The sequence below is a fragment of the Diadema setosum genome, chromosome 15, assembly GCF_964275005.1.
Source record: "Diadema setosum chromosome 15, eeDiaSeto1, whole genome shotgun sequence".
NCBI classification, from domain to species: Eukaryota; Metazoa; Echinodermata; class Echinoidea; order Diadematoida; family Diadematidae; genus Diadema; species Diadema setosum.
In genome coordinates, this window is record NC_092699.1 from 30,443,093 (window position 1) to 30,515,181 (window position 72,089).

Here is a 72,089-nt window from a genome sequence, read left to right on the forward strand (position 1 = left end):
CAAGATTTTGAAGTACGGTCTCTGTCATAAAGTACACAATAGTACCTTTTTAAATGATATATTGGTCACTACATATAAAGGTGCATTTTTGAAGTTATGGTCAAAAGAAGCATTTTTCTTATTATTCTCTTTATTTTTCTTGACCTTTAACCGCAAATATCTCCATTTGGCAAATATGGACTTATCGGTTTTTGGTAAAACAAACTCTTCAATTGGATAACGCCCGAGTCCTCCAAGGACCATACACGTAGGAGTCGATTGCTTACAGTTAAGAATGATTTTTACACAATTTTAGATGTAACTATTTTCCATCTATGGGGTAAATTGTAAGTAACCCAAATTTCACAGCCGTATATGTAACAATGGGAATTACAAGCTAGTATCAATATAGGCAGTGCAAGTCTTCCAAGCAGTGGCCGAGATACCCTAGCTTCTGGACTCTTATTACTTGTATATAGCCGTTATGATTCAGTGTATGCGACAAGCCGTAAGAGAGCGTGACATATCCGAGGATTGCGAGACGCCGAGAACTTTAATATTGCGATACTCGAGAAAAACAAACAAACAAACAAATAACACAGTTATCGCAATCAGAACATTTGCGCTCTCTCTTTGTCTGTTGTCTGTCGCAATTGGCAAAATATCGCACCAAGGAAAAGGGAAGGAGCCCAGACCAGTGGCCCAGACTATGGTTGGGATGGAGCATAATTATTATCATTTCAGCCGGGAGTAGCGCCCCCAAGGTTCGGAGGTGTGTTATCGATGCTCGCTATCCGCCGGCTATTGGTTGTGTTTACCTTTGGGAACAGTGATTAAAAAAAAAAATGTTCAAGATATCACATTTGCTGCATATGTGTAAGTTTAAGCCTGTTGTATCAACTTAAAACATCCCAATATATACAATTTTCGCAATAAAGCCTAAAATATAAGGAGATATCAATATTTTTTCTCATTAAACCATGACTGTAGGCCATGGCAGACGGTTTAGTTTGGAAAAATTTCTATCATAACTACTATTCACATTTTGTGTGTTTAACAGTACTCAACATCGATAATACAGATTCAGATTTGTGCAGTGGTTGTTTCTATCCCAAACTCACATTTTAGAACTATTTTAAGGCACTAACGCTTGGCTTTTGTTTCTTCTGCAAATGGTAAATTATGCCTTTAAGTATACATGTACTCAGTCACACATTTCAACGTCGACGTGGTATGTTTCCGAAGTCAGGAGAATGTACGGTGATGAAAGTACAAATAGATATTATAGTAGATCGAAAGCAGATAAACAAGTAGGTAAATAATTTAATAAACAAATAAACAAAATACTTCAGAACCTAAACTTTGTGACGTTTTCATTTCTATGCCTTCGCCACAGCGTCTCTAGAGGAATTATGGGTTCTCCGTCCGTCCTTCCTTCCGTCCTTCCGTCAGTTTGTCTCCAATCAATTTGTGGAGGTATCAGAATAAAACTTGGCATATGCATGTATGAAGCTACTAAGTTCTGCCTTTCAACTTTAGGATGCACATGCTCAAGGTCAAATTCCACAAATTTCAATTTTCATTTTAGAAGGTATTTTCTTGAAACTTCGTATACATGTAATACCCGATAAAAATTCTGTGGGAAAAGTTTTGGGCCATGAGGTCGATAGTCAAACGTCAAAGGTCAAGTGAAAGATTGAATAATTAAATAGTTCTAAAATGTGCAGTGTAAAATGTTAATCAGTTGAATCAACGTTAAATATTTTTAATATACAAAAAAAAAAGTGAACAGTAGTTACAATAAAATTGTTTCTAGAATTAACCGTTTTCTTTTAATCTTTATTGAAAAAAAATAGTGATATCGACCTATACTTTAGGATTTACTGCGAAATTTGTATATAGTAGTATAAACTGACCCTAGCATATGCATCAGAATTTTATAACTCGAACATTTGTTAAATGTCTGATCCCAATGGTAAACAGTACATCTAACTTTCGTAAAGTTAACTGAGACTACACTCTTTCCGTACGATTGGAATGTATTGGAAGCAATATTTTCACACTCACAGGACCGGTGCCACTTCTCTGATTAGGTGTTCTATTGATTTTTAATGGAAGTTTCAATTAAAATTAATAATTTCACTGCTTTCATTTCTCTTCTTATTTCTTTTGGTTATCCAAAATAACAGCACGAAGTATACATCCGTTAACCTCCCTTGTTGTGTTTCCCGGTCATTATTTGGTAGCATGGTGCTCTGAAATAAGAAAAGAAAAAAAAATGAAATGACAAAAATGAAAAAGAAGATCACAACAATAGTTACCTTAATACCAGAAGAGTTGAGCCATGCAGTCACCTCTGTTTCCTTGTGCTAGAGTGACAGTGATCTTAAAGGGAGAGACCAGTTTCGCATGATATGTTTGTTGAGATAATGAAAAACCTCTTATAAGATATGGAAGAGCATGTAATTCTAAGAGGAATTCATAGTTTATCTAATGAAAATTGGTTTTGAAATGGCTGAGATAGCCAAAAACAAAAGGATTTTGATAAAATGTGGGACCCATCTTTTATTTTGATTGTTTTGTTTTGCTTTTTTAATATTACAGCCATTTCAAAACCGATTTTCGTCAAATGAACATTGAATTCCCCTTAGAATTGTATGGTCTATAAGATTTCATAAAGTTATTGTCTAAGTATCTCTCAAGAAGTTAAAGGCTTAAACATCACCTCAGTCAATACCGTACTTCGAACATTCCTTTATGCACTTTCAGCAGAGGGCACAGGAGACTTCACCTTATGAACTCATCTTGTGGCACCACTCTCCTCGTGGCACCACCACCCCGCATCTCCCCTACAGCGACTCGAGCAGCCTCGACCCTGGATAATGTTATGGTATGAAACTGATATCACATTATATAGAAGGGGTTTCCCCGTCAAGGCCTACAAGGTATCATGCCAAACTTAATTTCGTTGAAGAGAACCTCAACATTTTAAAGCCATAGCTCTCATCAAATATCTGTAAAAGAGGAAGTGTTTTTAAAAACCTTCACTTTCAAACGTATAGGACATTAACCTTTCACAGCATGTGTATCAGTGATGCTATTGATACCTGTTTAAGCCAATTTTTGATGGGATTTTCCCTAAAATTTCTAGGTTTTATTGCAACCAATATCGTTGAAGGGGTAGGAGGCAGATTTGTGTGCAAGCATGTTTTTTTTTTTTTTTTGGCAAACTTGAACGACAAACCAAACAAAGGAATATCTAACTAGGAACATCAACATCATTGTGATATATATATATATATATATATATATGAAGAGTTTGTTCGCAAAAACCAATAAGTCCATTTTTTAAGATTTTGAAGTACCGTCTCTGTCATATAAAGTACAGAATAATACCTTTAAAACGATATATTGGTCACTACGTATAAAAATACATTTTTGAAGTTATGGTCAAGAGAAGCAAAAATTTTGTCATTATTCTATTTCTTTTTCTTGACCTTTAATCGCAAATATCTCCATTTGGCAAATATGGACTTATCGGTTTTTGCGAACAAACTCTTCATGTGTAAAATACCGCAATGATGTTGATGTAGGTCATGGGGTGAGCCGGTTTTTTCGCTTGTTTCGTTCCGACAACTGCGGCACTAAAATTTCTCCACAGCTACGTGTAAACAAATAACCAAAGAGGCTACAGGAAAAAGTTCGACACAAACCATCCTATAGTATTTTGGTAATTTAGGGGGAAACAGTGAACTTTTTTGTCACTGAGGAGCTGAATATGTACACTTTGCCGTGTACGATATTCATTCACGAACGACCATGTGATGTATGTTATCCAATCCGAATCGAGAATTATTGTTAACGAGTCAAAATGGCGCCCCCTGTGAGCCTGTCGACGAGTCTACGTAGTCTGCTCTGCCGAAACTTTTAATATGCGTTATAATGCATGTAACATCGATGAAGTTTGAAAATTTCACGGCTATGACAAACCTAAGATAGACGAAACCTATTTTGTGTGCCAAAGAGTGGATCAAATTGAGTGGGGGAGACCGTGAAATCGCAGACCAGAACGAAGTGATTCAGCTGCTCAGGGGGACTGACTGCAACCTACATAGGATAATTCACAGGTTAGTTTACGTGCGTACAGTCGTAGCAGTCGACACTGTGCCATGTAATACGCAACAGTGCAGTCTCTCTCATATGCGTAATGTTAATGTCATGACCATGATGACTATAATACAACGTTAGCTATGTTGTGTTATGCTTGTGTATGTTATAATGGGCGCTAATGCAGTAGCTTAGGCGTTGGAATAGCGTGTCTGTTACATTTTAGATATCTTGAATTTCACTTTGGCATGGCATAGCGCCGTTATAATGTAGCCTAGATGTAATTTTACATGTTGTTCTATGTACAGCCCGGGTTAGGTTGATGTAGCTGATCAGTGATATTGTTTTGTAAAAATCTTGACACACAGGACTGGATTGCAAAAGGTCTAAACTGCATGCAAATTTATATTTTCATAATCATGGCCATGGAGTATTAATATTAAAAATCTATCCTGTCTCTCTCACCCCGAAATTGGCGAATCCCCCCTCAAAACACACATTTAGCATCTCATTAAATTAACTTATTAATATTTAATATAAATAGGTCTAAAGAACCAACAATGACAATAACATAATTTCAACAATCAACTCCCTAAAACATATGATTACCATTATGTTGTGCCAAATTATAAAGCAGTGGGTGGTGGTGATAGTGAAAGGCCAAGGATTACTAGTAATAGTATTAATGATGATGAGGCAGTTGTATTCATAATTATGATAATTGATATTGTGATGAGGTGCTGAAAGCTGAAGATGTAATTTAAAATCAGTAATTGCGCTGCAAGTACAAGGTGAAGTACTTGAGGACAATGATCATCAGTTGTTAATGATTAATTTGCTATGGTTATCTGATACCTGGCATAGTAGGGGAGACCGGGTCTAGTTGTTACAATTTTCACATTTTTAGGTCTGTACAATAAACGAATAGAGGAATCGACTACATTTTTGCTTTGAGGATACCTTATTTCCTCCTTTACTTAAAAACAGTACAAACTTTGGAAGTCCAGATAATATAAACAAGATATTACGTAATCAATAAACACAAAATTTTGTAACAACTTTCCCCGATGTTGGGGTAGGTTGTTACAGCACATGGGGTACTTTGTTACACCGTAGAAAGTCAACTCAAATCGGGTAATGCAGATCTGACGTGTTAGGTAATTCTTAATATTAACCTGTCTGGGTGTGCATGTTAGCCTATGCTGGGGTGTATGAGTGTGTTGGGTGTGTGTGGGTGTGTGTGTGTGTGTGTGTGTGTTTGTGTGTGTGTGTGTGTGTGTATATATATATATATATATATATGTATATATATGAAGAGTTTGTTTGCAAAAACCGATAAGTCCATATTTGCCAAATGGAGATATTTGCGATTAAAGGTCAAGAAAAATAACGAGAATAATAAGAAAATTTTTGCTTCTTTTGACCATAACTTCAAAAATATACCTTTATATGTAGTGACCAATATATCATTTAAGAGGTATTATTTTGTACTTTATGACAGATGTCGTATTTCAAAATCTTCAGAAATGGACTTATCGGTTTTTGCAAACAAACCCTTCATATATAGGTAACCCTAACCATAAATTCAATTGAAAGTGCATTGGGGTAAGTTGTTACACCACTCGATTCTCCAGACGGGTCAAGTTGTTGTAACAACTTGACCCAGTGCGTTTTCAAAAACTTTTCACACGTGTGGCCAATAAACAATCAAACATCACGTGTTGCTACTTTCACCAAAAGACAGCCAAAACACGCTTCTTTCAACCACATACTCATCACTTACTGGAGAATAATGGATTTGGTGTAATAAAGAAAAATCGAATTTTTCAAAATTTTACTCGGAGAGGTAAAAAAGTGTTTTTTGGACCTACCTTCTACATGTGACGTCCAGGCAACGCCAGATTTCGCATGCAGAGATCGTTGGCTATACGTTTTGATTTGATATTACTTGTATAACGCCATCTTTTGATCATAATAGAGAAAATGACAGTGTAACAACTTGCCCGTGTAACAACTAGACTCGGTCTCCCCTATAGGGCCTATTGGTAATTAAAAGATTCAAATATTGGCAGTCAATAGTCTACCGTACATTTAATGATATATTGAGTGTAATGTTCAACCCCTTCCCCTAGCGTTTAGCCTTTTTTCCCCCCTAACAAAATCCAACGACTAATCATTGCTATTCATTTCTCCATTGTAATAGATTCCATGAAACGTGCTACAAGAGATTTATAGATAAAAACGCCTGAATCTCGCTAGGAAACGAAAGCTGACGGAGGAGCCTGTTCCGTCAGCAGGAGCATCTGTTTCCTCCCCTAAGACGCTCACATAAAGATCAAGATTTTCTTCTGGAAGCTCTTCAGGTTCTGCTGTGTTGCCTGTAAAATGCATCATTTGCAGCAGAGTCAACCTGCTCATTACTTGCCAAGGGAAATAGGTCAATATGATTAATATTGAACCATGAAAACATTGTCATGTTACTATAAGTTGTCCATGATAAAATGGAGCAATATAACATATACACCACTGAAACATTCACACACATACACAAAAAACTTCAGTGCAAAGTTCAGAAACAACAGAATGTACGTATTCACCAATACTTTCGTCAATGTGATTAATATTCAAGAATTGACATCCTACCAAAGTTGTGCATGATAAAATGTCTTTGTGATACAGATTGTTTCCTGTATTTTGAATGCCAATGTTTATGCAACATGTTTTGACTCCTTGCCTCAGTATGTGATTGTTTGCCATGTAGCAAACATTTCTGCCCACTATTATGATTTGATTAGGGTTGAATTATTCTAAGAACAAAGATGTTTTCCTAAGTGTGTTTTTTTTTTTCTCTTAAAACTGAATGACTACAATTAAAATGAGTTTCTCCCACTCTGGAAAAAAATGTAACTATTATTAATACTGAAACAGAATGTTCATGTAGAAAGGTCAGTACAATGTAGGTGTGAGTACAAAATCAGTTTGCTAAAACTAGTACCAGCCAAATGAAAATTGTGCATAAGTTGAGTCAGGTTTGCACAGATCCTCTGATATTGGAAGTTAATTGCAATGTTATCATGATTTTTAATGCCAAACCTGTTTTGTTCTCTCCAAGATTTTCAGGTACACATTGCCTCCAATACAGAATCCAACAGTTTTCCAACTATAATTTTGCCTTTATTTTATATGTTGGCATTTTTCAAAACTTTTACACCCCTTCGAGGATATTTGGACCATGGAATAATAATAATGATAGCAATGAAAACTTCAGGAAATTTGATAAAGATTAAATTTTCTACAGTACTGTATGATATTTCATGAACAACGTGATTGCTATGTGATCTAAATATATTAAAGCTTCTTAAGAAGAAGAAAAGAAAAACATGTTTACTGATAAACAATATGATCTGTTTAATAGTAATGTCTCATTGTGTGTAAATGAGTTTGTATGTGCGTGTGAGTGTATATATGTAAGTGTTTGTATGCACCTGTGTTAGTCTAATGCACTGATTAATACATGTATTATATCATTGTGTGTGTTCATGTTTATGATAATCTTTTTTATGATGCTGATGTGATAAATGGCCAAGGCATGTAGAATAATATTTTAATACACTTGGGTATATTAAATCTTCATAACTACAGTATGTGTGTGCGTATGTGTGTGTGCATGTGAGGGCGTGTGTGTGTGTGTGTGTGTGTACAATAAGATTCTCCCACATGCACGCGGACACACACACAAACAAACGCACTGAAATTTTTTCTTTTTTTTTTGCCTTGAATGATTAGTTATTTGATTAATAACATGTCTTTGAACAGAATATAAGGCATTTGCCTTGACCTCTGACGGTAAGTCAGTGCTCTCTCTCTCTCTCATGGTCTCGAACCACTTTGCTCTTGTCCTCCTTTGCAAAGCCAGCATCAGGAAAAGCTGAAACATGAGATATAATGCAACTATTAAACCAAAACTTCACTTTTTTTTCTAGGTATATGGCTAAAAGCAGTGCTTTACAAATGTGTATATGTATTTCAGCTTAGAAACACTATGGGAACTGTAACTGCGGCTAGCAGCCCCATACACATAACTGCGGCCAGCAGCCCCATACGCATATATAGCGTCATGGGGCTGTGAACTGTAGCATACAGGATCATGACGGAGTAATATCGCGGACAAATATCAACTTAAAATCGGGAAAAAATCTTCAATTTGAAGACTTATTAATAAATATGAAGTATTGATAACAGAGTTCGTGCAAGGTTTGCTTCTGTAAATAGTTCCTTTCTGTTCAAATTGATGACTAAATGTGACTCGGTCGAGAGGAAACTGGGAGAGCTACACTGAATTGACGGCCAGCGCATGCGCACACAGACATCTTATCCAGTCAATGGATTCGAAATTTGTGCGCAGTGATGAGTGCTTAACAAAGTACAAAATGCCGGTAATATACTTTCAACAAGTTTCATTATGGTATGCTCTATACTATTTCATAAGTGTTTTCTTGGTATCTCACAAAAACTTAAAAGCCCAATACTCATCTCCACCAATACTGTACTTTCCCTTTAACCTACAGGAGTGATGCAGCCTGTTTGTGGAGGAAAATTAACTTTTGAACAATAAGGTTACTCTACTATCTTAATATGTATTGGATTTACAGTGTGAACAGAGCATAACTAAATCATTTTCACAATTACAGGTACCACATAGGTGGGCTGATTGGAGTTTCGATAAAATCAATTTTACTGCAGGGATATACTGATGAGTGCATCGGTGCATAAATCGGGGTAATTGAAAATGCATTAAAAAAGGAGAAATGAAGTTGCGAGAAACTAGCCAATCTGACAGAGAGAAGAAGATGGGATAACATATCTTATTGTCAAGAATTCCATGTTTTGACAGTGATCCAAAATTGTATCATATAACAATGTAACCAATTGGACGAAAACGTAATAATCAAGGATATGTACAGGATGGTATGCTCAAGGTGCGAAATAGTTTACCAGTACTATGTGTGCAAAGGAATCAGAGGCCAAGCTAGTACAAGCAGGAGAGGGTGGCATAGCATAGAGTTAGTGTTCTCATCCCGTGACACCCCCATGCCTCAAACCAAGTTGCCTCAAACATTATATTATGAAGAGTTTTCTTGCAAAATGAGTTAAACGCCATTTCTATACTTCCAAAAAGTAAGTCCATCATCAGATAGAGCAAAATGAATCCATTCCAGTAATACCTCATTTAACATAACAAGAAATATTCTAGAAGTTATGATTTCAAACACTCCGTATTTTCTTATTTCCTTTTTTTAGCACCTTTAATCACAAATATCTCAACTTCACAAGAATGGAGTGATAATATTCTTCATATCATGCTGTGACATGGAATACAGTTTGGAATAAGCAGTATTCACTAACATTGGATTAGAACATCTGTATAAAAGATATTCAAGGAACCGTACAGAATTGTCCCTTTTGACATTAATTCATAGGAACAGAAAGTGAATGCACTGTAGGCCAAGGAAACGACCAATAACTCGCTTTTGAACATGCAGGGTCCTCATACTGCCCCAGTGAGATGCCCAAAATCTGTCACATCGGTATAGTGGCTATGAACAAAATTGATAAGCGATATGAATATATGATTTGAAATACAAGTGGGAAAATTGTACGCTTGTTTGTAAGCCGAGTCTGTTGGAGCAAGAAGAAAAAAAGAAGAGGAGGAGGAGAAGGAGGAGAAAGAAGGTTATTTTTTTTATTTTTTTTATTTTTTTTTTCTCATTTCTTGTAAAATTGATTCTTCGGGTAAGGATTTCCTTCCTAGAGTTGCCCCTGGCAACCTAGTATTTGCCCTATATAGTGGCGGTTGGCGGTCCCTATGAGACTTGAGATGTCTTCTCTTCTGTCATAACACAATACGTATTACATACATGTGTTCCTTCTATTGATCGGATAAAGAACAATTACCGCAGTTTTATTATAACTTATTTTGAATATTAGTATTCATGCTTATGACAAACTGTTCTCTTTATGTTTGTGCCTACTTAGATCGTATTAATGTTATGTATAGGACGATCCTATTTTCCTTTGTAGACAATGTTATATTAAGAGACAACGATAAAATGTGTAACTGCAATATTGCAACAATCTCCACAGTCAAATTGTTCTCTACTGCCCTCTACAGGTGCCCTCGTGGACTCGAGCAACGGACAACACGCTCACCCTTTAATACGCAATTCTATAGACACAGCATTCAATTCAATTAATGATGATGACTTTTTTGATTTGGCAGGACCTTCTTTTGAACAAAACGAATCAAATATCAATCAAAATGACAATTTTTTTGATAATTATGTTTCTGACAGTTTTAATTCATCGCCGCAAGAATTAGATTATGATTTTGACACAGAGAACCAATTGCAAAGTCCGTCTTCTGAATATCTTACTCAATCCCAATTTACCAATGTTGTCAAGGAATATGATAGTACTACTTTTTCTCTTTTACATTTTAATATTAGAAGTATTAATAAGCATTTTGAAGAATTGAGGTTATTTTTAAATAGTCCCATCATGCATAATATCTCGGCGGTAGGTTTAACCGAAACCTGGCTCTCTCATGACTCCAGTCTTCCCTTCGCTCTCGACGGGTACGATTTAGTGGTTAATAACAGACAAAATAGGGTAGGTGGAGGCGTTGCCATATATGTTAAACAAAATTATGATTATGTAGTCCGCGATGAGTTCACCAGTATGACTGATTTTTTTGAGTCTTTATTTATTGAAATCACAGTTCCAGGCAGCAAAAATATAATCATAGGTGTAGTATATAGACCACCAAACGCGAATACTAAATCATTTTTAGATTATTTTTCGGATCTGGTTAAAAACCCACTTTTTATCAATAAAAATTGTTTTATAATGGGTGATTTCAATATAGATTTACTAAAACAGAACAATATGTCGCAAGATTTTTTGGAAATATTTTGTCTGCCTCTTTTTTACCCTTAATATCTAAACCCACACGTATAGTTAATGAATCTGTTTCTTTAATTGATAACATTTTTTGTAACATTCTTCCTCCTCCTGATTCTTTTGTAGTACTCTCAGATATCACCGATCATTTCCCCATCTCGACTGGTTTTTCTTTAAATGAAACAGTTAATAATAAAAACAACAATATATTTAAACGAAGAATTACTCATGAAAGTATAGCTAGGCTAGGTGCTAGCTTAGACACCGCAGACTGGTCCTGTATCTTTGATACAGATGATGTTAATTTGTCTTATGAATATTTTATGAAGATTTTTATCCAACATTTGGACATTTGTATTCCAAAACGTAGAGAAAAATCAGCTAATTACAAAAAAATACCCAGGCTCCCATGGATTTCAAAATCACTCCTGCGTTCAATAAATAGAAAGAATAATTTATATTACAGATTTAAAATGAAACGTACTGAGCAATCAAAGTTGAAATACACTAGTTACAAAAATACTTTGACGAAAATTATACGAATAGAAAAGAAAAAATATTATACTAATCAGTTACAATTTTACAGGCATGATATGCAAAATACATGGAAAGTTTTAAAGCAAGCCATGAATATATCAAATGTTAAGTCAAATATTACAAAAATTAGATTTGATGGTGAAATTGTTGAAGATTCTCAACAAATTTGTGATATTTTGAATAACCATTTTTCTTCAATTGGGGAAAGCCTGGCAAGTAATATTCCTCCCTCCACAAAACATTTTTCCGAATTTTTGGGTCCCCCAAATTCTAGTTCAATATTTTTTAATCCAACATACACTCAGGAGATAATTAATATTGTCTCTGATTTCAGTTCCAAAAAAAGTGCTGGACACGATGACATCAGCAATTTTCTTTTAAAGGGGGTAATATCGTCAATTGCGGATCCCTTAGCTCATATATTTAATCTATCCCTTTTTAATGGCACCTTCCCCGAAAGTATGAAAATAGCAAAAGTCATCCCCTTGTTTAAAAAAGGTGACAAATTAGATGTAAATAATTACCGACCAATTTCTTTGTTAAGTGCATTGTCAAAAATTCTTGAAAAAATTATTTATAAAAGAACTATTAATTTCTTTAAATTTAATAATATATTTACGAATTCTCAGTTTGGATTTAGGGAGAAACATAGCACCACACATGCATTATTGAGTTTTATAGAAAAAGTGGCACATGCTATCGATAAATCTTCTCATTTGATAGGTTTGTTCCTGGACTTCTCCAAGGCCTTCGACACCATCAATCATGATATTTTACTTAACAAATTACACCATTATGGAGTGCGTGGGAAGGCCTTGGAGTGGTTCAGGAGCTACCTCATGAACAGGAAACAATATGTTTCTTTAAATGGTTGTAATTCACAAATATTAAATATTAAATGTGGGGTGCCACAGGGAAGTTTATTAGGTCCACTGTTGTTTACTGTTTACATAAATGATTTTTGTAGATCATCAGATGTTCTTTCTTTTATTCTTTTTGCAGACGACTCAAATCTATTTTTTTCACACAATAATCTTTTTACCCTTGTTAATACAATAAATTTAGAATTAGAAAATGTTGCCCAGTGGATAAAAGCAAATAAGTTATCTCTTAATCTTCAAAAAACTAAATATATGCTTTTTAGCAATTCTACTGAGGCATTACCTGTTGATATTGTTTTAGATGGTACTCCACTCGAATATGTTTCCCATATAAAATTTCTTGGAGTAACAGTTGACAATAAGCTGTCCTGGAAATTTCATATTGACAGTATATGTAAAATTATTTCACGTAATATTGGTATAATTAATAAGCTTAAGTTTTGTTTTCCTTTGTCGTCCCTGCTCGTATTATATTCATCCTTAATATTGCCATATTTAAGTTACGGTATTCTCGCGTGGGGAAATACATATAAAACATTCTTAGATAAATTACTTTTATTGCAAAAGAAATCACTCCGTGTTATATGTCATACTGCATTTTTGTCCCATACTGACCCACTATTTTATGAGCATAAAATATTGAAAATTAATGATTTGTATTTGTTTAATCTAGGACAATTTATGTATAATTATAATAAAAATAATCTCCCAAATATATTTGAAACAATGTTTCAAAGAAATCAATCCATTCATAATTATCCAACACGGCGATCAAATGATTTCCATTTGCCATTTATGAGAACTTTGTTGGCTCAAAACACATTTATTTACGACGGGCCAAAGTACTGGAATTCACTTCCCAGTAACATTACTACAGCTCAATCTCTGAATTCCTTTAAGAATAAATTAAAATCATTTTTATTGAAACTTTATAACATCCAACAGAGTTAGTTTCCCTTTATCATCTCAGTCAAGTCATCATTCTTTTTTACATAAGTCCTTCTATTAAACTATGTCCCTGTTTGTGTTCTAAATATAACGATGTGTTTTTTTTTTCTCCTGCATTCTTACCAACATAACTACGTATAAAAAATGTTTTGCATTACATTCAATCCAGCTTGTATTTTATCACTTATTTTACATTATGAAATCCAGATTGCTTGCGTCCACGATGGCACATGCTGTAGTTCCCTCTTTTTTCTCCCTTTTTTTCCTCTTTTTTTCCTCTTTTGCTTTCCTTTCCTTTTCTCTCTTTTTCCTCTTCCCAATCATTTTGATGTCAGTTGACATCGGTTCGTTTATTGTGTTTTATATTGATGTTTTGTGTATTTTTCTGAGGGTCCCATATCGTACAAGCTTTGCTTCTTAGTGGGACCCTCCACTTCCATCCTCATCCTTAGTTGACTTGTATTATACGCTTTATGTATTTAACAAAGATGTAATCACATCTACTTTTCATTTTCATAATTTTCTTATGTACCTTTTCAAATTTTGTTCTATATCACAAATATCCCGTGTATATGCAATGTAAACAAATTTCTTTGTTCATTTTGATGGAGGTGAAAATAAAGTTGAAAGTTGAAAGAAAAAAAAAAGAGAGCAAAAACCACTCACCTACTGACACATAGGTAACAAGGCCTGACCACACATAAATATGGTCGTCTTATGTTTTCTACAAGGCCTCTGTTGTGAATACATGATACTCCAGGAACACGATAAAACTAAGAGTGTATTGCAATGTACTTGGCAAAACTTTAATTGAAAAACAAAAATGATATATATCAATACTCATTGTGCGCAGGAAACACTTTAAACCTCAGACATACTGTACTGCTTGAAAAGCGGTCTGCAACTTGAAAGATAACCAAGAAATGTGGGTGACAGGATAAAATAGGAAGGAAACCTTGGCTATATCTATGTTCACAAAGTGCCAAAATTAAAGACTTAAATGGAACTAGATTACACATATATCACGGACTAATCAATTGTTGTCTTCTTAGTATTAGAAGGGGTCATACACTGTGCATGTATGTGAGGGTTTCATTTTTTAATGTCTTTTCATTTTTTTTCTTTTTTGGTGACATGTGTCTTTGTTGAGCTGCACCACCTCTGTTTCCTTGTGCTAGAGTGACAGTGATCTTATAGCACGTTCAACAGAGGGCACACGAGCTTTGACCTGTGAATTCTAAACACAAGTTTGAGGAGGTGGGGGGGGGGGGAGGGTTCAACCTCTCCTTGTGTACCACTCTCCTCATGGCACCACTCCCTGCATCTCCGCTGCTGCTACCCGAGCCGAGGTCATGCTGTGTTATGGTTTGACACTGCTAGAACATTGTAGACGGGGGTTTCCCGTCAAGTCCTGCAAGATATCATGTCAACCTTAATCCCGTTGAAAAAAACCTATTTTTGTGCTACTGCTCTTATCAAATATCAGTAAAAGAGGAAATGTTTTTAAAAAATACTTTCAAACTTATAGGGCATTGACCTATCATATCATGTGCACCATTGATAGTATTGGTACTTGTTTATGCCAAGTTTTGATTGGATTTCCCCCATTTCAGCCAAAAGATGGTGCCGTTTATTTCAATTAATATCCTTGAAGGGGATGGGAGAGATTTTGTACAATGCATATTCTTTACGAAAACTAGAATAACAAAATCAGACCAAAGAAATATTACATAACTTGGAACATCAACTTTAATCTTCGATGTGCACGCGTACACACTACAGACCTCTCTAGCGTTGTATAATTTCATAATTAGCAATGTTGAAATACACTTGAATTGATTACTGTCGAGATACAACACACCGTCACACAAAGTAGAATCTTAATACTACAATACAATGCAATACAAAGCAATACAATACAATACAATACAATTAATAGAATGCAATACATACAATACAATACAATACAATACAAGTAATACAATACAATACAATACAAGTAATACAATATAATACAATACAATACAATACAATACAATACAATACAATACAATGCAGTCAATATTTGATACGCTATTCCCGTGAGGCACAAGGCGCTTGCAATATTACGCCCCCCCCCCCCCCGCTCCCCCCCCCCAAAAAAAAAAGAAAAGAAAAAAGTAAGGAAAAGAAAAGAGAAAGAGGTTTTATGTAAAAGAAGCAAGGCTCTGTTAACATTATTATGATATGATTTGATTTCATTTATTGTTTTCTGTCGATCCCAGGAGCGTATTTGTGTATTTGGCCCTATATCAGCATGGCCATTACTGAGGACTGGTGTCCTCACGAGAAGACCACACAGAGCAGTATTGCACAATCTGTGCATTACACGCAAGAAACTGGTCACTATATTCTCGTATACATTGTAGTTAATTATCCACTCAACTGCGGTCAAAATGATTCGACGATGGTAGATAATGATCAAATGATACTGATCTAAACCTAACTAGTTCAATGATTTGCAAAGAAAAAAGGCATTTAGCCCTACGTAGAGTTAATTTTGATACTGCATTGCTTGGCTGACTGCCAGACTGGATTGATCTTGGTTGCTTGTATCCATATTCAGAATGTTCTACAATACAGTAGCGTAGCAGAAGTATTCATGATGAAATAATGATAGTGATAGGAGTAATGATACTAATAATGATCATGATGATGATAATGATGATGATGATAATAATGATAATGATAATAATGATGATAATGATAGTAATAATAATGATAATGATGAAACCAAAATGAATAACAATAACAACAATGTATCTTTTTATCCAGGCCTGGGAAACCTCTACTGTGTTGACACCGCTCTACCCGAGGGACCTGCCATTGATATTGATACACTAGCTTTGCGAAGTACCCATTCCGCGTACATTTGGTCGAGAGGGATACCATCTCTTCCAAAGACGGATCTTAAGTGAAACTTGATATCATATTGAACGAAAGCCAGATTTAGGTGAGCGCTCCATTGACTTGGTGCCAACCAATCAGAGCACGAGGAGTTTGAGTGAAATTTGAGTTTTTACAAAGCCACGCCCAAGCGTTTTGCTATAAATCACGTGAACTTGCAGTGTCTTGTCAACAGACAACTGGACGGTGAGCGGACATCTTACCCACTCCTTCAACTGTCGACCTTGCAACTTCTTCCACTGACAGTCTTTCATCAACTATACGATTTCACCATGGAGAAATCAGAATCACAGGTAAGCTTTCCACACGGACTTTTAACATCACAGAAATGATTTGGCAGTATTATTCGCACATTTAATTGTGTTTTTGAAGCATTAATTTACTTAACTTGTCTATCCCTTTTAGATGCAGAATAAATTGCAAGCTATTACTCAAACTTTATTAGCTTCATTCAGTGATCATAAACGTACAATGTTACATAGATCAATTTGACATAAATACATCTTGTTGGTGTTGTGGTGTAGCTGCTGCTGTTGTTGTTTTTTTTTTTTTTCAGTGTTCCACGTCCTACAAGCTTTAGCTTTTTAGTTGAGCACACTTTTCCATCATTATGATTACTTCTTCTTTTTTGTTAACATGACAACCCAGTGTGCACTGTTGTTTTTATTGTTATAATACCATTCGTGCACATATCTTATATTGTATTCAATGAACTGTCCTTTCCCGCTGCATGAAGTCAAACTGACACATGAACCGCTTTGTATCATGTATTTTGTTTTGATAGAAATAGATAAACTATTGAATTAAATTAAATTGTAACACTTTCCGTAATAGTTTTTAAGCGCAATGAGGCCTCATTGCAATCTTTCAAAGAATTTGCAATTCCTAAATTCCTTGCAACTGTTCAAGGAATACAGCAATTAAGTAACAGATCTATTTGCAGTGGCATGCTTGCCAATGATCATAATCACTATCATGATAATTATCATAATCGACGTTGATATTCTACATGCAGCTAGATATTTGCACAATTAAAGAGAGGGTACAGTTGCGGTTGATATTTGACTTCAGGTTTCTAACTTCCGTTGACATTTTTTTTTTTTCGAGATAATGAGAAACCCCCTACGAATTATGAAAGTGATTGATATTATTCTAAGTTGAATTCAAAGTTTATAACTGATGAAATTATGTTTGGAAAAAGGTAGGATGTCCGAAACAAATTGATGCAAATAAAAGGTGATACCAATCTTTAATTAGGATTACCTTTTTAAATTGTTATTGGATATCTCAGCCATTTTAAAAGCAACTTGCATCAAGCAAACTTAGATTTCCTCTTAGAATTATATACTCTGTAACATTTCATTTCAAGTGGATTCTAAGTTTCTCGCAGAAAGTTATAAGCTGAATCATCGCGTCAACAACAACTACAGGGACGGATCTAGGAATTCCGTAAAGAAGGGGCGCGTTTACAAAATTAAGGGGGGGGGGCGCACGCACCCCTCCCCATTTTTTTCTTTTTATTTCTTTTGTTTCTACAAAAAAATAAGGGGGGGGGGCGTGCGCCGGTTGCGGTCCTCCCTGGATCCGCCCCTGAACTATACCATTCCTTGAATACCTCCGGAGTTAATTTCTGCTCATTCAAACTTTCACACCCAAACACCTCAAAACGTACCCCCTCCTTTGCCTACCACAGTGCGACAATAATTCTTCGTCTCTGCCACCATACGCCGAGATGGGGGCAGATACGGCGCCTCCAAAAGCCTCGCGTTTCGCCTCGTGGAGAATCCCCTGTACCGCTGTACTCATCACAGCTCTGCTTGTAGCCGGTGCCATCACAATCACTGCAATGGCTCACAAGGGGAGTCCTCACTGCCCGCAACCAACAAACAGTAGTCGCCCGAATCAAGTCCTGGATCATGATTCCGTGAGTGCAAAGATACATGTATACTTTACATATTTTTTTGAAAACCATTTTGATTATGGTCATAAAATTTTGTTCCCAAAAATTTTGTAGCATTAATCTAACCTTAGATTTGTGTGAGTGTGTGTATGTGTGGATTCCACTGTGGTTATAAGGCCACATTTTGTAAACTCACATTACGCAGATAATCATATTTCATGGACGTAGTAGCACTTTATCTCATCATGATACATACGTTTCACATTAGACTAATTTTTGAAAGGTAGGCCTATCAAGATATTGGCTGAACCTTCAAATATCGTGCCCAAACACAAGTCGCTACGTCACAACCGATTAACCCTGTAGAGTCAAGGCTGTGTTTACAAACTGTTCACGTGATTTGCAGACTGGGCACGTGGAGCTGAGGGGCGAAAACGGGGAGTCTGCCTCCGAAACCGTGACCTACAACAGCGCCCTCAACACCGTTCTCATCAACGCTCCTGGTAACTTCAGCGGCAGCTCGCCAGCCACGATTGCCATCGACTTCGATCGGGTGAGTTTGATTTCGTGTTGTTTCCCCTGTATTTATTTTTTTAAGGAAGTGCAATAGCAACATGATAAAGTATTCATAAAATGATAATGATATTAATGATAAAATTACACAAAATATGATACAAACAATAATGGAATCGTCCACTTCGTGCGTTATTCCTGACTGTACGGTCTCGATTTTTCGTCTCATCTTTCGTCTCAATTTTTCGTTTTATACCTTCCTCTTGGAGTCGACTTTTTGAAAATTATTTGTGATTGTGTACAAATTGTACATTGTGGAACTTTTTGGTTGGTTAAGATGGCTCGTTTTCTGTTGGATGTGTGGTGGGTGGTGTGGAACAGGACACACATGCGTAGAAACAAAGTGGAACATCTTAATGAGAAGAATTGTGTACTTTTGTCAACGTGTAGTTGCCATTTAATTACATTTTTCTGTTTCCTTCTTCATATTTGCATGTTTGTATTTTTTTTAGATTGTTAAGACGATTTTTATTCCTAAAATTCAAATCTTCTACAGATTGTATTTGTTGAGATCGCAACTGACAAGTAGTGTGACTGCTGATCTGTAAATTAACAGAATAACGTGGCACACAGGGGTTTTCCACCATGGCACATAAAGAGTTAACATCGCAACTGCTGATCTGTAAATTAACAAACATGTCGGAAAAAAACGAACCAGTGGGACTCGAACCTGTCATCTACTGCTTTCCGGGTAGCGACACTACCACCAGGCTGTCCCTGGGGACAAAGTGAAGAAACTTGCATCTGAACCTTCACCCCTCTGAATAATATCTTTCTTTCATTTACAGTAATATGCCTTGTCCGCCTTTGGCTACTTAACATAACATGGTCGGAAATTCGGAGCTTGGGTATTTGTTCCATGTTCATCGTGTCACTGCCGGCAACCAGGGATAGCCTGGTGGTAGTGTCGCTGCCCGGAAAGCAGTGTATAGATGACAGGTTCGAGTCCCAATGGTTCCTTTTTTCCGACATGTTTGTTAATTTACAGATCAGCAGTTGCGATGTTAACAAATTCAATTTGTAGAGGGAGACAAAGTGAAGAATCTTGCATCTGCATTTTGATATATTTACTTAAATTGAAAATTGGGACTTCAAAAAACGAACGAACTCACAGCCATTTTCCTACAACATGATGAGTTGCCTAGTTATCAGCGGATGTCGATGGGGGAGGGGACCCCTTCTGCACGAAAATTTTACGGCAAAATTTTGCCCCCTTCCCCGTTCCCAGTTATTCCCGAAATGTGAGAAATCGTTTGCCCTTTCTCCTTTTTTAAAAACTGTCAAACTATTTCGACTTCTTAAGTGTGCGCCAGATTTGTTGAATTTCAATTTATATGAAAATGCAAAAAACTTTATCTCATGGGGGGGGGGGGGGTACAACCATCCCACGGATAAACACGCCCTCCCTGCTCGGTTCCCGTTAGGTTTTAGTATAGTTTTTGACAATTTCCCCAATTCTCCATCAAAAATGTGTATCCGAGATATTTCCATTTCAATTCTAAAAATGCAAAAGCTGCCATATTGCTGCACAACTTTTGGAATTGACAAATGACAAATTGACAAATATTCCACCAAAGATATGCACCAAATTGTTTAATTACATTAAAAGAATAATGCCTCCTCCCACATCCTTCCCCCGTTTGGTCTTCCTCCATAGATAGTAGACTACACTACTTCCCTGATACAAATTTCCGGACATTCCACCCAAAGTTTCCGTCAGATTATTTAATTTCCAATTCTAAAAATGCACAATGCTCCCTCCCATGTAGTTTTTTTTTTTGTTTTCTTGGGATAGTGGTCTAATAGCTGCAATATATATCATTCCAATATTTATCATTCCAATATATATCATTCAAAATGTTATTTTGAGATGGAAAATGTATAAGTCGAATGAATTGTAGACAAAAGAACTTCGCGAAAAAAATGGTCTTTATTTACTTAATGTTTTTGAACATTTGATTAAAATTATATTATACCCAATGTATTTTCAGGGTTGTTTTTGCCAATGAAAAAAAGAATAATATGAATCATATGTTGTAAAATAGTGACAGAAATTTTGTTACCGTATTATGTACAATTGCAGCAGCCCACTTTTTGTCGATGACTGAATTATTATTCCGTTTTTTATTAAAAAGTTATTTTTAATGTCACTTTATGAATATGTATATGAATAAAATACCCTGTGGAAGGGAAATATATATATATATATATATATATATATCCATTCAATTTTTAGAAACGTCAAGAGTGTGAAATACATGTAGCGAAGATTCAAGATCCAAGATTCAAATCATCTGAACCTTCACCCCTGTGTATGATATCTTTCTTTCATATTTCAAAATTGTTTCTGTAAATCCTTTCCGGCAGAACGTGGTGTTTATGAACATCCATGATCAGAACACGTGCGTGGGTTTCGTCCTTGAAGACAAACTGGCACAGAGGGCAAAAAACTTCACAAGGAGCAAGGAACACAATCAGGTATCATTATTTTTATAAAGTTTGCGTATGCTACTGTAAATATATGACACGTGCATGTTTATAGTCCTTATTATACATACATATATATACAGGCCGTAGCAAAAAAAAAAAAAAAAAAAAAGAACGTTACACTTTTGATAAAATTGTCTAGATTACATTTCTAAATATTTGGAAAATTTTTCAATATTTATGGATACCCAATAGTCTCATATATCAAGTGCAATCAGAAAACAACTTTTTGTTCACGTTTGGCTGAACACTGACGCTCTTTATCCAGAGTGTGAAAAATGGCTGGCACCAAATTGAAAGGAGATGGAAAATTCAGCCAGCAGTCCAAATAAGTGTTCTCAATCAAACAAATTGCTCTTTTGCCCACAGTTTTGATGTTATGCTAGTTTAGGAATTTTCTGATTTTCTGTAATGTTTTAAATGATTCCATTGTGTTATGGAAGGTTGATTAACAACATCAAGATCTTTTAAGCACAGTTATCGCAAATCATTCACAGTATATCGAACCCATCTGCCAGTCACTCAGTCAATAAGAAAAGCACAATATTGATGCATCCTCACATCATTCAATCAATACAATCAATTCAATCAATGAATCCAATCATTCAATCCAATCAATCAATCCAATCAATCCAACCAATCCAATCAATCCAATCAATCCAATCAATCCAATCAATCAATCAATCAATCAATCATTCATTCATTCAATCAATAAATCGTTTTATCAATCAAGCAAGCAAGCAAACAATCATTCATTCAGTCAATCAATTAATCAATAAATCAATCAATCAGTCAGTCACAATTGTATGCATGTTTTACAAAAGGTGGCAGATCGACATAGGGAATATCACCTCCCCCCCCCCCCGTTGCTTTAAGGCAAGTTGATCAATGTTTGAACAACTGATTTATTTGTTACTTTATTCTTTTATTCAGCCAATCATTTCAATGACTGAAAAGTAATTAATTGATTATTTGGCTGATTCACTGATTGATTGAACGACTCAATGACTGACTAATTGATATATCGGTTGATGTATTGATGATTTGATTGATTTATTGATTGATTGGTTAATCAATTGGTCAATCAATTGATTGCTTAATGGGATGAATGACTTGAATGTTGATTAATTTGGTACCACTACCGCATTAATGACTAATTGGCGTATAGTATTGATGTGTCCGTGTATTGTGAAAACTGTGATCTTGAAGTAATTACACACTCTAATTCTCATCAATTGATTTAGAAATGAAATGATTAAAATTACGATAAAGCTGACAAAAAAATCTAAGACTTTCATAACATAATCAAAGCTTTAAGCAAAAGAGCAGTTTGTTTGAATTTGATCACTTATTTGGATTGCTGGCTGAATTTTCCATCTTCTTTCAATTTGACGCAAGTCATTTTTCATACTCTGAACAAAAAGCGTCAGTGTTCAGCCAAGCGTGAAAAAAAAAGGATGAGACTATTGAGCATCCATAAATGAGAACAAAAATCTTCCAAATATTTTGACATGTAATTCAGACAATTATTTAAAAATTGTAACGTATTTTTATACACCCTTTATATATATATATATATATATATATATATATATATACATGATAATGTATCATAATTGATTTGTGTTTGTGTGTATGTGTGTGTAAGTAATTCAACTGAAAAAGCTCGAGGGCCCAAATTACATGGTTACGGGAAGTGGAGTTGTCGTGTGTGTGGGCGTGTCCTCCATGCTATCTGCCGTTACAACTTTTGAAACTTAAACAGTGCGATTTACGTTGAAAAGAAAGAACCAACTTGATTTTCTGTTTGTTAGGTGAAAGCATTGTACTTGAAATGCCTTTTGTACCGATGGCTGCTGAAAGCTCTCAGAGTTCTGCCCCCGTCCATTACACATGCCTGCTTCTAGTGTGTGTGTGTGTGTGTTCCGAATGGTTGATGTTGATTTGAGTTTATTGAATTCATCTAACAGAGTACTTTATTTTTCCCCCTCGCATGGACTGTTTATTCATTCAGGTCATCGACCTGGTCTCGAGCAAGATGGAGACAGAGAATTACCGCGTCGCAGGAATAATTCCGGCTGACTACGTCCAGGCCGCCAACGGACCTATCATCCGCGGGATGTGCAGCGGTCGAATGTCTCAGTGGCTGCAGATGGGGACCGATGGTGAGGGGTCAGAGGGGCGGCAGCGTCGCTTCTGCTTCTACGTCTGCGCTAATGTTTTTGGGGCCAGATTATGCTACTGGCGATGTTTTTAAAAGTTACAGACTAAGACAGTCTGAATTGCTCGTATCGCCCTACCGTTACAGTTCTTAAAGTCTGCGAATTAAAGTCATGATTCTGTCCCCTTTTGGCCACCCCTAAAAATAGGATTACTTTCCTAAGCTAGTATGTTTTAAAGGGGTACTTCAAACCTTTCCCTTAAAATGATAAAACTGAAACTTCTTTATGATGGAGGGGAAAACAACAGATTTCCACAGAAATTATCCGGACTCCGAAAAATTCCAAAACTCTCCATTTAAAGGAAAGCGTATTTTCGAGTGACAAGATTTTGTGTCCATTGTTTCCCCAAAACTGCGAGATGTACCGTCAGATTTCATACAAGATGTTAGAAGACAATTATGATAGATATTCTTTAATTAAATCATGCCAACTATCATGGCATTGACCCTTAAGTGACATTGAAATTGAGAAACTGAAAATTTCTGATTTGCTTAATTATACTACCAGACCTTTGTTCGTTTGTTGTGTTGGTGTGACAGTTGATGTGCATGACCGATGTACTATTGAGTTGTAATACCACTACTTCTTCTATTTCTATAAGAATGATATTATATTGTATTACATAGATTGTGTATGAGGTTAATGTGGAAACAAGGCTTTGTTAACAATACTCATAATTAGAGCATAATGCATCAAATATATGGATGTCTATCATTAACTTACCTAAGATGAGATTGCACCTTCACGTTTCGCTTTTATGATTGGCAAAGCTAGGATAAGTAGGATAGGACTGATATAATAAAAGTGTTTTAAGGAGCCAGTTTTACAACCTTTGCTCTGTTCATATACCAATGATTTCGGTGTTAACACTCTGTACCAGAATCGTTGAAGATATTCAATTGAGACAATTGCTTTGATAGAAACCTCAGAGCTACAATATAGAGCATACATAGGCCTATTCGAAACTACCAAAACGATATACAGGTGTACTAAGAACTGAAGAAAGTTGAATGATGGATAAAGGCCTAAATTCCGAAGAAAAAAAAATATCAATGGGTGTATCATAATCATACAGTACACTGTGCTTATATTTGCGATCTTGACATTGTAAAAATTGAACATCTGCGTCTACATACATTTTCCTATTAATGTCGAAGTATAAGTGCGCTATAAACAGGTCTGGCCAACTCGGTTTTCGCCATAAATGCGTTTAGAGGCCTGCGACTGGTCAAACCTGGTCCCGTGATCTGCGTGGAGCCATGTCGTTACCACATTGCGCTCTGACGCATTGCCCATTGTTAATTACCCTTTATTTTGCTTGCATTCATTATGACGTCTGAGAGTACACGATATAACCAAATTACCAACTAACACGAATAAAGATGCGTACTTTTTCTTCATCTTTATACAGGATAAACACAGACTATCTGCCTCAACTGTATTTCAAAAATTAATGGATGTTATAATTTTGAACGTAAGCCATGATACCAGTTTCGATGTTGATCAAACCCGTTTCGGCCAAATCTTAATCAGGCTGCATTACACGGAGTTAATTGTAGCTCCATGCCCCCCCCCCCCCAAAAAAAGAAGAAATATATATATATATATGTATATATATATATATATTATATATATATATATATTTAATCAAAGAAAATCTATTCAGAATTCATATGGACGTTGTTCACGGTATGAAATTAAACCAAAACTTTGTAACATATCATTAACAATGAATGAATAAATAAAAACATCAGGACTTAAAGTTCATTGCCTTCTCATTTACTTTTGGTTTGTTTGTTTGTTTGTTTGATTTATTTTTCTTCCAACAAAATTTTTATATATCTAAAATATATATAAAATATCAGTGAGCAGAATACAATGCACATAAGTCAAAGAAGGAACATTGATGTATAGATTAATTCCATTAACAAAGCATAACTCGTATTACCAAATTTCCAAATAATTCCCTGAGAAATTATGCAGAAGAATTGGCAGGCCAGGGACCTACCTACATAATACACATAATTGTTTGCGGTACGGGGAAATACTACAAAATATAATACACTGTAAATGCATTATGTTTTATATTCTAGTGCATAGATACGACTTAAAGGGAAGCGAATTATGATGATGATGTTGACAGCGTAATGATGAGGAAAAATGTGATAATGAAGATGAAAGTGATGGTGTCGCAATGCTGAAGATAATGGGAATGAAATGAAATGATAGACACAGAAACATTGCGTATATTTGTTGTAGTTTAAATCCAATTTACAGGAAAAGAAATGTGATCAAACAAAACAAAATCTGTATTTAGATATGTTCATAAATTGTAATCTGACAGTAACATAGTTTTCAATGTATAAAGCCTTAAAAGAATTGAAAGTTTTACATGATTTACCATAATCTGGAAGTGTGTTCCAAACATTTGGTCCATTATGCCTTATAGTTTTTTTTGTGCAATTAATAATTTGGGATTTACTAAATGAAAATTTTGCGAATTATGAGTGGGATACAAATGAACAGTATAATTCAGTTTAAAGAAATCGTGAAAGTGTTTGAAAGTAAGTTGTTCAAATACTTGAACATAAAAAGCAGAGAGTAAAAAGTATCTATATCAAATATATTATTTTTAACTGATAAAAAAGTGGATTGGTGTGGGCCAAGTATTGCGAGCCAGTACAGATGCGAATGGTTTTCTTTTGTAATAAATTAACAGAGTTAAATTTAGTTTTGGCACTTGCAGCCCACACTAGATTACAATTAATGGTAGGATTAAAGAATTGTAAAGCATAAAAAGAGTATGTTCAGGAAGATAAATTTTCATCTTTAAAAGAATACCTATATTTCTAGAAATACAGGTTGTAACATGACGTATGTGATCATTCCTTTCATCAATGAAAATGCCTAAAAACGTAATAGAACTTTTACGTTGAAGAAGCACATTATCAATCAATAATTCACAAAATCATCTGTGTGAATTTTCATATGCTTAAAATAAATATAATTTGTTTTATCAATACTAAGTGAAAATTTATTATTCTTAAACCAGTTTGATACATTTGGTAGCTCTGCATTAACTCTTTATGTGCCATGGTGGCAACCCCCTGTGTGGCACGTTATTCTGAGACACGAAGATAGTCATGCTTTGAGAAAAAATTCTGTGTTTCCAATTTGTATAACATCTTCAAATTTCTGTTAAGCTGGACATAATAGTGAGCAAAGTGTTAGAGGAATGCCAAACTTTGCTTCGATATACATTGTATGACAAATCTATATCAAAATTTCCTTTAAATGACCAGTTGCTACATTACTGTAAAGGCGTGACTTTTGCACATAAAACCATGACAGAAACTTAAAATATAAACGCAAATCTAGTTAGGAACACCGCTTGATAGTTAACCACCACATAGACTGCAAGCCCTAAGTGAGAGGAACAAAAGCGCCAGAAACGCTTTTATTGTACCGGGGGATTAGCGATTTATCGATCGGTTTCGGCGGCTTTGTTTGTTGAGCAGAATATGCGAAGTTGGCACGCCGTCGACTGAGTGGGACGTGCGAACGTGGCACATAAAGAGTTAAGTGTAGATACTAACGTTTTTATATCATCGTGGGAATTAAAGATATTGGTGTCATCGGCATATAATATAAATGATAATATAGACGACAAATTAACGATATCATTAATATAACAAAAAGAGAAGGGGGCCTAATATTGAGCCCTGGGACACACCACATTTTATCTGTAAAAAAAATTGACGACGTGTCATTATGTACAACTTATTGCTGTCTACATGATAAATAATCCCTTAACCACGAGAGTGCGACACCGCGAACACCGTCAAACTGTAACTTTTTAAGTAAGATATCATGTTGTAATGTGTCAAATGCCTTAGAAGGATAAATCCATAAAAACTCCTATAACATGTTTTTTTTTTGTTTGTTTGTTTTTTTAGATGCCATTGCGTTTGTAATTTTATCATACAACTGGACCAAAGCCAAATCTGTAGAATAATTCATTCGGAAACCATATTGATGTAAATTCAAAACTGTATGATTATGCAAAAAATCATAAAACCTATCATATATATTTTTTCAAGAATTTTGGAAATACTAGGAAGAATGGAAATTGGTCTGTAGTGTATTTTTCTTAAATACTGGGTTTACCTTTGCAATTTTTAAAGAATTGGGACATTTTCCAGACAATAATTACAATTATGGAAAGATTGAATATGTGATATAAATTGATATATGATTTGTTTAAGCACTAATGTGTTTATTCTATCACAACCAATTGCCTTGCTACAATTCAACTTTTTCGTAGTATGTTGATAATTTCTGTGGAATTTGTTGGGTTTAAAGATAACGATGAGGAAATAGGTTCTGGAAAAAAATTTCAAAAAAATTTTCATTTACATCATCAAATGTATTTGCCAGATTAGGACCAACTTTAACACAAAAAAAGAAAAGAATTTAATGTATCGGCTACATCTCCCTGATCAATACTACAAGCATTTAATTTAAGATTTTTTTTTATTTTTATTTTTTTTTTTTGGGGGGGGGGCAATTGTTCCATCTTCCCAACCAAATCATAATTCTCCATGTGGCCTTCATATTTGATTTAACTTGGTTCAACTTATCAGAATGATATACTTTTCGTGAATTCCTCATAACAGTTGTTAATCTATTTCGGTATATATATATATATATATATATATATATATGTATATATATATATATATATATATATATGTATGTATACATACATACATATACAAATTGCATGACTTAAACGAAATTGAGTGAAACATGAACAGTAAAAAGTTTGTCCAAAAACTAAATCTATTCATGCAAGTTCAAGTATTCAGATACATATATGTGACCCTGCACCTCAAAACAAACAAAAAGTCGCCAGATATGAATTTTTTGTTAACACCGTATTCTGAAAGAGCAGACTTTAAGCTTTAAAATGATGTATAACTTAAATCAAATGGACTCTCCTAACCTATCTAAATATTGGAAATAAAGCACAAACTCAGGAAAAGTTTGAACTGAGAAAAGAGGCTCTGAAGTACAGTGTCTATTCAAGCGCTTAATCTTTACCAAACCGTGCTGGCTGTGCGATGAATGGGACAAAAACAGGAAGTAAACCACCAGAGTAACAACAATGAAGGGATTATCAGATTAAACTGAAATTAAACATGCCTCATTAACACATTCTGTCCATAATTAGTGCCAACTTTCAAAGCAGTAGCACTATTCTTCCAAAAGTTATTAGAGTTGAAAGTGAAGAGTGTGGACAAGGTTTTTAAGAAATGAAAATGGGATTCTAAAGACACACCTAATCACACTATTCTACCAAAAATGTTCGAGATTAACTGCTTAAAAACACACTTTCTTGCCCGTTTTATGATACCAATTTTTAGCATAGTGTAAAAGAAGACTCGCTCTTTCAGAAAATATGAAAAAGTCAAGTTCGGCTAGGTTGACCCATTTCACTTGTTTTCAGTCCTCACGCAAAATCAGTGTGTGCGACTTTATGTTCGTTTTGAGGTGCACTGTCACATATGTATATCCTGCGTCAACAAATATTAGTTTATACATATATATATATATATATATATATATATATATACATATAATTTTTTCATAAATTCCACCAGAAATATCTAGACCCACTTGCCACATTAGTTTCCGTCTATCATGCCCCAGGCTCTGTCAATACACATTCAATTTTTTCAACGACATTTGTGATTTACGTCCATGCTATTCTCCTCTCGGGATCGTGTTTGAGACGAGCACCTTCGTGCCGAATAAACCACTGGAGATGCTTCACAAGAAATGAACAATTAAATTTTTTTTTCTATTTTATCAATACCATATTCCTATCAAATAGTCAAATCTTAGTCAAATATTAGGCCTGGCATTATTTCTACATAATATAATAAACTCTAACCTTTTTATTAAACCCATTTTTGGGGGACTTTATAACACAAAGAAACCCGTTCCCGTACAAAAAAAAAAAAAAAAAAAAAAAAAGGTTTCCGTACATCGGTTGTTCCCACGGGAACCTGGTATACAAGGTTCTCGTATAACATGTATAAGGAACGAGTTAATCTCACTTTAATGAACCACTTGTTTGCGTGCCAAAATGTAACAGGAACAAGTATCCGCTGTTCAAATCTATAATTCTACCTTAATGTTGGAAATGCCTACCACACACGGGGAGTGTTTTCAATTTCTCCTCAGTGCTAATATCGGCAGAACTTCGCTAACATGCAAAACGCTACAGAAATAAACAGAGTATCGCTTTTCACTTCTTTTTTCGCTGTATGCAGAAACGTACACGATGTCGTAAATCAGCGAATTTCACATGGTTTGCACCCCTCACCCCCTAAAAAAACAACAACCGCAAAAAGCACCAATAAATAAGTGAAAAGAAATTAAGGTACATTGTACTGTTTGCCAGTGGGAGCAGTTATTGAGAGAATGTTCAAGTTATCACATTTCATGCATAATGTGTACCGTGTCATAAAACATTCTAATAAAGATTTCTCAATAGAACCTAAAATACAAGGAGATATCACTATTTTTCTCAATAAACGATATCTGTAGACAGTTTAATCTAGAAGCAGATTTGCCATAATCATTGTTCTTATTTTGTTCATCTAAAAATAATACTTAACATTGATTATACTGCTTTTACATTTTAACGTCAGTTGTTTCTATCCCTAAAATAATTATATTCTAGAACTATTTTGAAGCACTAAAGCCAGGTTTTTGTCTTATCTGCAAATTAATGTCTTTAACAACGCATGATGCTCAATTATACGTCTCCCACCTCACAAAAAACAACAAACACGGATCTGTTTATGGCGTTATCGCAGATATGCTGAAGTACATTGCCTAATTAATATTCATTGAACAATTTCTGTAGATATAATTTCAGCTTCACACGAGAATTAGTGAGGTGGGGCTGATAAAGGGAAATTCCTCTAGAAAGTGTAAACTGAGAGTTATCATACAGGTGTGAACGCATCATTAGTATGAGAACTACGATGGCTTTTGAAAGACTCTGAGGGCAAAATAAGCAAGAAGGTAAAATGTCATCATTGCTACGCATAGGGCGCCATAGTACGCCCAGAGAGGTAAGGAGAAAGCCACTTGTCTGTTGAAGATCTCTAGGCCACTAACATGGGCGTAGTCGGGGTCACTTCGGCACTCTTGATAGCTGGTAGCAACGGTGGTGCTGCACCTGAAGCATTTCGAAATAACACAACAATGAATGAAGTGACTGAGGGTATCAAACATCAGAGTAAAGGTGAAGCATTACAATCAAATAAATTCACACATATTAAATTTACAGAACATATTCAATCAACACAGTGTTCCTACATTTTTATACATATTGTCATACACTCGGCAAAAAAGTATAAACATTTTTCAAGCTCATATTTATCATGGAATATTAGACTAAAATACTAATGTTTTATATACTAGGGAATCGAACTCGGGTGCTCTAGGTCGTGACTCGTGAGACAGATGCGCTACCGACTGAGCTAACTCTTTCTTGCAACGTCACCTAGAGGATTTTTTTTTCTTCGTAACAACGTAAGATTTCTAAATGCCATACTCTGTGGATACTTCCTTGAACGCTTCTAGATAACATCTTACATTGTCTAACTTTTCATCAGCTCAGCTTTGGCTTCGTGGAGAGGTGTATTACTCATAGCACATCCTGCAACTGTTGAAAGAAGCGCTGAAATAATACCATGTTTTTTATTTCATCTGGAAGGGCCAATACTGGCAATTGTCAAACAGGATTGAATTTCCTTCCTAATTTGTTAAAAGGAGTAAACCGAAACCATAAATAAAAACAATCAACAAGCAAATAAAAAATAAGTCAATCCCATCTTTTTTTTATTTGGTCAAACTACTTGAGATAAGTATTTGTAAATAAGTAATTCATAAGTTTGCTCATTTTTTGAGTGGTTCACAACATACAAGCTTGCTTTTTAGTGGACCTCTCAATTCTTTTTTTTTTCCTCAACTAAAGCATAACTTTGTACTTTTTTTTTTGCCAGTATGCATTCTTTTGTTTATCTGTATTATATATCTTTTGCAAAGTTGAATGTTTATGTTTATGTTTATGATGTAATTCCAAATTTATTATGCGTTATGTTTTGTTGAAAAGAAGAAGAATGAAAAATAAATGAATTGAATTGAATTGAATTGAATTGAACTATGCAGAGACAATAGTTTTATCCTTGGCTCTTGTATGTAACAAAGTACTCAAAAGTTAGTCCGAATTTTCTTCAAAGCAGACAACACATCCATAGAAACTTTCCAAAAATTGTGATGCAGGTTTGATTCACAAGAAAACTAAAAAATAATAATAATAAAAAAAAAAATATATATATATATATATATATATGTAAAGCAGTGTAAGAGATCCAGTATTTACTAGGGATGTGACTCCATATAATGTAACGAGCAACAAATGGAGCCGGGACTCGCAATGTTGGTTACTGATGTTCTTTTTTATTCGCAGGTTCTGCTCATAACAAGCCAAACAAGCCCCCCCCCCCCCCCTGCCGGAGACGAAGTTAGCTGACTCTCTCGACTCTGCATGCTTTACAATATCTCGATGCTTTCCGTTGTCAAAGTTGCCGATATGAAGTGAGGAGAGGAAAACTTTTCTATTTATTGGGTTTAGGACCCTTCCCAAAGATACATTTTAACTTTAACTGTTTAAATTCCAATCCACCGACGCACTCTCCTACGTCACTTTTACAGGTACTTCGTTTGGTTGGAGGGCTATGAGGTCTTAGCTTGACCCAAGGAGGGCAGAGAGTGGACATTATGCCCAAGTTTGGCAAGTAAAAGTGGAGAAAGTGACCGGAAGGACTGGACTTCCTGAATGAGGCAGGATGACTCATTTTCAAGAAAACTTGTTAATAGTTAATTGTTCTTTTAATTTTGATTCTCAGAAAACTTTCTTTCTTTTTGTTTTAGCAAAAATCACAATGTTACATTATTTGGCTCCCAGCCGAAGGGAAAATAGATAAAAGTTTTTTTTTTCTTTTTTTTTTATTCCGAATGTTTGTTCTTCCCAAGGTTCGTTGAAAAAAAAAAAATGAACCGATAAAAGGTCGTTATTTCGAAAGTCGTTCATCCAGAAATGACATAAGGTTAGTAGTTCCGAAGGTTCGTTGGTACGCACCTTTTCGTTTTTAGGATTAGCTAACAAACCTTAGGACTAATGAACCATATGTCATTTTCGAATAAACGAACCTTCGGAATAATCAACCTTAATTTCAACTTCACATTAACTAACTATGGAACCAACGAATTGTCGAATAGAAAAAACTTTTGGAATAACGAACCTTATTTCATTTTCGGATTTAAAGTGTTCGGATAATATCTAGGTAGATAGGGAAATTTTGTGTTTTGGAATGACAAAATTTATCCTTTTCATTTTTAGATTACCAAACCTTGGGAAGAATAATGAACAGCACCCAGCAAATAGCCCAAAACAACAACAACAACAACGAATGTCGTGAAGGATGATCAAATACAAGCCCTGCATCGACACACAACGAAAGGCATACATTTAAAAATATTAGTGCATGTCAGATTGGAGATGTACGCTCTTCCTAAACAATTACGTATCAGCTTACCTGATTGGCTGAGGTTCCAGGGCAAATACGACGAAAAGTGTGGCCCCGTACGAGTAAGATATTATGGAGAGATATCTTAGCCAAGAGACGTACATCGGGAATTGCGACACGTAGAAGCCGCCGAGTAGGAGCGAAGCCTGCATGCAAATGCTGCCACCAGCGATGGCAGCCTGTATAGAATTCGAGCAGGCGCCTATGAGCAGACCAAAAGCCTATGAAGAGATGAACAAACAATCCTGTTATTTATTACATTTTATATGAATATACAGAGCGTCTCCACTATTTCTTTGTTTTTTGCCTCCATACCTAGCTTATAGAGAGTTTGCTTTTAACTCATTTCTTTATTGATGCTTTTATCAAATTAGGATTTGTCTACTTCTCATTAAGTGTGTTTAATAAAAAATACCGTTCATTCCTTTTTCATTTTCATTTTCATTTTCAACTAATTATAGGTTTGAATAACATAGCAACAGTATTGGATATTTTGAAAAATCCTCTTGAGTATGTGGTAAATCCCTGACCGTGATAATGCGAATTTAGAATCTCCAGACTGATACAAATTTAGCAGTAGTCATTAAATTATGTAGCTGCACTAATCTGGTACACCCTTTTTTCTAATGTCAGACATTCGAATAACTATAATCTTGTTCATGGATAAAGAAAAGAAAAAATAATGCCGAGTACAGGTGATTTAAACAAGTACTTGCGCTGCCTGGTTATTAAGCAGCAGCGTCGCCTCGAAAGCGATGAAGACGCCCGGTGACCCGTGCAGTCCTGCCAGCCAGTACACTATGGACGTCGAGAAGAAAGGCAGCGTCAGTTTGAGCGGGAGTTCACTGAGGATCTTGGAGAAGAAGTAGCTGGAGAGACGGTAAGCTCCCGCCGAGCGCTCCCGGTTGATGATGGGTCGCTCCTGCGGAACTGAAATTTCAATCTCAGTTCAGTTTCAATTTCATTTTCAATTTCAGTTCGTTCTTATATTTCTCATTGAAAACATGCATCATCAGATCATGAGGCTAAACAGCTGCAAATAAAATGGAATGATATAATTATATACATGATATCAAGCATGGATGCACAATAATAATCATTGCCAACAACATTCGTGACGCGAGTCAACTAAACAACAACAACAAAACCCGAACAAACAAGCAAACAAACAGGGAGCAATTACAGGTTTTCAATATTGAGTCATCTATCTAACCACATCATGAAATCAATTTATACATTAAATCCATTTCATGGCTCTGCATTAAAAATGATTTATTCTGGAAAACTGTAATTAATCCCCTTAACAGAAAACTATCATCTAGAACTGATAGAACCTCTCGACACTCAAACGCTATTTTGACTATATATGTGATATATATATAAATATATACATCGTTGACATATCCTGACCTAAATCGTGGAAATCCAGCTTTGGACGGCAACTATTTAAAAAGTCTTTTTAGACATTCAACTCCTTAATATCCAAAAACGTGTTATTCGGATTGTTCGTCACCTTGAATTCCTTCCACAAATTAAGTCATATCAAAGATGTATATTTCGTAAAAGCAAAAATGTTTAAGTCACATACCAAAAAAAAAAAAAAATACAATGGAAACAAGCAATGAACTGCCTTATTTGTTATTTAGAATCAACTCAGTCACTTTTGACGTCACATCCATGATTTTTTTTTCTCGTGGCCAATGTATGTAATATTAAAAAGAAACACAATAAAACGCGTTTCGTTTTCGTATGAAATAACAACCATATGTTTGGATTTTGGGGCTACCATAGTTTTAACCAATGGCATACGATAGTCTGGCCTTCTGCATTAATCACAATCGTATTTTTTACTATTTTCAAAAACAAGATTTGCCTTGGATATGTTATCTGCTTTCACTCTATGACAATGGATTATCTTTGATCATGATGTGATCAGTTTGTCATTCAAATATCATTACATTATGTCTGCCAGGTGACACGACATTTGCTCCTGCGACAATTGCTCCGGTCTTATTTTCTCTACGGACTTAGGGTTAGGGTTAGGGTTGTGATAGGGTTTTAGGTTTAGTTTGATGTGAGAATTAGGATTAGGGTTAGGGTTATGTTTATGGGTTGAATTTACGTTTGGTTTAGCATGCAGATATATCATGGGAGTAATTGTCGCAGGAGCAAAAGTCATGGAACCGTCTGCCAACATCCACTTTTAAATACATGCAGAAAAATAATTGCAAACAAACACACAAACAAACAAAAATATGTCCCTAAAATGATTCTTCTTCTTTTTCTTTTGCTAATCTTTCTGATTTATCATACAATTATTACTTACACACTGTTATTGCTCCAAACAATGAATCGAACGACCAGTACACGATCAGGAAGAAAATCTAGAAAAGAGAGGGACAATTTGAAGTTGAACTGGTTATAGGAGAACAATATGGGAAGATGATCCTGATCCTCCATGTGTGTGTGTGTGTGTGTGTGTGTGTGTGTGTGTGTGTGGTACACTCGCGCGTATGGTAGCTATTAGTATATGGACACTGTCATAAGAGCATTCACTTTTATGATCCCCTTCTCGGAAACATTTATATCATTATTATCAGGATTATCGTAATAATCGATATTTTTAGAAGTTCCTATGATATGGAGGTATTCTCATATTCTTTGTGAGCTCCATCGTGGTGACATTTATTATGAGCTCCCTTGTTGAGACCTCAATTATGAGCGTCCTCGTGGAGCCATCTATTATGAGCTCCCTCGTGGAGACTTTATATTTCATAATAATGTTAGTAATAATGTTTGATTTGGTTATGATTTGATGTCAGCATTGTTTAGGACAAATTATTTTGATAGTGTCCTATTTCCTTTTTTAAACACTGTACAACAAAAAATAGGAAAGGTGTATTTCTTCCTGGATTAGATTAGAGTTTGCTATGGTCTTGTATCGTTCACAGTACTTTTTTGGAAATTCAGAGCCCTTTTAAAAGAAGTATACAAAGTCATTTCGACTTGTGTTGATGTATGGTACCCGAAACATCACCTATGTGGCTGAATGAAACAAGTGCCATGTATCTTATATATTTTCTCCACTTTTCTTCACATTACTTGGATACGCCCACGGAATCAAGATCGCGATTCTTACAGTGATATCACCCTCTATTATGATCAACAAAAAACACTGAAATAAACATTTTTGTGGACTGGGCATAACTTGCCGTTTTCCATGTTACTTTGACGAAAGACATGCAAGTCATGTAGTGTCGAGGGCCGCACAAAGGGTTTATCGAAGCTTTACAAACTTATCACATGAATCTCCGAGTTTCCTCAGATATATTGCAGTTTTTCATTATCAAAACCTTCCTCCTTTCAATGAATTCATTTGTAGCAGACGTAACATTAACATGATGTGAGGTTTTTATAAAGATTATCTAAATGGGTATTATTTTCACCTCCGGTTCTTGCTCTATTTGTTCTATTTCCTATCCTTTTCTTCTCCTTGCTTGATTTCATTCTCCTAATCCTTCATATACTCACTGTCAATATCAATTTTCATTGTCGGCAGAGTCAGTATTTTTGTGCAAGTTGCGTGCAAACCCCCGCGATGAAACTTTCTGGTTACTATAGTAACAGGCATTGACTGAGGTCGTCGAATTCAGCGACAGTATAACTTTATAGCACGAAGTGTAACATAGTTATTTTCGCAACAAACCCAACAACAAAAACCCCACATCTAAATTGAGTCTTGTGGTTGCCAATTCATAAGACCCTTCCCCCCACCCCCATGAGGGGATCCCTGTCACCCCCATAAGGAGCTCATTTCCGCGTTTAACAGCAAAATATGCTTTAGCAGCTGCCACCCGTGGAGAAACGTGTTTCGTTCAGGTCTGATTCCGATTGCCTTTACCCCTGTCTCAACGACTTCTAACCATCCTTCCGTCATTGTTCATAAACAGAATTTAAGGGCTAAGCACACTTTCGATCACATTTGTCATTATTTTGGAAGGAACCATTGGATTTATGCTAGATAATCTTTTCCGGCTATCCAGGATTATTCGCCTAGTTTGGTTGAAATGCCCGAGCGCATGCGTCGTAGCACACGCACAAATCGAATTGCATAACCATGACAATCACCCGAGATGCAGCAACTGCCGTGGCGATGAACCCTTTTAGGATATGCATAAATGTGCTCATGTATCTATACGCAGTGCGACTAGGGAAAGAAGACTTTAGAAATGTTAGATTTTAGTATTAGACATGACCTGCATATTAAAGACAAAATGTAATATGATACCTCTTAGGCAATGATAAGAGGAATAAACCTTCCTTGGTGTATAGGATATATAATGGTCCTTTGAAGCTTTTACAGCTGTATTAATATAGATTATTATCAACATCATAACTAATATTATTTTCCTGTCAGAATGCTCGATAATTTCCTGTGTTCCAGACCAATTGCCCAGAACTGACTTTCTTTGCCATCGAAAAGTTGGATTCTGGTTTGCATCTTCGTATCATGTATTTCCTCAATTTTTTGAGTGCTGAGATCTCTGAAATTTTTGCGAGGTCCAATGGAAATTGATTTTACAAACCCATTGCATGTAAAAAAGAGTATTTGTTTTTTATCAGTAAGCAAAGATGTAGTTGAATTTCGTAATTTTGTATTCATGTGGCAATAGAATAAAATTGTAAATTGAAGGGCATTGACTTTTATCCTGATTTTTCCTATAGCAAGCGGAAGACTTCCAAAAAAAAACTAGAGATTGTAATTTGTCATTACTGACAAATTAAGGTGATCCGATTTTTTTTTTTCAATGATTCGAGTCCTGATCGCAATACGCATGACCATACAGGTTTCATCTGTGTTTAGAGACATTGGCCGTGTGATGTTTGGATTCTCATTTAGAAAAGGGAGTCATATCTGCCATCCTTGGTACTAAATTCTGTATACACTAGATAACGAAGATACAGCAACAAATACATACGAACTTTGACCCACCTTTACACTCCCAAAATGGCACCTGAGGAAAAAGTGGTTAATTTGTGAAATGATTCTTGCGACATCGTCTATAAGTGTGCAAAATATGGGAAAGATAGGACAGGTATTCACCAAGATACAAGATGAAACAGTTATGACCTTTGACCCTTATTTACATACCCAAGATGGAGTCTGATCAAGAAGTCATTATTTTATGAAATAATGTAGGTGACATGAACTAAACATGTGCAAAATATGGTGGTGATAGAGCATGTTTTTCTTCAGTTTTTGCAAAGAAAGTTGCGCAAAGAAAGAAATATTTCAATACATCGTTGATGAGCTTTAATTTCAACCAGGTATTTTGACGTGATATCGACATCGTGTGAAAAACAAAGGGCACTTATATGATAGCACAAAGTTTCAGCTACAACATATTAAAATCTAGGAGAAATTCACTGAAGCATGAGATAGTACTTGATAAAGATAGTCATGTCAATTTTCACATCTAGAAAAACTCCCTCCCATAGAGATAACACGTAATAGCGAAGATTGAGAAAGAAGAACATATGACATTTGACCCCACTTTGCACAACCAAGATGGCATCTGAGCAATTAGTGGTTATTTTGTGAAATGATCCTTGTAACATGTTCTTAACGTGTGCAAAATATGAGAAAGATAGGACATATATTTACTAAGATACAGGATGAAACATTTATGACCTTTGACCCTAATTTACATACCCAAGATGGCGTCTGATCAAGTAGTTGTTATTTCGTGAAATAATGTTCGTGACATGAACTAAACATATGCAAAATATGGTGGTGATAGGGTATGTTTTTCTTGAGTTATTGCACAGAAAGTTGGAGAAAGAAAGAAATATTTCAGTACATCGAAGATAAGCTTTAATTTCAACCAAGTTTTTTCACGTGATCCCGACAACGTATGAAAAAACAAAGGGCACATTCACGATAGCCCTACGTCTCAGCTACAACATATTAAAATCTTAGAGAAATTCACCGAAGCATAAGTGAGCTAGTGCTCGATAAAGATAGTCATGTCAATTTTAATTTCCATAAAAATTGCACTCCCATAGAGATTACACGTAAACTGGTCAATTTTGACAAGGTTACATTCAATCCATTTTTTCGAGATGATGTCGTCATCTAATCAAAATTGTGTTATACATTTATGAAAGAACAGTTCATAAGCTACAACATATTGAAATCTGGGTGAAAATTGGCAAAGGATAAGTGAGATACGCTCGAGTAAACTTGAAATTTGATGACGTCATTTTGAAAATTTACTTTTTTTACTTTATTAAGAAATTTGATATCTTTTAATCATTTTGTCAGCATAGCCAGCTCATGAAATGACATGTACAACTCATCAGCTTTCAGAATATGTAAAGAAAATGGGGGGTCACCGTCCATCCTGACGAGTAAAATCGGATTTAAAATTGGCGGTTTTTTTGCATAGTTGCACTGTATATCGCCATTGACGCGCGCGCGGAATTTCAACTTTGACGGGCCCGTATGACGTCATATTGAGTCGGATTGACTTGAAACTTGGTAGAAATATTCCCTGACATTTCAGGCATCTGATCCGTGTAAAAAAACGGGAAATGTCTATTGCATATGAGCTGTGCGTGCGTATATGTGCGCGCGCGTACGCGTCCTTCCGATTTTTTCAACTTTTCAAAAAATGTTCCAAATGGTCTGAAACGTGTGCAAAAAGATTTTGAGCTCGATTGGAGCATACAAATATTTCAACGCGCGCGTACGCGCACGTTTTAATAATAAATATGAATTTTGATAATAACAGTAGAATGCGCTTGACTTGAAATATATGTGACGTAAATTTCATTGAAAATTTGCATTCCATTAATGAGATATGAATGAAAATGTGTTTTCATATAATGACGTCATCGTGACGTCACGGTCGACTGATCACTATGATACATTAGATCTGTCATCTTTGTGACATGATACATACATGGTATGATTTTGAAATTGATAGGCAGAGGACTTTCTGAGCTAACCTCTGCACAACTTTTGAGGAGAAATAAAGAAACAAAGAAGAAGAAAGAATCAGTACAGATACAGAAGGTGATCCGAGAGGATACTCGGATCACCTAACTATGGCACATGTTTGAGATTTGATTGCGATTGAATACTCACCAAACCAGTCATATCACGTATCCTCTCCTCTGCGTGCTCGACCCGGAAGTAGAATGCCCCAACAAAGAGACCCAACACCAAATGTCTCACAAGCGCCACACGCGACAAGATGATCGATCGGTACTGTTTGAAGTTTCGATCGGAGAGCGTAGAGAGCTGGTGCCAGAAGCTGGTTGGCCACTTGTCGGCCGTCACACCTATCTCCATGGACTCTGATTGGCGGATGCCTACAATTGAGTATCGAGTAGATAGGGGTCGCCGCATGGGGGAGACATTGCCGTCGGAAGAAGAATGAAGAAGGATCTGCCTCGAGGGCGTGTCCAAACCAGTAACTGGTAGCGCCAAGGTGATGCTTTTCCGAGAAGCTTGTAGTCCGTCAACGGACAAGGCTGGTGATAAACGTCATGTTAAAATCTTAACATTATCGGGCAAAATTCAATTTCAATAGACTTTCATTTTTATCCAACAAAAAGGTAAAATAGAAATACAAGTATATATATATATATATATATATATATATATATATATATATATATATATATATTATATACATATTGTTATTTAACTTGACGAAAAATATCATGATCCGATATCACATTACCTGAGTGTAAAGGTCATAAAAGTAATGACGTGTTGTAGGAAATAGGGCTTGAGATAGATGTAATAACGACCTTTGGACGAGAAGAACGGATAGAGGCCGCAGTAGATGCAGAGAGTTTTTAGTGTTGTGTATGCGCGCGCATATGTGTGTGTGTGTGTGTGTGTGTGCGTGTGTGTGTGTGTGTGTTGGCCGTGCGTGTTAAGGGGTCCAATAGTAAGACACAAAGGGAAAACACAATGTGAAGTGGTAACACATTGGCCTACACTTTGTGCATTTCATAACATTAATGCTTATTGTTATGTGCGACAACCTTGATTTTTACATACTTGTTGCAACGCAAAATCTTCCTTATAATCACTATAATTACCCAATAGATTCTGAATTACGCTTGGTTTCAAAATTCATTTTCATTTCTACCTGTGGGACAAAGAAGACACCGAAATTCTACACGCAGATATCTTTAACAAATTGAATATCAGAACATCCACACCTTCCAATCCTCAAATTCTTACCGAGGTTAAAGTGAGCGCCTGAATTATTGTGGTCCACTCTAGAGACCTCCTCACTAATGGTACGAACTGTGACGTCAGAGTCTTGCCCGAACCACTCCCACATTTGTGATCGCCCGGCGCGGAGAAGACAGTCTCTTTCTTCGTCGGTGCCTTTAATTTTGTCGACTCCACAGGCGATGTGATGGTAGAGGAAAGAAAGCATACCGATTTGATTTAACAAAGGTAACTTAAATCAAATACTGTACACGATTTAAATTTAGTTCCTCGACTATATTATTTTGAAAGCGCAAAAGACGCGTAGACCTACCCTGAACATCCGCGTGCGTGTTATCCATGTCAGCATGTGCGTTTATCATTGGTCGTCTCATGTCTGTTTGCGTACGCCATGTACGACGCGTATTTATGTAGAAAGAATTTGCATAATCCGTTTAATATTTCGACCACCGAGTTTGAACACTAATATGATAGAATTACATAGAGCGTACTAAAACGGCTTATCGAGACATGTCTCCCATTTACTGTTCTCCTGTACTATTGCTCTGTACCAACTTCAAACTCTTGGACACGTTTTAATAGACGCGGGGAGAACTCACCAAAGAGGATACTGAAAAACGACCAATGTTTCGACCGATGAAAATCGGAACAAGTCGATCTTCTGTTTTTTTTTTTTTTTTTTGGTTTTGTTTTGTTGTTTTTGTTTGTTTGTTTGTTTGTTTGTTTGTGTGGGTTTTTTTTTTTTTTTTTTGGGGGGGGGCATTGTTATCGAAGATAGATAACAAACTAATTCATCGGATCCAAGGAAGGATTATTGACTTGATGAATCAACTCACTGATGAAGTCAGCCGGGTTGTAATGGGTTAAACATCGCATTCCTAGGCGCGAAAAGTAGTCTACAGTGTTTTCAGCTGGACCACAGTAGACAGCCTGTGTGCAATTGAGAAAAGTGAATTAAAGTGAAAACATATAGCCCTCGTATGGCTGCCGAACGGTCGATTTTTTTGCTCTAAAACAATACACGACTGCATGAGAAATGTGTGAGGTAACACTGTGACAACAAGATTTAACAACTGTTTATAGAGCAAGGTACTTATTTTTCTGAAGGATGCTTGCAGAACCATGATATTGTGTAGATTGTAATTCCAGACCAGTTTAAAATTCTTATGGAATGAAAGAACATAATTTGACAGACACAATAGTAATTATGCGATCAAAATTTGGAAAAGAAAAGCTGTAAAATTGTGGGGCTTGAAGGGGCATTCCAGACGAATTTCATAATGTCATATCACGTAATACATGAATCGACAGCTCCTTGCGTAGATTTGTGGAATTCATTGTGGTCATTGAGCAGAGAAATCAATAATCTCAAAATCTTAAACAAATTATTGCACTGAATAATCTTGATGACATGGAAGGCTCACACATTTCAGAAATGTAGCAGTGTAATTCCATTACATACAACTTGCTTAACACCTGTGTAGAATCTATGCATGCCTTTTTCTTTCCTTCTGCTTCCTTGTGATGAGCCCTCAAACTCATGCATTTTTTTTTGAGACCTCCATGTCATCATCCTTGTTCATTGCAATTTGTTATAAATTTGTATTTTCATCTGTATCTTCAACTCTGTTCAGAATTTGGGACCTTCGCTTAACAAGTTCGCTTTTAAATAGGTTCCATCATATTTCTTTAGCGTTACACATAGAGCCAAACATACGAAAATTGACCGCTATGTTTTATATGTTTACATTAATTTACTGTGCATCCAAGCCGGATATTATGATACACTTCATTTTGTTATATTTGATGCACATTCCTTCACTGAGAAATATGAAAATAAATTGAATTGAATTGAAATGAATTGAATTGAAATTTTGAAAATACTCTTATTCCTCATCCCAATCACCATAGATTCCGAAACCCTGTACTAAGTTCAACTAATTCATAGTTGTTCAAATGTAGAAGTCTGAAAATCATCCGGAGGTCTCCCTTAAGTAACTTTTACAGAACATTCATGAACAGGCCATATGAATATGCACGTAACCATTATAGTGAGTAGCTGATGTAATCGCCGCACGGCATGCCTTATAGTTTGTACACGAAATCTGAAAATTTCCAAGTATTGTTATCGTCGTTGTTGTTCGAATGCAATGATTGTCCAGATCAATTTTGAATCCTAAAATAATTACCAGACTGATTATTATTTTGAAGCTTTCCAGCTATGAATACTGTTATATTTTTTTTCATATAATGTTTCTTGTACACAAGATATGCCATAAATGTTGTTTTTATGTTTGTTTTTTACACGAGATCATATGGACAATTTAAAAGTTGATAACATCATCACCTCATTCATTTGTTCATTTACATCAAGTGTTTGAGAACCGTTTTGCAAAACTTACGAAATCCTTAAATTGTCATAATGTTCTTCCTTTGAAGATGATTTTGCCAACATAGTCAATATAATGCAAGAAAATTGTTTGTCTTTTTTTTTTGTCAATCAAGTTCTAACTAGTTTAGGCATGTCCTTTGGTATGGCGCTCAGGGCGAAAGCTGTTAGTAATGCTGAGGTACACGTATGATTGGGCAGAATTATGTAGCCACAACGTCTAAGCATCATCATGGGACCCACATCAATATACGAAAAGAAACCCCACCTCTCCGTCGGTCAGGAGAAGCAAGTCGTCGAAAGTTAAGAAAGTCTGACTTGACGGCTGGTGAACCGAGGCTACGACCACCTTTCCGTACTTCCGCGCGTATTTCTTCAGCATGACGATTAGTTCGCTTGCGGCGTTTGAGTCTAGACCCGACGTTGGTTCCTACATAGAATCAATGAAGTCACCATCTTTTTAAAGGAAACCAAAACCCAAAGTGAAATGTGGATTGAGTGAAAGCAGCAACATTAGTAGAACACATCAGTGAAAGTTTGAGGAAATCGCACAATCGATGCAAAAGTTATGAATTGTTAAAGTTTTGGTGTTGGACCGCTGGATGAGGAGACTACTAGAGGTTATGGCGTCATGTGTGGACAACTATAAAGAAAATATAAAGGGAATTCAACAGAAAATCACTTTTTTAGCATAGTGAAAGAGTACTTGACTAACTGCTTTCAGAACACATGGCGCCATAACCTCAAGTAGTCTTCTCATCCAGTGGTTCCAACACCAAAACTTAAAAAATCATAACTTCTGCGTCGATTGGCCGATTTTCCTCAAACTTTCACTGATGTTCTACTCATGTTGCTGCTTTCACTCAATCCACATTTCTCTTTGGGTTTTGGTCTCCTTTTATAGAATAGCAATATCATCGGCAATGATGACAAAACACTTACTGTAATGATTGACAATACAAACGACCAAAATCTTGAACAGTGATTACGCCTCTATTATGTCATCCTTGACTCCCTTGTCAGTGCCTCTATAGCACCGGTTCTATACACAAATAGCTGTCTGCGGTATATAAACGGAAAGAGCTGTAATCTTCTGTTGGCTAAGGCTCGAAATTATTTGACACAATTCTCACGAGAGGTATTAGATTTTTCCTCAAGAGTGTATCATATTTACATGTTCAGTGGGCATTTTCACTGAGGAAACGAAACCCAACAAACTTTTATAAGCCTTACTCATTGCGAGAAATATTCAGGAGAGACTACAGACCACTTGGCTTCACACGACACCACCTGGAAGTGATATGTGCTTGGATGGCACCTCTCTGCTTAAGGAAAGAAATCTTGAAACTTTATCTGAAGAGGAACTGAGTAGGTTTACGTTAAAGGCCACTCTACATTCAAGTGACCTTAAGCAAATAACGCAAAGTGAAACTACAGTGTGGCCGCATTTCATCTGTTTAAAGGCATGGATTCGGAATATTTCAAAACATGTCGCCTTTAACTACTAAATACAAGCTGCAACTCTCGTTTAAGGTTGTAATAGAATTTAGGCATTTGTTTTGTTTTGTTTCTTTGGTCGAAATATTTGATATCATAAACCCACCCCTTTCAAAAGTCATCATCGCCAACCAGCTGCAAATCTACAATTTGATTTCACGGACACAAATTCTTCTCAATTAAGTCATGTCAAAAAGCAGAAGACATAGTGAAAGCGTGTAAGTAAGCAAGTGTAAGAATTTTAAGGCTGTAATAACATCACCTTATCTAATTGTGTGATTACGACCGACGGTCCTGTTTCTCATTCTTATCCTTATTCTTATTATCTTGATAAAAATCAATGTTTGTTTGTTTTTTGTTTTTTTAATCAAAGTCTACTTCCTCTTTAAACTGGAATAACAGAAAAGGAATATGACAAATAGATACACTTAACTTCCTGTTTCTTGGGCAGGTGTTGATATTTCTTTCAATTAATTGTCACTCTTCAAAAATCATTTTCCGTTTTAGATGCAGTAGTAAAGACAGTTGCGTTGTATGATTATATACTAATACCTGATTCTCTTTCAAATATTGACGTTAGCTGTTATAGGGTGATTAAATAAGTACGACAAAAGGACAAACTTAATTGGATGATCTTACGTCCAGCAAAAGCATCGTTGGATCAGTCAAGAGCTCGCATGCAATGGTGGCCCTCTTTTTCTCTCCTCCTGATAACCCTCTGGCTAGGGAATTACCGATTTCTGTAAATTTTATGAAATGGGGACAATACAAATATCAAAGCTCCTTTGTTTAAAACTGATGGACACAGATTATAAACGAGAAAACATATACGGATTAAACAAAATACACATAAGTATTAAAAAGATATGATGTAAGACAAAATTTGAAATTGTGACGACTTTAAGGGTTTCACAATATTCTGTAAACTGAGCAGCCTAACGAAAAGTTTGTAAAATCATACGGCTACCATCAATTTTTTTTTCTGAAAATAGATTGCACCATGGTATAAAACCCTTGTTTTATTCTGGCATGACTGTCTAGAAATGAGTACGATAAATGTTTGTACTCACAGATATTTCATATTTTTGGTATTGGATATAGCATAAATAAAGGGAACATCATTATTTTCTTGGATACAATGTTTAAAAAAAAATAATTCCATCGTCAGACTGTCAGGTAGACCAATATGAAAGTATTCCAATGATAGGTATCTCGCTTGTGTATAATGAAAATAAGGAATATTCTTAGAGTTGTGATCAAAACATCACATATTATTTTCTTATCAATCCCCTTATTTCAAATATTTCAGGATGGAGTTCGCGCTTTTGGAGATCAAACTGAACCAATACTGCCTTCTTACTCGTATTCAAGCACTTCCGGAGCCCAAGAGAGGTGACGATGTTTGAAACACGGTCTATTTTTTCTTCCATTGTCATCTTCTGGGACAGTCGTAGCTGCGCTGTGAACTAGACAACAAAGTTAGATAACACATGGGGCGCCAAGTGTCGCATGGTCTATTTCGTTACGAAATCAGTCGTTTCTTAGCGAAATAGACCGCGCCACACTAACTTGGCGCCCCATGGATATAAGACAAAAGTCAAGAAAAATTACAGCATCATGCATTATCAGAGTAGATCAGAAGCATTCCTCTAGAGTGTCCCCCCCCCCCAAAAAAAAGTATATATATATATATATATATATATATATATATATATACTTTAAAATAGCCCTCCACATATTGAATTCTTGAATGATGTTTATACATGATGGTTAGTTGAATATGTCTCTTTTATAACAATACACAGCACGAAAAAAAAAAAAATCCGAAAACATTTCATTCTTGGGTGTGCACTGTCCTCTTTTGTAAAGAACCCTAAACGTTAGGTGCACAAGAATTCACTATTCAATAGTTGCCTGGTTGCGTAGTATAACTGTAGCTGAAAGTGCCCCACAAGAAGATGGTATAGAGTTTTGGGAAAAGAAATATGAGATAACTGGTTTGGAGTTCAGTAAAAAATGATGCATAAGGATGGAGATATGGCAATGAAATTCACCTCCCAGAACGCGTCTCTCTCTCTCTTTCTCTCTCTCTCTCTCTCTCTATCTATTTTTTAAAAAATAATTCTTTATTCGAATTTCGTTAAGTTTCATATCACAGAAGAAGAAACTTTCACAGCAACAAAAACAAAACATTATACAAAGACATTATACTCAAACATTGTACAAAATAACGTCAATCTTACACTATATAAGGACAAAATGCAGTAACACCAACATTGCGCAAACTAAATGTCAAACTTACATTGTAACTCTTTTAAAGGACAAGTTCACCTTAATAGACATGTGGGTTGAGTGAATGCAGCAATATTAGAAGAGCACATCACTGAGAGTTTGAAGAAAATCGGACAATCCGTTCAAAAGTTGTGAATTTTTAAAGTTTCTGCTCAGTCACGGCTGGATGAGAAGACTACTATAGTTTGTGATGTCACATGAGTACAACGATATAAAGAAAGTATAAAGAAAATTCAACATATTTTCACTTTTCTCGCATAACAAAATAACACTCGACTTCTCTCTTTCAGAAGGCAAGGGGAAAATATTTCCCTTAACATACGTCAGTAACGAGTCGAAGAAAATGTGCACTTTATTCAAAAAACAATGTTTTGTGAAATTCTCCTTTTATCTTCCTTATACCGTTGTACGCAAGTGACATCATACACTGTAGTAGTCTCCTCATTCAGCAGTGATTGCGCAGATGCTTTAAAAATTTATAACTTCTGAACGGATTGTCGGATTTTCCCCAAAACTTTCACTGATGTGTTCTACTGATATTGTTGCATTCACTCAATACATAATCTTTATATGAAGGTGGGCTTGTCCTTTAACCAAAGAAACGAAATCCGCTTTTTGTTTTTTAAAGACATAAAATCCGCTTTTTGTTTTTTAAAGACATATTCTATCTATTTCTCTCACTATTTCTCTCACGCATCTATCTATTTCTATCTATTTCTCTCACGCACACACACACACACACACACACACACACACCACCACCGCCATCAGCACAATGCACTTTCGCTTCACCCAAAGTTGATAGCCAATTCCTGCGAAACCTAATTTTCACGTCTTTTATGACAAAGGGCGGTATTCACCTTTAAGCATTGAACATTTTTTTTTTTTTTACTTTTGGTGTCATGCAATATGAAAGAAGAGACTTACAATGTACATCTATCCATACCTATAAAATATTTTTCGAAGTCTAGATCTTTTTTATGTTTATTTTTAGGGTCATTTCAAAAGTTTATCCTTTTGTTTGGGACACCCTGTATAGTATCACAGATTTCTAAAACGCACAGTTGCTTTGAGAGGTTCCATCCTACACGGCGGCTAAGCCTGTATGTTATCAATCACAATTTACTGCAACCTGTTGTCGGATATTGTATGAATCACAACTGAAACACATTCAAGTTTGAAGTTACAGGAAGAGGGGAAAAAAGAGGAGAAATGTGGAAAAATAGTTGTCACAATGCAAAGTCTTACCATCGATTGCTCCCCCTTAATAAATATTCAGACTCCCTAACGCCCCGGTTAGGATTGAAGCAAAACAAGTAGATTAAATTTGACATCGAACATAAAAACACTTGAAAAAGGGAAAAAATGAATGCTTGAGCAGTTTCTGCACTTTGGTATCATCATTATCATCGTAACCTTTGCCGCTTTTTTTTTTATCAAACTCGAGAAGGAAAGAACTTGCATCATTTTTTTTTTTCATTTTTTTTCCACTTTTTTTTTGGGGGGGGGGGGGGTTACCCACCATGAGTGTCTCCCTCAACGTCAGCTGATCGAACAGTAGGTCTTCCTGGAGTACAAAGCTCACGCGCCGTCTTAGGGTCTTGTCCATGGTGCGGCCCTCGAGCAGCACGAGACCCGTCTGTTTGCCCTGCTGTCTCCCGGCAAGAGCCGTCAGCAGCACGGTCTTTCCAGCACCTGATAAACGTGCGAGTATTATAGAGAGGCAGATCGTCTTGCCCACGATAGAATTCCCCGTCATTTTCCTCCCTCGCCCCTCCCCGTATTTATTCAACCATTCATGGCTTCTTCTTTTTTTAAGTTTTGTATTAAAATGGCTTAGGCATATATACAAGACCCGGGTCCACTGTCAAGATCGTTTCGTGCAAAACGAATGACAGGTTAAAACACGACGTATATATGAGTTAAAGAATAACTGTTTAACGTTAAACACAGCACAAAGTACACATACAAACATAACCTGTATTAAATTATAAACGATATCACTACAAAAATAACAATTAAAATCATTGTGAATTTCAGTTGCGCGTTTTCTAAAAGATTATATTATACCCAACTGCGTATAGCCAAAAAAGCACACACAAAATGAATAATGATAATAATCCTACATTGTTCACTACTTGACCCAAAGACCCAAGACCGGATAAGATAGATAGATAGAGAGATATTGGTTTATTTCATCAAATGGAAAATACATAGCAGCCCAGAGGCTGAATTGCGTGTTCTTGATGTAAATAATATACAAATGAATCAAAACAATACGATACAATAATTATTCAAATTAAACAGTCTATCCAAAAAATTGAGAATTATCACATCTTTACATATGCGACAATTCTCTTTCATAATAGAGTGTTTCATCAACAACTAATTAGACATAAATAATTACAGCAGACAATAAAAACATTTGATTTAGAGTATCATATTTAGAGTATAATACATATATACAATGTATACATAACATACATGTGCCACATTGACAATAATAATAATAACTCTTACCAAATACTCAAACACTACATAAAGTAACATAATATCTACCTTTTACTTTACTCTCAGGTAACAATTGGTAACATTTTTACAAAAAAAAAAAAAGAGAAAAAAACAATAAACTATACAAATCCCCCAGACAAAAATTTTATATCAACTGCTCAAAAATATTGGGGGAGTCAGCCAAATCAGCTATCATTTTCACTATACAGTAACAAAAAACAAAAACAAAACAAATCCTATGATAACCACATACATCAAAACTCAGTGATACTCAAACTCTTAGAGAGCCGGATCTATCCCTAAAACTGTTATTATGCTTTATACCTCCCATGAAGTAATAATTCATGGAAAAACAAAAAATTTTTCTTATTATTATGTTGAATTGTACAGAGGTAAACATAATATCAGTGTGCACGAAGCTGCAGATTGTATTTCAAAATGATATGCAACAATTTTGGGGAGCAATGCAGTATATCCTATGCAGCCAACCATGCACATGGTTTAATCATCTCGGTTGTTCTTTCCTGACTGATACGATACAATAACGTGTATAGGTCTATAATCGTTTGCCGTTATTCAGCGGGTTCTGAATTAGTCCTCGTCCTTTAAACCAGTAAAAGTAGAACACACCAAACTTTAATAGTTCAAGAGGGTGTTGTACTTCACCAGACCAGGAAGGTCCTCGAACAGAGAGCAGACAGTTACCATGGTTACAGAACATCACCAACTGTATCAGTGAGTTGTTCGTCCGCTCCCATCCCCGCATCTTTTCCTTTCAGTTATGTTACACAGTCATTAACAATTTCCATAATATACGCTTCCAGGGCTAAAACACACAGCCTCCTCGCACGCCCGTGACGACAGTCATCTATAAAGGGATAGTATAGTTTTGGTTGAGACCTTATTTCAGGTTTCTAACATTATTTTTTTTTTGAGAGAGAGATGATGAGAAACATCTTATGAAATATGAAAGAGCATGTAATTCTATGAGGAACTTAACGTTTATTTGATGAAAATTAGTTTTGAAATGGCTGAGATATCCAAAAAAGAGTGATTATAATAAAGTGTGGGACCCACACTTTATTGCGATGGCTTTGTTTTACTTTGTTTTTGGATGCTTCAGTTATTCCAGATCCGATTTTCATCAAATAAACTTTGAATTCCTCTTAAAATGGTATGCTCTGTACTATATCATATTTTTTTTTTCTTGGTATCTCGCAAAAAGTTAAAAACCCAATTCTCATCTTCATCATTACTGTACAAGTCCACCTGCATAGACTTGTGGATTGAGTGAATGCAGCAATATTTGTAGAACAAATCAGTGAAAGTTTTGGGAAAATCGGACAATCCAATCCGTTCAAAGTTATGATTTTTGATTTTTTTTTTTTTAAATATCGATCTTGCACAGTCACTGCTTGGTGAGAAGACTATACTAGAGTGTATGATGTCACATGCGGTAGGACGATATAAGGAAAATATAAAGAGAATTTCACAAAATTTCACTTTTCGAATAAGTTGCACATTTCCTCGACTCGTCACTGACGTATGTTTAGGGTAATATAAGTTTTCCAAGTCAATTTCATACTTTTGTCACTCAAATTCATTAATGTGCATTCAAATTCACGCAGCGCGCGCACGCGAAAATATTTGGGCATTCAAATTTAGAATCCGAGCAATCAATATCATTTATGGGCGTTCTATTTCGTTTTCGTGAAATCAAATTCACGATTGGGCATTCAATTTCAAAATGCGAGCACCGACTTTCCTACTCGTGCATTCAAATTCATGCGATAGTCACATGATAGTCCCAATGAGCTTGTTTGGAGCGTTCAACTTCATTTTTAGGCGATCAAGTTCCTACCTCGTGCATTCAATTTAATGAGGAAAATTGAGTAAACTTTTTAGAAAGGAAAAGGGGCCAACACAACCAATGAAGGCTCGCATATAGTGTAATTATGATTGTTTACAGATTCTACATAGTTCTCTGACTCAAGCGCGCCGGAACACTTCTGGTTTTGGGGGGGGGGGGGGCAAAATCTCACCGGGGGCACATTTTCTGTGACGATGTGAGATCCTCGTCGCGGGAGCGAAGCGAGGCGAGGGGGGGAGGGGGAGGGGGATACCCCCCCCCCCCCCGGGAGCTTTTGTAAAACAGGGTACAAACGTCGCGTTTATAGACCATTTAAAAGCAAATTTCTAAGGAATTAAACATAGTGAAAATAATCAGTGCGAAGGGCCATGGCCAGTGCGAAGGGCCATGCATGATTATTACATACGGGAGTACATAATAATGTGATAGTGTGAGATCCTCGGCGAGGGAGCGAAGCGACCGAGCGGGGGGAGGGTGTGGGAGGGGGACACCCCCTCCCACGGTAGGGACTTTTTGGAAAAACAGGGTACAAAAGTCGCGTTTATAGACCATTTAAAAGCAAATTTCAAAGGAATTAAACATAGTGAAAAATAATAATCAGTGCGAAGGGCTATGATTATTACATACGGCGGTATATTATGTGATGGTGGAGGGTGTGAGAGGGGGATTTTATAGAGCATTTTGAATTAATTTTTTGAGGAATTAAACATAGTAAAAGAAATCACTGCGAAGGTCTATGATAATAACTTATGAAAACTTTTCATTTTACTATAAGTACGGGCAGAACGAGCGAGCCACTTTCACTTTGCAATTTATCTGAAATGTACTCATTAAAAGCTTAAACGTGACCGCATCGTTCGAACAATAAAAAAATATTCTTATACTGCTAAAAAGCAAAGAAGAAAATGAAAAATGTAAGGTTTTCTATAGGTATGTTTCAGCGGGCACACTCGAGGACAAGAGGCTACCATCTATACACTAAATTTACTCATAAGGTACTATTAGTGTATAGATACAATAATGTATGTTGTTAGTGTATTATAATTTTCGCCCCGTTGCGAAAAATTTTGCATTTTTAGTTATGAAATTGCAACATTTAGACGAGAAGTATGCCTTTATTGTTCATTTTGGTCTTTAAATCAGTGATCAATTATTTGTTACAGGGGGCACTTTGGGGGGGGGGGGCAAAAACTCGTTTTGCCCCCCCAACATTTTGTTTGGGGGGGCAAGTGCCACCCCTGCCCCCCCGCTTCCGGCGCCCTTGTTCTCTGTTCAAGTTCATTCTTTGTTTTTCATCTCAATAAATTTCAAATTGTAATGTCCAATCAGCAGTGCATCCAAACAACACAACGACAATTTAATCATATTTGAAGAGCTCAGTTGCAAAAGATACTACATCCATTTTCCATCAAAATCCTCTTTTTGGTCTTGATGTACTCATTTTTAGGACGTCTTTACACCTTTACTAACGACAAGCTGAATTTCCACCCAGAAAGTGTTTAAAAATTACATTTAAAAATCAGTTCGGTTTCAAAAGGTACTACATCCATTTTAGTTGGGTTGCAAAAGGTACTACATCCACTCCAATGACATCATTGGGAAATTGACCAATCAGAGAGCAGCATTGGGTTGACCCTCTACCATTGTCTACTGACTTTAATCTGCAAACAATAGAAGTTGGCTTTTGGCTTTTTGGCTTTCTGTTAAAATCACCATGCAAATCTGACCAATATCTTGAAAAACGCATCGCATTTCGATCAAGCAATGTAGGAAAATGAAGGAGAACTCATTTATAAAACAAACCATCCCAGGAGAAGGATCGTAAATTAAAAGCAGTCGACAAGGGAGAAACGGCGGAGAAACTGGAGAAATTACGCGACTCTCATGTAGTCCCACGTACTGCATTTACTGTACCTTTAGTTACCGGTACCGTGCGTTACTGTTAGGGTGTTGAGTTTGAGCCATAAATTGTCCCCAGAATAAAGTACAGACACTTTGTAGGTATGGCCTACTTTTTACATAAATAGCTTCACAGCTAATAACTGTTTGACAACTAGTCTGAAAGCAAAGTTACTTTGTTAAATGTATACAATGGCATGAAATTCTGATATCCCTACCAACAGTGCTTTACCTGTGGGTATGCTGTGCTATTCTATACGTGCATGATGTCAAGTACCAGGGCTTGAAAGTACATAGTTACATACAGCTTTGAACACTAGATTTATATGCATTCTTGTAAGTGACACCTTTTACTTATACAATGTCACAAAGGTAATACCAAATGTGCGTTTAGTATAGGTGGTCATATTACTCATCGACGGTCTTGATTTTTACCAGCTATTAGATTATCAGATTTCTCTTACCTGATAAAGAATTACAAGAATGAAATTCATGTAATGAATTAAATTACAGTGTTGAGAAAATACAGCACGTTCAGATGTTGCTTTTCCACCTTTTCCCTTAGAAGTTACATTGAAAAAAAAATGAAGAAAAGATAATGAATACAATATTCTTGAGACAGGGAGAATTCACAGAGAGAAAAATAGTCAAAAATGTAATACATAGAGGACAAAAATAAGAAATCATTAGATAAAGCTCGTGAGAGAAAAACAAAAGGAGAAAAGAGAAGAGAGAAATCACCTGGTGAGATATTGTAATATATGCTCTTCAGCAATACTGTGGATTCTTTGAACTCAGAAATAGTTCTGAATGATTGTAATTTAGAAAGTGTGTCATATTTTAAATTTCTTGGTATTTTTGTAGATAATAAACTTTCTTGGAAAATACATATAGATCATATCTGCAAAATTATTTCTCGCAATATAGGTGTTATGAATAGACTGAAATTTTATATTCCTGAAAAGACCCTACTGGTGTTATACTCCTCTTTGATACTCCCTTACCTTAATTATGGAATTTTAGCTTGGGGCAATACTCATCAGACACTGCTGAATAGAGTGTTATTATTGCAAAAGAAAGCCCTCCGTATCATTTCTAATTCTCCTACACGTTCACATACAAATGCATTGTTTGACTGTTATAAGCTATTGAAAATCAACGAATTATTCTTATTTAACTTAGGTCAATTTATGTATATGTATGATAACAATTTACTCTCACCTATCTTTGATTTTATGTTTCAAAAAAATCAATCCTTCCATAATTACCCCACCCGACGTTCTAACGAGTTTCATTTACCACTTCTTCGAACGATTTTAGCAAAGAATACACTTATTTACACTGGACCAAATCATTGGAATTCTCTGAACCATGATTTAAAATCTGCTCCATCTATATACTCATTTAAAAGGAGATTAAAGTCTTTTCTTTTACAATCTTATAATGACGACTCGCAGAGTCAGATTAGTTTATAGGCTTACTTTGTTACTCATCCGCAATATCGGCATTGCCGTTCTCTTTATTATTGTAACTATTGCTCAAGCCTTGATTATAAGATTTTCGTTAACCTATACTTCGCAGTTGCAGGGTTTGTTCTATATTCTTTTTTCTTCTTCTCTTTCTTCCTCAAACCCCCGAGGATCGTCATCTGTGTTGCATATTCCTGTCTATTTTGTCACCTCTTTATCACGCTAGAGTCTTGCTTCCTCTTGTGTCGTCATGTCAGTTTTTTTTCTTGTTTTTCCTCCTACAAGTAGTCTTGTTGCTGTCCCAGTCCTGTTGCATGTTCATTACTCTGTTTGTAGTTGTTCTATGTATAACTGTTTGTTCGTCTGTCTCTTATTGGGCTGCCAAAAACTTTTTTGTGACGAATTTTTTGTGCGGATTTTTTTGCTGTTTTCAATTCAATTTTTACATCGGACTTCTAATAACGAGGGGCCCACACTCTACAAGCTCTGTCTTTTTAGTGGGTCCCTCCGTTTTTTTCACACAGTGCATAATTATATTGAAAACTATTTCACTTTCGTTGTCTTAGCAACTATATTGCAATGTATCGATACTGTTAGTTTTTTTTGTGCTATTGTTGTTTTCTCTGTACAATTGTATGCATTGATTTTGTCACTTAAGAAAGTGAGATTTATGTTTGTGTTATATATTGTGGAAAAAACGAATAAATATGAACTTGAACTTGAACTTGAACTTGACCCCTCCCCATCTATAACCGTTCACGCATAATGGATCCCCCCCCCCCTCATGCTTATGACCAATGACAGTGATTCATTCAAAATATTAGTCAGCAAGGGAGAATTGGGCATTAGCGATGCACATTGGTTTGTTATTCTTGATGCTAAATAGTGCAGGGCATTGTCAATATTATTACCTAGGCCCCCTTGACCTCGTATCCCATCCGCATCAACACCATTGCTGAAAAAAATAAAAAATCCGCGAAACATGTCATAACATCACACTAAATATATCTATGGCATGTGAAATTTCGGTTTCAAAAGGTACTACATCCAATTTCGGTTGCAAAAGGTACTACATCCACAAAAATATAAAAATGTTTAATTCATACAAAATAAATGAATGGACCTGGATTTTATTAGAGAGTGGTTTTAGTGTTGTATCAACTAGCAGTATAATAGGGGGAGATATCATTCCAGTCTGAGCTTCCTAAATATGATAATTAAAAAATCACGTTTTTCACAGGACTTGAAATTATGGATGTAGTACCTTTTGAAATCGAACTCTTCATTTCTTGATGATACTGCATGCTGACAACGCCCCAACCTACGCCAACCACATAATGATCATTCACCAATTTAAAGACAAACTGACACACAATGATCTCACATAGTCCCGCAAAAGTAAATCAATAAGACAGTAATACAAAACAAACAAGACAAAAATGTTCATTTATCAGTTTCAATATATTCGAAATTGGGGTTGTTTTTTTTCCTCGAAAGTGTCAACCAATCCCCCGTATTATGCTCGTCTGTAGGCATATACAGTGCCTAATGTTTGTTTGCTTCATTTTCCATCAAAGAAGATGGCTGGATAACCCATATTCAGTTGCAATATCTGGTCTTCCATATGGGGTCCAGTTGGATATTTTGCTATTTGCGATGAATAAATGAAGTGGGATCTTTTACGTGCATGAGTTGTGTTTCTCTCACACATGGGACCTCCATTTTATGTGCAATCCGAGGGACATGTGCATGTATATTCCTTTTTTGCTAAGCGCGAGTTCAAAATTGTCAATGAACAGGTGGACCTCTACTGCAAAATGAATAATCATCATAAGGCGTCTTCACATCAGCCCGATAAAAATCCAAGCTCGAAATATTTTCGCGATTGCGAACTAGCGCGCTATTTCATTTCATATTCACATCAGCCCGAAGAGACTTAGCCCGAATTTTTCGAGCTAATTCGACAGCTAAGTATGTGCAAACAGCATAAGTAATGTGTGTGCCCTCTCAAAAATTTCTCGTGATTTGTGTGCAGTTTGCCTCGATCGATCGGGTCACACACGCTAGGCATAATGGGATGCATCGCGCTAATTTCTCGAGTCGTTTTCACATTATCAAATAGCGCGCTACTATCCCGCTATTTCAGAAATTTCCCGAGTTGGACTCGAGAAATTTTCTCGATCAGAGCGATACAAATAGCGAGTTAATTTGTGCTCACATTATCAAATAGCGCTCTATTTCGCTATAGGGAAAATTCCCCACGTCAGAATATAGCGCGCTATTTCGAAACATCGGGCTGATGTGAAAACGCCTATAAATCCCAATATATTCAAAGCCAAATGAGAAACACATGCATATATACACGCCCCTAAACTAACTAAATTCAGGACTTCTTTCAAATGGAATGCAGTTATTTGGAACATGGTTGCCTATTCACGAATTTGAATGACCGACGAAATTCCGTCGCCAGCTTGACGTGAATGTGAATGCTCAGTAGGCGTTTTCACATCAGCCCGATAAAAATCCAAGCTCGAAATATTTTCGCGATTGCGAACTAGCGCGCTATTTCATTTCTTATTCACATCAGCCCGAAGAGACTTAGACCAATTTTTTTTCGAGCTAATTCGACAGCTGAGTATGTGCAAACAGCATAAGTAATGTGTGTGCCCTCTCAAAAATTTCTCATGATTTGTGTGCAGTTTGCCTCGATCGATCTGGTCGCACACGCTAGACATAATAGGATGCATCGCGCTAATTTCTCGAGTCGTTTTCACATTATCAAATAGCGCGCTACTATCCCGCTATTTCAGAAATTTCCCGAGTTGGACTCGAGAAATTGTCTCAATCAGAGCGATACAATTAGCGCGTTAATTTGTGTTCACATTATCAAATAGCGCGCTATTTCGAAACATCGGGCTGATGTGAAAACGCCTAGTGATGAAATGCGTGCTCCTCTCTTAAAGATAATATAAAGTTTTGGTACCTCAAAAGTTTCTCTGAGTTTCCTTGTCTTAGTTTGTGTTTCAGGTTAAAGTACCTTTCATATAACTAACACTGTGAGACTTACTCGCCCCAAAGTGCTCTCATGCCTTAGTAATCATGCAATAATGGTTTCGTACAGTACATGTATATACAATTTATTGTCGCGGTACCGCGTCGAGTCAAACTAACGGCTCGTTCGAATTTTTCAGAGCCCGCTCTGCTCTGCTACGAAACCATTATTGCATGATTACTAAGACATGAGAGCCAACCATGATGAGAGCACTTTGGGGCGAGTAATTTCTCACAGTGTTAGTTATATGAAAGGTACTTCAATCTAAAACACAAACTAAGACAAGGAAACTCAGGGAAACTTATGAGGTACCAAAACTTTATATTATCTTTAAATCTGAATGCTCCGATAGTGAATTTGAATGTTCCGATAGTGAATTTGAACGTTCCGATAGTGAATTTGAACGTTCCGATAGTGAATTTGAATGCTCCGACAGTGAATTTGAATGCTCGGATAGTGAATTCGAATGACCGGATTTTGAATTTGATTGCTGATTCAGTGCTGCGAGCGTGGAATGCGTGAAATCGAATGTTCGGAATAGAAACTTGAATGGCAAAAGTATGAAATAAAACCGGGAAAACCTATATAACTTGCCTTCTGAAAGAGGGAAGTGAAGTGTTCTTTTATTGTGCGAGAAAAGTGAAAATATTCTGAATTTTCCTTATTTTTTTTTATATCGTTGTACACATGTGACATCACAAGCCGTAGTAGTCTTTTCATCCAGCAGTGACTAAGTAGGAACTTCAAAAATCCCTAACTTTCAAACGGACTGTCCGATTTTCCTCAAACTTTTGCTGATGTGTTCTATTGATATTGCAGCATTTACTCAATCCATATATCTATGAAGGTGAACTTGTCCTTTATGGACTGGCGAAAGCCACGTTCATTCAAAACAACAACAACAACAACAACAACAACAACAACAACAACAACAACAACAACAACAACAACAACAACAACAACAACAGGGACAAACAAGCCAGTTGTATACAAATTGAATATTACCTACCGCTGGGACCCATAACTGCCAGTAAATTCCCCTTCTCCGCCCTACCGGACACGTTCCTCAAGACCTCGCGGTCTCCAAGACGTAGGGACAGGTTGCTAAACTGAAGAGCTGGTCCGTGCTCCCTCTCTCCATCACATGACTGGAGAATCATCTTTAGGAAGAAAAACGGGAAAAAAGCAACAAAAAAAAAGAAAAATAAAAGCAGGAAGACAAGTTCAACAGAGATGAGTCCGTTATTTTACTGTTTCTCTGGAAATTTAAGATGTAATATCATCTAACTCTCTAACATACATTTCGCCTCATTTGTCTCTTTTATGCTCTGAGTGATCTTGCTGAAACGATGATTTCAGGTTGCTCCCAGGCAAGTACTAATCCTTCATTTCAATGGTAGAATGTAAATGTGAAATTAATACCTACTACAATAAAGTCGTGTGAATTTTAGAAATAACTTTAACAAAACAATGCAATAAAAAGTACGTTAAAATCCCCTGACAATTTTAGCTACAAATCGAAAACAAGTGTTTATTGTAAGGTGTTTGAACTTTTTTTCAATGTTTGAAGTTCAAAGATCAAATTAATTTTCACTTCCAACAAATGAACTGATAAAATTAAATACAATGTATAAGCGGTGTAATGATGACAAAAGATAGATTAACAAAATACATGTGATAATGATTAAATAAATGAAGAAAACAAAATTGTATTTTTTTAATACATACATTTACGCATTGTACAAATTAGATATGGATGGGAATGAAAATGGAGGGTCCCACTAAAAAGCAAAGCTTCTACAATATGGGACCCTAGAAAATACAGAAGAGAACGAATAATGAATTAATGAACTACAGACAGATATGAAACAAAATCAAAGGAACCAATGTCTACTGACATGAGATCAAACTAAGAAGAAAAAAAAAAGAGGAAAAAAGGGGGAAAACATACAGCTTGCATAATCCTACCTTTCGATTCTTACGAATTACCTGTTTACGCTTGTGAATATAGGAGCATTGTGATCATAGCAGATAGTGCTTGGACCCTTAAAAACGAAGTCGTGGGTTCGAGTCCTATAGTCGATGCGTACGTCTGCTGAAAACGGTGAATTACCCGACGTGTTACACATTACCAAAGTGCTCAAACATGTGAAATTGTGTATCAAAGGATCAATTTTCCTGCCTTTTCTTTGTAATACTATCTTTGGAATTCCTCATTCTTTTCAATTCTTCGCGATCTGGTCTTCATATTCTCTGAAATGACGCTTCTAGCAAAAAGAAAGGAAAAAAAAAGCAACTCCAGTAATTCAAAATGAATCCAATGAAAGGGTGAATCATGTAAAACAAACTCAAACTAATAATACCTTCGTCTTCACTGACGGGATGCGTATGAATGAACATCAATTTTGCGAATACTCAGCTGAATTCCGTAACCCTGTTGCTTAGCCTCGTTGGATTCAATAGCCTCGTTGGATTCGTTAATAGCTCAGAGGTATCAGGTTTTATGCCTTCTTTAAACTCGTTTTACGCTCGTTGCTATCCATGCTTTTAATGAACGACGTTTATTTCCACGAGTCATGAAATCAAAAAGACACCGCAAATGTCTACTATCTCACGGAACAGCCACAATAATCTAAGACCGTCTGCATGCAATTTCTTTTTTTTTTTTTTTGTGCCTTCCATATATCATCCGACACCTTCCCACTCCCCTGATACACATTGCTTTCCCTTCATAATGTTCGTGTCAGGAATAAAACTGTCACGGTTGACCGGAACGAAACGTGCTCTCGACGTGTTTCAGTTGAAAAGAAATGCTTGGTGTGACGTCATCGAAACACGGAGAGTGTTTTTTTTTAAATCTTTGTATTGTTGATACTATTGTCCAACAGCAGCCTTGAAAAGGTGGCATCATTATTTTGTTCGTGGTACAGTGCGAGGAAAATGGACAAAAGAATCGGAACGAACACTGAAGTGTACTTGCATGCGTGCAATCATGTACACTGTATCAATATTACTGTCAAAATGGCACGACGAATGAAAAGAAAACGGGAAAAACGAAGTTAAGAGAATATAGAATAAAGAAATACTGCCTGGGAAAATACGTTCACAAAATATATCTGCTATCGAATCTTGACCTAGAGAAAAAGAAGTAGGCTACACTGTGTATAGCTATATGGTCTATGTTTGCCGTGTGGAGTGCAAACATTTTGTTCCTCTACTTAAAAGCATGTGACACATCATTCAATGATTTCCTAGCAATGTTTTTTAGGTTAAACTGCCGATTCCACATAACATTTACCACGTGAGAGTTGTCACTAATAAGTCATGATTATAGTGGTGGATTAAGTTATTCATGTGAAAGCTCCCTTTGACAACTAACAGCCATTGGCTGCGTTTATCATCTTTCCCCTGTTTGAAACAGCTTTCAAAAGCCGTTTCCAAAGCCTTTCCAAAGCCGTTTCCAAAGCCCTTTAGAAACGGCTTCCAAAATTAGTTGCTTTTATCAACTCATCGCGAACACGAAATCTGGCCTTGTCACTTCGCATGCGCTGCATTGCGCAATTTGACATTAGAGGAGATGGGGTCATACTGTAACTGCAGTACAAAGCCGTTTCAAAACAGCTTTGCGTTTATCTTGCTTCAAAGGGCTTCTAGAAACAGGTTTCTGGAAACCTGTTTGTGAAACCTGTTTCTGAAAGCACAAATTTGCGGCTTTCGAAAAGGCTTTCCGAACCCTATAATCAAAACAGCTTTGCGTTTATCAACTCCTAAAAATTCCTTGAAAGCCGTTTGGAAAACCTGTTTCTGCCGAGAAAAAGAGTTGAATTGTCAGTAATGCGTGCCGACAAACTGTGTTCATACTGCCACTGCCTGGAGAGGAGAATAAAGAGATGATGAATTGCCCCTTCGTCCATAATCATCATACTTAATTCGGTAAAGAGGAAATAATACATAAAGGGATGACCACTACCTGTCCTGAGATTCGTGAATTTTCCATATCTAGTCCGCAGATATGCAAAGAGTTTGACGCCAAACACGGCGAAGAAGGGAAACAAAACCATCATTTGGTCGTCAAAAATATCGAAATCTGCTTTTGATGTCTAATTAGTGTCTTCTACGTTTAATGGGTGACATTAAAGGCCGAGGTGAGCAGGGCAATCCATCCGTCTATCTTTAATTTTCCATTCCACTTGTATTGTATCTTTTTGTGATTTTACTGTGGATAAATGAATGAATGAATGAATGAATGAATGAATGAATGAATGAATGAATAAATAAATAAATAAATAAATAAATAAATAGATAAGTAAACAAATAAATACATACATAAATAAATAAACAAATATTTACAAAACAAGACTGGACAAGAAAAAACGAAGTATGGACGTATATTGCCAGCGTAAAAGTAAATAGGCCTGTACGAAAAGTATGGCTTGGTAAACAACTCGAGAAGCCATTGCACAAAAGAAGAGAAATGTTTAATTATATTTCAGCTGTTTGATTACGTGACAAACAGTGTCAGAACGAATTTGGTAGCCGCTTGAAAGGAAGTTTAACATTTTCACACTGTGTTTTATCCGCACAGACCAATAGGATAATATTCAGAATAGTCAAAAATATTAACATCCAAAGCATCTACGCAGGATAATTTGATGGCAATAATACTTTTGAATGGAACCGTACATTCGACGGTTGATAATGTCATCAGGCTTTCACGCTGGAGACTGGTCACACAGAGAAATCTCTGAACTTTTCAAGCACTGTCACCATTAGACCTGAATCGTCTAGCACACGTCAGTGTATATTAACTGTTTTCTATACGCACAGGGTCACATTCAAACACGACACTTGAGGGAATTGTTTCGACTCCTGGCAACAAAAGAAGACAATAATACGTCAAAGGAGGTTTGGCAAAAGTGACAAAGAAAAAAAAAACACCTACGCACACGAAGATTTAATGTCATGTTGTTCCAGCATTTGGGTTAATATATCACAACATGTTATAAAGTATAACGTATAAGTCATCGGCACCTTTTTCAAACACACAAAAAAAAATCCTAATTATACCGCCGAATTAAACTAAAGGGCTCACACCTGTAAATAAAATGGAGTGTCCCAGACCCCTTCACAAATTCTTACCAAAGATACCAAAATAAATGAAGACAAAAAAATAACTAAAAATCAAAAATGCAGTTTGGCATGAAACTGAAGAACTACAGATAATGAGTATGAATTCCTCTACAAACTGCATTTTGGTTTAAAGATGAAAACTTTTCTCATGGAATTTGAAGGGGCTATATTTCATTGGGTGCATGTACAGAAAATAGGTGATTTTTTGAGTGATAAGAACTCGTAGTCTGGCTTTGCGGACCCTTGGACAGAGTTTGAGCTGAAGAACCCGCCTTGGATAACAGGGTATACATCTTACTTATCCAGGTTAGTGAAGATGAAACACCTCATTTCTCCCAGCTTTTTTACAGAATTTTTTGAATTTTGAATCTTAGCACACGTCTCTATGGGGAATCATTTATTCGTGTGAGCCCTAAAAGGGTTAGATCTCAAAGTAAACAGACCCTGTTAATAGAGGGCGTTTTAGATGCGAGTCACTCAATGTCCTTCATTTTTTTTTTCTTTTTTGTTATGAGGGCAAGACTCTGAAGTCACTGTGTATCATGCTCCTAGAATTTGAAAGTTTTGCTGTTACCCTTAGTTGCAGTGCTGTTTTGATTTAGTCCTAAATAGGCCTATGTTTCACTTTTGAGGATGACTCTTCTTAGACTTACCATGGAGCAAAAGACTAAAAACATGTTAGTTCAACTTCTTCGATCTATTTCTTAGCAAACGAAGAGGCATGGGACCATTCTGCTTTCTATCAAAAATGACACCAAGTTAGGATTTATCTTTAAAAAGGAGACGGAGACCACCATGAGGAAGAAGATGGGGAGGAGGAGGAGGAAAACGGTGACACCGACATTATAATTATTCCAAAAGCCTTAGAAATGTGGATCATAACAGGAATTAAAATAACGGAATCCTCACTTATCTTATACAGTCACTCGAGCGGAGTAAAGCGAGTTTGTAGCTATTTATAAGGCTTTACGTCCTCAGTACTGGTTGTTTAAATATGATACCACTTGCTGTAAGTGGCTGTACTGTTTTTTTTTTTTTCCGAGGGGTATTCACCCGAATTCAAACAAATCACATTTCTAGGGTAAGAAAATGCCACTTTGGTTAGATCATCACTTTGGTTAGATCTAATAAATCAAACACATATACACACACGCGCGCGCACAGAGAAAGAAATGCGTATTCTCGTGCGATTGAAGGGGATAAACGTCTGCAATATCGAATGTGACATGATATTCCCATGATTCATCTGTGTCACGCACCAACAAAACCATATCATGCACCGACATAACAAATCGGAACATATACAGATATAGAGAGACCTGAACCTGTATTTGCGAGAGCCGATCTGTCACGCTTATCATTATTTGCAACCTACCCTCACGTCCTGCATGTTTACACTTCACTCCCTTCCCTGGATTGTCATATTATTATTGTTGTCAAGTACAGTTTGTGGTGAGTTACTTGTAGGATGAATAAGTGTCTTTGGTTTTTCCGTCGTCTGTCAAAATGTGTAGTAATCGTCGTTTCATGTTCTTAACAATAACCGCCAATTCATGTGCTCGACGCCATAATTATTATAAGCAATTTTCACCGTAATACAACTGCGATAAGCAAAGACCGTGTATTCGGTGAGCAGCAGTAATCTTGGCAGATGAGAAAAAGAAGGCGAAATTATACAGTAGCACGAGTAGTGTCTACCCTGCCGGAACACTTGATTTGATGGGGAAAAAACACAGAAATTGAGGCTGAATTAGCACATTGTGTTTCTTTGAATCGGTCAGAGCAATAAATAAATAATAAAGATCGACATATTTATAACCAAAAGTAATCTTCCTTTCAAACCTTCAAGTTTTGGCATCACGAAATGAATAAGAAATCCAGCACACACAACTGTGAATAACAAAATATATTATGAAACATAAAGAAAAAAGAAAAGAAGGGGATGTAAAAAGAATTACGAAAATGAGGTGATGGTTCTGCTAGACCATCACATGCTTTCATAAAACAGATATAATGGCAGAATTCAGGTTATTGAAAGCAGATGGGACGATGGTGGTTGTGAGTTTAAAAAAACAAAAGAATTTACCTTCATCATGTTCATATCGGCACAGCAATAAAATTGAGTGCGCCCTCTGTTGTTCTTTACGACATTGAATAATGATTGTCGTGAAATTGTGGGAAGAACGGAAGAGCAAGGATTGATTCGTCCTCTTTGGGAGAAGAAGGAGGAGGAGAATGAGGACGAGGAGGAGAAGAAGAAGAAGTGATCCGAGCGATAATGATGACTATACGGGGGATAACTTTAGTCACCTCCTTTGAGAAGTTGTTTGTGAACATGACCTACTCAATAATTTCTTATGTTGAAGGAAACAATGTGTTGCGTGACGGACATTTACCAGATTTCGCAATGGTAAATCCACAATTGACCCTATGGTAATATGTATATAAATTGATCCGTATCTTTCAAACAAAGAAAGAGTGACCAGTATAGATAAACAAAAAAAAAATACTTTTCGATTTACATGATAGGAATTCTCTTTTTGTGATAAACTGCTGAATGATCATAATACAAAATATTTGAGTCTAATCCTGTTTCTTATTTATAACAACCCATGGAGCCAAGTCATGTTTCATAATTATGTGGGTCATGTAGATGTCATTTAATATGATAATCTAATATAAATTTGATATTATTATTTAATTGTGTCATTAGAGTGCGTCGAACGGAAAGCCCCCTATGCTTTTTGCTGTAAATCTAAAAAAAAAAAAAAAAAAAAAAAAAAAAAAAATATATATATATATATATATATATATATATATATATATAATGAATATGTCGTTAAATTATTTTAGGGTATACTTAAGTAATTCACTGGACTTTTTTTCTTTTTAACAAGTTGAGACATCCAAACCTTTCCCCTCAAAAAAAAAGGTTTTCGAGGCCAATTTCGCACTTTTTTTCAGTCCAATTCCTTATTGCTGCACTCAATTTAGCAAAATCTAGCCTAGATGACATGATCGTTATTTCAATTTTATAATCTCTTCATTCAAGTTCTTTTTGGAGCATTCGAATTACCTTTATCCTCATTCTAATCAACACTTTTCGAACTGAAAATTGTACAACAAGCACCATTTCGCTATTCGTTCATTCAATTTAGAATGATATAGTCACTCGTTCATTCCAATTCATTTTTGGGCATCCGATTTAACATGTTTTGCAGTCAATTTAGCATACATGTTATAGCTTTGGTTCTTTCTTTATTTTCTCTCATTATAGTTATCGTTTTGTAAGTATTATAACAATTCATAATTTCGTATTTGTTTTAGAGATTTTGGCAATTTTTTTTTTTTTTTTCGATGTGTTTATTGAGTCTCCCAGTCGGAAGATAGTGCATACGGCCACAACTTATCTGGCCCTGAGGGCTGTTGAGCGTTTTATTTCCGAGTGTGTCGGCCAGTTCTAAGTAGTCAAGGTTATGGTCCTCAGATGTTTCTACAATGCTTTCTTTGTCTTCCTGAGATATTCGTCTGTATCTAACTTGTGCTGCCATAACTGTAAGAAGATGAAGTTAATCTGTATAGTACCGGTACAAGTAGGCCTTAATGACATGTATGAAAGAAAATGGGCGTTACAGAACAACAAACTCGAGTTAAATAGGGCCAAAAATATGATACTTTACTGCTTAACAGTGTGTGGATTACACAAAAAGTCACATTGAAATACACGCTTAAATGTTCTCACTTTTTCAAAATAGAAACAACATGACATTAATTTGAATTAATATGTTTGGAATTTGACTGCCCATTCGCGAAAATGAATGACTCAAATACCCTTTTCGGTCAGTGATGGCGAATTTGAATGAACGTAGAGTACATGCCAATTTGAAAACACTTTTTATGAATTCGAAAGCCAAATGTGCAAATTTTATTGATCGAAATGCTAAATTGAACGCACAAGTTGCAATTTCGAAAGACAGACTATGCGATAACGAGGGTTTTTGCTGGAATGAACCCTCTATCAAATGGACTTACGAAGGTGCGAAATTGGCCGGGGGGGGGGGGATCTATAATACATTGGTAATGCAAAATACAAAACAAACAAATCAGCCAGTCATTCCAATGAGATCATTATCCAGTGCTTTATTAGAAGCTAACTGTTTTCATTCGCCAACTGATATTTTCTTGGAATCATTCGATCAATCATATCAATCAATCCATTGATTTTGCTGATTTTGCCTCAATTTTTTCGCAATAAAATGTGGTAGGTTTTTGTGTGGGTTTTTTTTTTTTGTATCTCAGAGTGATGTTGAGATAAACAAAATCTTTAGTTGCTAAGAACAGCAGAAATTCTGTGGGTTGTTTCATCTGCAAATGGTTGATATGATGCCCTTATAAAGGAAAACATACACCTATCTCCTTGGATAAAGAAATAAGAACAAAGTTGGACTGCGTTGTGGTTGTTGCTCTCCTTGAAAGGCGCGTCATCCAAGGATGAAAATTTTGAGCTTGATTAAATAGATACACTAACGCGATAAATATTTCATAAAGAAACATTCTTGGGGAGCCGTCTAATCGTATTTACAGGTGAGAAAGACAACGTTCTGTGCATATGAAAAAACAAAAAAACAAAACGACAACCCGACCGTGCTACATAACAACTGAGTAGCCTTCATATGGCATTAAGACATTAATTGTTGTGGACATGTCTTCAGACGTGGCCACGTGATTCTTTTGTGCCCTCTGTCACGTAAGAGAGGGTTTTAGCAAGCGCTTTTCTCCTTGCTTACTGCAGGGTGAAATAATCAATCAATGGAAGTATCTCTTGGAACGCGACTCACGTGGACAAAGGAGTGCGCGGGTCCCGACCTGCGTAACAACAACCAAGGCAGGCGTTATGACATGAGCGAGAGAAAGCGGACCTTTCCCGCTTGTTAGTGTGGTTCACGCACCTAATGTCCTCTGTCGCTCTGATGAGCCGCACTGCAGAAGAGAGCCGAGACCTCGTTGGGTACGGCTAGAAACTTTGCCTGTCGCCGCATCCTTCCGTCGCATCCTACGACCCCATCCTCCTCGATGGTCTACGAGGAAGCAGGGATAGTCGGCAATTTGGATTTGTCACTCGCCCTGTCCAACGGACACCTAACATCCTTGGCACTTTAGTGGAATTATCTCTTACAATACGGAAGAGTGGTACAGCATTCGCATAGATCATACCAAGTGCATTTCTTTTTTCAATTGCTTGTGTCTCTTGTCAATCAATCGGCGTTATGACAAGGAGCAGCGATGTTTCGGTAAGTCCTTACCCACCTCTTTGGGTCCTCATTATCACTATTTCTAAGAAGCTTCCTCCTCCGGTATTAATGCAATTTCCTCTTTATGAGGCGTTTAATTCGAATGTCTGCCTCATTTGCGGCAGATTGTGTGAATAAGATTTCCACTTTACATGCACTTCCGTATGCATTATGTTGATGTTAATATCATTACCTACAATGTTCATGATTTAGCTTGTCGCTGCACGCTATTACCATCACATTTCATCGCTTTGTTCTTGTCCTCCCAAGCTTCTCCTCCCTTTGTTCTTTCCTTTTGTCAGCAAAGTGCATTCACCTTAATAAACAAATACCTTTTGCCCTTGATTTTTTTTTGTCTTCAGTGATCTTTTTATTAATTCCATTTCCTTTGAAAATATAACAATTCAAAAAAAAATACATACATTCTACATAACATCTGTCATAAATGTTCCTACATGTATGAGACTTAATCCATAATCCATAAGACAAGAATAATCATTCAATTCATTTTAAGGCAGAAATCAAACAAAAGAAAGAAAATAGAATGAATTATCCGATTATTCCTTTTTAACTAAAAAAAAAAAAAAAAAAAAAATCATATGCAATTGTAGGTAATTTAGCCAAACACTTAAAAAAAAAAAAACAGAAAATGAAATTTCTTATTACGTGAAAAGAACAATAACAAACAACAATAACAAAAACCACCCTCATTCCCACCTTTCCACCATACCCAACCCTCAACCACTCATAACTTTACCCCCCCCCCCCCACAAAAAGAAACCGTCCCTCTCATCTCCAAACCACCTCCCCGCCCTCTACACCACATCCACCTCCTTACCCGAGACAGACACACTCCCTCTCATCCACCACCCACACACCCACCCTGCACACACATCCACTTAACACACACACATCCACTTAAACACACATCCACACCCCCTCCCCCCTGCACACACATTTACTTAACACAACACACTATTATTTCTACTCGCATTCAGAACATAAATGATTATACTAATTATGCTTATGATTATGCTACATACACACAATACATGCTGCACATACACATATACACATAATATACATGTCCACATACCTGCAAATATATTCTATATACACAATACTTATCTCTGAACTCAAAAATTTTAGAGAAAAAAAAAGTCAGTGATCAAACACACACAAAAGGGGAGAAGTACGAGTGCATGAATAAACTAATTCTTTACAAATTATTTAAGCATTCCCATTTCAGCAAATGCAAACCCGATTTATTTCTTCTAATGGCAATAACATTCTCTTCCTTTCGACATATCATTAATGTCTTTTTTAATTCTGCCAATGTCGGTGTTATTAACTGTGACCTCGCTTTATATAACATATATTTAACTATAAGAATAAGAGTGTTGTACAATTTGATTCTGTGAGAAATTCCTTCTAAACCAATATGTATATTCCGCCAAACTAAATTACGTAACTCTTTTAACTGAAAGTACTCAATGAAATCATGCCATAAAGATTTAAATTTTTCACAGTTGATCTTAGTCAGATTTTCCAACACACACACACACACACACACACACACACACACAAACACATGCACACACACACACACACACACACGCACAAAACAGCAAACAACAAACAGCCTTTGTCGTTCACAGTAAAGAAATCAGCAACGACTTTCTAGGTAGAGTGTGCATTGAATATTTCTAGCGTAACTCTTTAGAAAACTCTTCTAATGGTTCAGTAACTCATCATAGACAGGCAATGACAGGAGCACATGTTTATCCGAGTCAACATCAATCCATACTTTTTTTTTGGTGAAATCTGAGGTTTATACCTTAAAAAGTCCTCTAAACCATTGTAAAGGAGACGCTTGGCTGTGTTGTGTGGAATTTTTCGTATTGACGGTGTTGTATTGAACAAAACTGGATAAAGCTATTTGTCCTTTTGTATTTTTAGGGGAACACGTTTTTCGTATTAAGGCAAGTGCCGGAAAGTTTCCAAAATTCATCAACAGCAACTACGGTTGTGACCTCTTCCACTGTACATATACATATCATAATAGAAGCCCAATATACACTAGACTTGGAATTTGTCAAAACTGACAAATTAGGTGATCCGATCTGTTCGGAAATCAATGATGTGAGTCCTGATCCAAATACGCATGATCATACAGGTTTCATCGGTGTTGAGGGGACATTGGACGTGTGATGTTTTGATTCTCATGTAGAAAAAGGAGTCAGAACTGCCATCTTTGGTACCGAATTCCGTATACACTAACGAAGATACAGAATGAAATATATTTGACCTTTGACCCCACTTTGCGCATCCAAGATGGCGTCTGAGCAAAAAGTTATCATTTTATGAAATGATCCTTGTAGCATGGTCTTTACGTGTGCAAAATATGGGACAGATAGGACATGTATCATCAAGATACAGGATGAAACATTCATGACCTTTGACCCTAATTTACATACCCAAGATGGTGTCCGATCAAGGAGTTATTTTATAAAATAATGTACGTGACATGAACTAAACATGTGCAAAATATGGGGGTGATAGGGCCTATGTTATGGTACTGATGAATGTGTACTGTAGTCATTTTGTTATCTTGATCGTATTGACAAATGATGACAAGGGATGCCGCAGGATAGATTGCCAAATTTGTAGAAACTTTTGATCTTAGATTGTCTTCCTCAGCTCCATTTCCTTTGCACGTGTATTGAGTGATTGAGAGATAAACATAAATATGAGCACAACATAATACGTACATAATACATAATCATATATATTCTTCTTCTTCTTGTTCATATAAACTCCTCAAAATAAGTTCTGCAATTAAAGATTGATATATCATATTTCTCCTATACCCACATTATCTTCATTTTATATGACATCATAAGAAAGCCTGATTAATTATCTTAAGAATTACACCTCACTTGCTATGATTGGATGTTCTTGGAATGTGCAAAACAGCTGAGTATGGGGACAGATCAAAAGTGAAAAGTCGCAACAATTCTGCTATTGATAATGTACATTTTTGATGAAAAAAGGCCACTGGAATAAGCAATGGTGAAATGACAGCACTTTCGAAAACTCTCATTTCCTAGACATAAGATGACTGTTTGGTCAACCTTTATGTTTAATTTGAATTTGCAGATACTACTGCAGTTTTTAATTCATGGATGAAGCCTGGAATCTAATGATAATCTCACAATGCA

At 36.1% G+C, this 72,089-nt stretch overlaps 2 protein-coding genes across 2 annotated transcripts; one reads left to right on the forward strand and one right to left on the reverse strand.

Annotated features, from left to right (window-relative positions):
- Window positions 1-16,551: 16,551 nt before the first annotated feature.
- LOC140238889 (uncharacterized) lies at window positions 16,552-23,931 on the forward strand. Its single transcript, XM_072318786.1, has 5 exons — window positions 16,552-16,651; window positions 18,052-18,282; window positions 18,665-18,811; window positions 21,199-21,309; window positions 23,333-23,931. The coding sequence occupies exons 1-5, from the start codon at window positions 16,631-16,633 to the stop codon at window positions 23,573-23,575; spliced, it is 753 nt and encodes a 250-aa protein (XP_072174887.1). The 5' UTR covers window positions 16,552-16,630; the 3' UTR covers window positions 23,576-23,931.
- Window positions 23,932-30,593: 6,662 nt separating this feature from the next.
- LOC140238666 (uncharacterized) lies at window positions 30,594-59,607 on the reverse strand. The gene is made up of 10 exons (XM_072318566.1): window positions 59,457-59,607; window positions 49,169-49,341; window positions 46,715-46,820; window positions 45,994-46,094; window positions 44,126-44,287; window positions 42,305-42,398; window positions 40,362-40,750; window positions 33,924-34,133; window positions 33,221-33,432; window positions 30,594-30,795 (listed from the first exon to the last, which is right to left on the reverse strand). Exons 1-10 carry the CDS (start codon window positions 59,605-59,607, stop codon window positions 30,594-30,596), a joined length of 1,800 nt encoding a protein of 599 aa, XP_072174667.1.
- Between the last annotated feature and the right edge of the window lie 12,482 nt (window positions 59,608-72,089).

Excerpts from the sequence above, each read along its gene's own strand:
- LOC140238889 (XM_072318786.1), top strand. The coding sequence starts at position 16,631 with ATGGAGAAATCAGAATCACAG. Across the intron at positions 18,812-21,198 it reads TTGCCATCGACTTCGATCGG|AACGTGGTGTTTATGAACAT; the intron begins GTGAGTTTGATT and ends CCTTTCCGGCAG. Across the intron at positions 21,310-23,332 it reads GGAGCAAGGAACACAATCAG|GTCATCGACCTGGTCTCGAG; the intron begins GTATCATTATTT and ends TTATTCATTCAG.
- LOC140238666 (XM_072318566.1), bottom strand. The coding sequence starts at position 59,607 with ATGATTCTCCAGTCATGTGATGGAGAGAGGGAGCACGGACCAGCTCTT. Across the intron at positions 46,095-46,714 it reads CCGGAAGTGCTTGAATACGA|AAATCGGTAATTCCCTAGCC; the intron begins GTAAGAAGGCAG and ends TAAAATTTACAG. Across the intron at positions 42,399-44,125 it reads TTCTCCTGACCGACGGAGAG|GCTGTCTACTGTGGTCCAGC; the intron begins GTGGGGTTTCTT and ends AATTGCACACAG.